The sequence below is a fragment of the Erinaceus europaeus genome, chromosome 18 (genome assembly GCF_950295315.1).
Source record: "Erinaceus europaeus chromosome 18, mEriEur2.1, whole genome shotgun sequence".
NCBI classification, from domain to species: Eukaryota; Metazoa; Chordata; class Mammalia; order Eulipotyphla; family Erinaceidae; genus Erinaceus; species Erinaceus europaeus.
In genome coordinates, this window is record NC_080179.1 from 15,974,337 (window position 1) to 16,046,425 (window position 72,089).

The 72,089-nt window shown below is 40.1% G+C and overlaps 2 non-coding genes across 2 annotated transcripts; both read right to left on the reverse strand.

Annotated features, from left to right (window-relative positions):
* Positions 1 to 22,784: 22,784 nt before the first annotated feature.
* On the reverse strand, positions 22,785 to 22,891 carry LOC132534491 (U6 spliceosomal RNA). Its single transcript, XR_009546201.1, has one exon. It is a non-coding gene; the product is annotated as a U6 spliceosomal RNA (small nuclear RNA).
* A 2,188-nt stretch (positions 22,892 to 25,079) lies between these two features.
* Positions 25,080 to 25,186, reverse strand: LOC132534487 (U6 spliceosomal RNA). Its single transcript, XR_009546197.1, has one exon. It is a non-coding gene; the product is annotated as a U6 spliceosomal RNA (small nuclear RNA).
* Positions 25,187 to 72,089: the final 46,903 nt, after the last annotated feature.

The following is a 72,089-nucleotide window of genomic DNA, read 5'->3' on the forward strand; positions in this document are numbered from 1 at the left end:
CAATCAGTCTGAAAGGAAGAGGTTTCAGAACAAAAATATGTAACTGAAGCTACTCAGGACTTCTTTGAGCCACCTGGGATTGTCGGAGATGACAAATGCTAATTCTCTCACTTCATTATGCATTTTTGAACTGAGTATCTAAGAGGGTGAAAGCAACAGGCTTAAAGATTTACAAGCCACAATCAAGGATGTGGCAAGAAAAATAAAGGACCATGCAAGGAGGTGTGAGTTTAACCCTAAAGCGGGAATCTGATAACCCTGTAATCCCTGGCTTCTCACTCTCAGCTAGTCTTTTACATGCCACGCCATAAGCTTATAATGCCTCCTCTGTTCCCTGACCCCTCTGGATGGCAACCTGTTATCCCTCGGAAGTGATTTCCTCTCACCGAGGTTGCTGGTAATCTCCACTCTGAAAGACCCCCTGCTTCCAAAATGCTCAGACATAGCAATTGCCACCCCTCCCATCATCCTCTTAAATAAGCACCCCAGCTTCTTCAGCACTCTCTCAACTTCTTCTTCAACTTTGCGCTGACTCTTCTCTAACACTGAAGCCTTGAAAGGTTTGGCCCCCACTCCTTGTCTGCAGCTGGTGTTCCCTCACAATTTCATCCACCCCGTGATGTTAGCCATCAAGCTCCTATGAGAGACAACCACAGTCTCCTCCACAGCTCATGCCTAAGTTTTGGTGTCTGCTGAGTAAATTCACTCTTCCCATGCACAGCTCATGTATAATCTTTCCTAAACCTGCCATCTTTCCTCTGCCTCACCCCTTCTCATGTTTAGATTCCTCTTCTAAACCTGGTCCTCCTTCACCATTGCCACTTCACTGAAGACTCCACTGTCTGCTCCTGAGTCTGAACCCTGAGACCACAGTACACCCCTTCTCCCTTTTGCTCCCAAGACCTGGCTGTCAAGAAACTTGCTTGCATCCTCCTCCTGGATATCTCCAGATTGATTCCATCCATTCCATTTCCCTCTCCTTGTCTGTTGCTATCTCCTTGCTGGGATACGTATACTCTCAACATTGCATTTCAGTATAATTTTTCTAGAAGGCAAGTCTATCTTGCTACTCCTCCACTCTAAGACTGCAGTGAAGCCCTCAACTTTAAGAAGGCCTAATACACAGGACTCCCGGGTGAACCCTGAACCCGGGCCTCCCTCTCTGGAACTGCTTGTCATCCTCCACACAGCACCTTGGGCTGCTGTTTCCTCATCAAGCCCACCCTCTGCTATGTCACAAGTCTGGTCACAGATGTCTGCACAGACTGAAATGCCCTTCCTCTTTGTCCTCCCCACCTGAATAATTCCCAGGCCCACTCCCAAGCTCACTTAATCTAGGAAACCTTTTCTGACTTATCCCTTACAAGTGAAAATGCTACTTCCTAAGTGCTCCTAGCATCACATTTTCATTTTTATGCTGAAGCTTTAATTACATTCCTGTGAATGTTAACACATCTGTCTACTCCGTTTGACTAGGAATCCCTGGAGGGCAAGTAACTCTTCATATGGCCTAGTGCCTGGTACACTATAGACCCTTAAATATTTATTAAATGAATTAATAGGAACTGCAAGGATGAATGAGGGAGTGAATGAGTAGCTATACATTGGGCCATGAAGGATAAGACGAGAATCTCAAGAGCTTCTCCAGCTTTTGGTACCAGGTGGTATCTCACTTGGTAAAATGCACACACTGTCACACACAAAGCTGCTAGGAATGATGTCACCATGGATGTAGTGTGTTGTGTCTCTCCCTCCTCTCTCTCTCTCTCTCTCTCTGAAATAAAGAATAAGAATACAGACCTCAGGGAGGCTGGTTGATAGTATTACACAAGTGTGAGTTGGTGGATTCATTCCCAGACACTGCAGAAAAGGAAACTGTTTCTCCAATTCTTTACCAAGTCATAGGGAACTTGGAATGATCAACTGCAAATAGCAGTCACATTAATAATAATAATAATAATAAGTAGTAGTAGTAGTAGCTGTTGTCTGGATTAGAGGGCATTAGAGCACATGACTTACATGCTTAAAGGTCCCAGAGGTCCCAGGTTCAAACTTGACACCACCTTATGCCAGGACTGGGTCATTCTTTGATCTCTTTAATTCTGTCTCTTATTTTAAAAAAAAACTATAGTGGGAATCTTTTTTAAGCTTTAAAATAAATGTCTACTAATAATGTAGTAGCCTCCCTTACCTGTGGGGAATAAATTTGAAGGCTCCCAGTATATGTCTTAGAATCTCTGATAAAGCTGAATGCTTCTCATAGTATACATACATATCTAATGACAAAGTTGGATTTATAATTTATGCACAGTAAGAGATTAATCACAATAACTAAATAGAAAGAATAAAAGTCATAATGCACTATAATAAACATTATTTGAATACGGTCGGTCTCAAAACATCATAGTGTACATATTTTCAGATCAGACTGACCACAGGTAGCTGAGAATACAGATGAAAAGCTACTACTGTAATAGCAAAATAGCTCTCTCGGGAAGGTGCCTGCCTATACACGACACTGAGGGAAAAAATAAACCACTGGGACTGCTGCACAGCAAAGGGAACCATCACCACAGTAGAAAGACACCCTACATATTGAGAGAAAATCTTTAATAATTACTACCAATAATAGCCAGCCTCCAGTACTTACTTCGTGCTTGGCACTATGCCACATTTACATCAACTGTCTTCTATAATTCATTTTCAGTATTTAAGCATTTATTAAAAAGATGATTTAAACAGCATAGATACTCACAAACAGAAACTGAGAAAGAAGAAACAAAAAAGAACAGAAAGGGAAGCTAAAAGCAGAATCTGACTGCGTTTAGGGTATTGCACCAAAGTAAAAATCTCTGGGTGGAGGGTGAGGGTAGATGTTCAGCTTCACTGTGTGTGGGGGGGGGGGCCTGGAGGGGGACACATGGACCTTTGGTGGCAGAAATGGTGTTAATATACACTCTTATTAACTCAACTTATAGTCTCACAATAAGTCAAAATAAATACATAAATAAAAAGATAATTTCTTTATTTTATTAAAAGGGAGACCAGAGCATATGCAACACAGGAGAGTGAACCTGGGATCTCACGCATGCAAGTCCCATGTTATACTTCTAAATTATCTCTCTCACCTCATTTTAAGTATTGCAAGTTTAATTTTGAATCTCTTACAGTCATTTTATCTCTTTCAGACAAGAAAACGGAGGTACCATGTCACTTGGCTCATAACTGAAAAGCCAGGATATGAACCCAGGAGTGTTGGTCTATTTCATCATCTGCAGCAAGCAGGTAGCAGGTCGATACAGTTGTGTTGGACACACAGTGTTGAGATTTCTGCCATTTGGAATTTAGGTTATGGTAGAGCATTAAGAGGACATAAGAACACCTCTTTCGAACAAGGACACAGAACTCTGGTTGTGGGAATGGTGGAGAATTGTACCCCTGCTATCTTATGATTTTGTAAATCAATATTAAATCACTAATAAGACTATTAAAAAAAAAAGAACAACCATTACTATGTCATGGTTAATAATAAGGTGGCATTTTTGTTTGTTTTGTGTTTTTGTTTTTTTTACTAAAAACTGGACACTCTACCACACCTTAGATAATTACGGTGCCAAGTCTTGCTTAGAGTCTTGGGGACTCTATTTCTCCATCAATCAAGTATCCTTCTCAGCCCTGGGGATCACCAATGAATGCATCACCTAGGACAGTGACCTTGTCTATAACAGACCTCCATTCATAAGTGGGGCTCGGAAAGGAATTGTGTTTGAAGAAGGCATTTTTGTTGCTCTTGTAAATGGAATCCTTGCCCAGGAAATAAGAGGTGGCCAGAAGACTTGGTGTGCAAATGAAACATTTTCACAGCCCACTTAATATCTGTTACAGTGCATGCTTTCCGATAAACTAGGTGAATAATTGAACCCATGGTTATCGTGGCATGGAGCCGACAAGCTCAGCAATCCATAGTGTAGGTGATATTTGTTAGAGCATAGCAAGGCTGTGGGAGAGTTGGTTAGATTTAAAACTTCTGGATGCTTGTAAATAATATTGAAAGGCTGTTTTCCAACATTTAATTGGGTGAAATAGAAAACTCTTTTCATTAAAAAAAAAAAAAGTTCTGGTTTTTCCTTTTTTTTTTTTTTTGGAATGGGGAGGAAGTGCTGGAAAAAAAAAAGTGTCTTTGGTTTTGGCACTGAAAACATAAAGTTCTTGTACTCCCTCTCCTGCCCTCACCTTTCCTAATATGTTTATGACATTTTTCAATCTCTGGTTTCAACTTTGGTCTGTCAAGTTCCTAGAATTATAAGCAATACGAAATATCCTAATGACTGCAGCAGATAGTGAGTTATTTTAATTTGAACCAGTTTGCAAGGCTTGTTGAAAAAAAAATCTTTCTTTAAAAGTAACACCACTTTTAAAAGTATATTAAAGCCCAGGGAAGATCACTAAGGTCTCTGGATTTGAGTATGAATTCATAAGTTTAATCAATACATAATCTATAACTTTTACTGTGGAGTATTTTTTTCCCAGCTCTGTGGTTACATACTAGAATAATAAAGGCAAGATATTTATGGCCAAGAGAATAATAAGGAAAACAGCCTGAGTAAGGTAATGTTGATTTCAGTACTGTATAATAATATGTGGTAAGCTTTGTCATCACTATTTGGGCTTGTAATACTTCACAGAAAGACAACTGCCAGATGTTTTCACTCATACATGAATTTAACGAATTGAAGCATGTGAACTGGCAAAAGAGAAGGAAGAGGAGGAAGAGGAGGAAGAGGAGGGGGGAGGAAGAGCAACTGGAAGAGGGAGAAGGAGAAGGAGTCAAACTGTCTATGTTTTTGTGAGAGCTGTGGTGGTTATCATGTGAGGGGCGGACAGAATTGTTGTGGATGGTGCAGTATAGAAATACACCCATATAGTATTGTAATTTTGTAAAAACATTGTTAAATCACTAATGTATTTTTTAAAGAAAATTTGCTTTTCATAGGTATGGTCAGTCACAATTGGAATATTTACCCAGCCTGTGTATTGGGACATAAGTATCTAACCCTGATTTAAAACAGAAAAGATAACGAAAGTTCAACAAGGCCATGTGGCTTTCCCTTGGTGCAGACTCAGGTTTAATCCAGTAGTAAATTAAACTAGTAACCAAACACAAGATTATGCTAAAATTGTGTTTCTGATACCAAAGTCTGGTTTAATAAGAGCAAATCAAGCCTGACTATTGCCTAAGTGTTTATTAAGCTCGGCTCCCAGCTCAGAAGTGAAAAGATTGTGAAATTCAAACATGCCTGAGGAATGCAGAGACAGCTATGAATTTGTATACGGGGTGCAAGCACTTTTGTCTGTGTCTAGTTGGGGTACTTAAAGTTAGTAAACTCTTTTATTTATTTATTTATTTATTCCCTTTTGTTGCCCTTGTTGTTTTATTGTTGTAGTTATTATTGTTGTTGTCGTTGATGGATAGGACAGAGAGAAATGGAGAGAGGAGGGGAAGACAGAGAGGAGGAGAGAAAGATAGACACCTGCAGACCTGCTTCACTGCCTGTGAAGCGACTCCCCTGCAGGTGGGGAGCCGGGGTTCGAACCGGGATCCTTATGCCGGTCCTTGTGCTTTGCGCCACGTGCGCTTAACCCGCTGCGCTACAGCCCGACTCCCTAAAGTTAGTAAACTCTTAACAAATACGGTCAGTAGTAAAGGAGGAAGAAATACAACGGTAGAGAGGAAGAAAGGGTTTAAATGAAAAACGGAAATGAGGAGGGAAAGGAGAGAAAGAAAGAGAGAGAGAGGGAATACATTCACTAATTGGCTGTACTCAAGGTGAATTTTAACTAAGGCATGGTTTGAAGATTGGCAAATTTGTTCTTCCTGCTTCACCTATTAGCTGACTGTCTTTTATTAGATAAGACGATATTCTCACAAACATTTGTAGATAAGTTATCAGCTTTGTTATGTGTCCCCCCCCAGCCCCTAACACACTATGAACTGCACCCAAACTGAGCTAATCCAAAGAATCAGAGCAATAGATGTGTCCCCCCACCCAGGGTCATTGCTGGGGCTTGTGCCAGCACTACAAATCCACTGCTCCTGGAGGCCATTTTTTCCCATTTTTGTTGCCTTTGTTGTTGTTATTGTTGTTACTGCTGTTGTTGTTCGATAGGACAGAGAGAAATTGAGAGAGGAGGGGAAGACAGAGAGGGGGAGAGAAATATAAACACCTGCAGACCTGCTTCACCACCTGTGAGGTGACCCCCCTGCAGGTGTGGAGCCGGAGGCTCAAACTAGAATCCTTAAGCCAATCCTTGCTCTTCACACCATGTGCGCCATGTGTGTTTAACCTGCTGTACTACCGCCCACCTCCCACCTTTTTTTTTTTAATAATGAAAATTCTATAAAGGAGAAGCAAAAAAGAAACATTTCATGTGAGAATTAGAAATCCTTGAATAATTACAATGATGGCATTGAAACACACACCAACTAAGTTTCCATAAACTTGAAAAAAGTATGGAGAGGTGACTCTAATGTGCTGAAAAGGAGTTAAAAATATTCACTATAAAAGATTTATGTATACCTATGTTCATAGCAACACAATTTGTAATAATCAAAACCTGGAATCAACCCAGCTGTCCAACAACAGATGAGTGGCTGAGAAAGTTGAAATCCTACTCAGCTATTAAAAATGCTGAATTCACCTTCTTCACCTCATCTTGGATGGAGCTTGAAGGAATCATGCTAAGTGAGATAAGCCAGAAAAAGAAAGATGGGGAGTCAGGTTAAGCACAGGTGGGGCACAACGCAAGGGCCGGCGTAAGGATCCCAGTTCGAGCCCCCGGCTCCCCACCTGCAGGGGAGTCGCTTCACAGGCGGTGAAGCAGGTCTGCAGGTGTCTATCTTTCTCTCCCCCTCTCTGTCTTCCCTTCCTCTCTCCGTTTCTCTCTGTCCTATCCAACAACAATGACATCAACAACAATAATAGTAACTACAAAAATAAAAACAAGGGCAACAAAAAGGAATAAATAAATAAATCTTTAAAAAAATCTTTAAAAAAAAGAGAGAGAGAAGGATGAATATGGGGTGATCCCACTTGTGGACAGAAAATGAGAAACTAAAGAAGGAAACACAAAGCAGAACTTGGACTGGGCTTGATATATTGCATCAAAATAAAGGACTCTGGGGTGGAGGGGCTTTCGGATCCTGGTGCACAATGGTGGAGGAGGACCTGGACTGGGAATGAGAGTGTCTTACAGAAAAGTAAGAAATTTTACACATTTATCAACAACTTAATTTACTGTAAACGATAAATTTCCCAAATAAAAAATACCCGCTGTGATACAAACACTGTTTACAGTAAGGAGTTCTTGTTTGGTTTCATTTTGTTTTACAAACCACAACAGAGAGAAAGACACCTGCTTCTGAAGATGCCAACCAAATGATGCTCATTTCTCAACAGAAGGAACCCACCTTAAGAAAGGTCTGGGGCACTCAATAGAAACCAAATACAGAAAGAGGAAGTTAGGAGTGTGGTGTCAGGCTGTCAGTAATCTGACAGCTATGGTAACTACCCTCTAATCCAGCCAGCTCCAGCCACGCTCTCAGCTGACACCACCAGGACTGACTGACAGCTGAGGAGCAGGCACTTTTTACAGGCTGAAGTGACATCCAGTCTATTAAGGCTGACAAGCACAAAGCAGAGATTTGCCCTGAATGGTTTGGTACTGAAGCCTAGTAAAGGGGTTATTTGAAAGGTCTTAGAGAAAGTGTCAACTGCAGCTCAGATGATAACAATATTGTAATGATGGTACCGGACAATGAAGTGCTATTATTGCCCATATGGGCAGAGAAGATAGAAGGCTGGTGGGCAACAGGGAAGAGCAGCACACAGAAGCTGACTCTAAGGCAGAGTGCAACCTTTCAAGGGATTTTACGTCGTGTATATTCACTTGGGTATGGGGTAGTAGGGAAGGGGGGGGGGCTTCCCAACGTCACATATTAATGTCATCGTCTCCTTGGTGGCATGGTAATAAAGTGTAAGTTGTGATGGACTGCTAACTAGGTGAATACGTTTGCCTGCCTTTGGTTCACTGCGGGACATTGAAACGACTTTTCAGAGGAAATAAATAACAATTTTCAAACAACTGCTTTGATTATTCACACCAGCTGAAAAAAAAATAAATGAACGAATGCAACAATAATGCCCATGGCTATCACTACCTATTTGCAAGAGTGCCTGGTACCCTGTCAGCAACAACAGTCAGGATTTATTCAGTGGACTTTTGTTCCTTGAGACAACAAATAAAGTTTCCTTTAGTGCCATTTCAGAGTTCTTGCTATACATTTAAAAAGGGCAAGTATCATAGTCCTATGTTTTGTCTATTTTTGTCTCACCACTCCAGAATGACAGAGGGAGAGAGAGAATGGGGGGGGGGAGAGGCTTCACCCCATGTAGTGGGAGCCAGACTTAAAACTGAGTAGCACATATAGCAAGGCAGTCACACAATCACTATCCAAATGAGTTATTTTGACAGCCAGTAGTGCCTTTTTATTAATAAAATGTCCACCTCCACCACTTACTGTGGACTTCTCTGGGTAAGACATATCCTTCTGTGAATATTTATTTATTGCCTTCTTATTTATTAACTCCACATATACAGTGTCTTTAGTAGAATACAGGTACAGAAATTGGTCCTGAGACAGTATAATGAGCAAGGGAGTGGTTCTTGTCCATACAGAGCTCAGAATTCAGGAAAACTAGGAGTGGATGTTTGGTTTCCATATGCCAGGACCAATGTGCCTACTGTTGGCATATAGGTATGCTTCTACACTGGCAAAGAGCCACTACTCCAAGTCCCAAGAAGTGTATCCCCACCTCCATGCTCTAACTTGCAGTCCCTCCCTCATGACTCCTTCAAGCTCCCCATGACCTCCAGGATAAATACCTGGCATATCAAGAGTCTCAGATCTCTTCTTTGGTGAAAAGTCTATCTATGTCTTTACCCTATATGTATTTTTTAATATTTTATTTATTTTATCAGGGAGAGACCAGAGCTCTATTCAGCTCTGGTTTATGGTGGTGCTGAAGATTGAACATGGAAGCTTAGAGCCTCTGGCATGAGAGTCTTTCGCATAACCATTATTCTGTTTGCCCAGCCCTACCACACCATTTTTAAAAGGGTTGTTTGATTTTTTCTGTTGCTGAGTTTAGTAAGTTCTTTAAGCATTTTGGTTATTAGCCCTTTATCTGATGTTTGTCATATAAAGACTATTTCCTATTCTATAGAGTGTTTTTCTGTTTTGTTGATGATTCCCTTTGCTGTAGTTCAAACATGATGTAGTCCCAATGGTCTATTTTTATTTTTGTTTTCCTTGCTGTTTGGACTTGAGTTTTTTAAGGCATTCCTGAAACATGAATCATGAAGTGGAAATGTTCTGCCTATGTTTTCTTCTGTGTATTTGATAGTTTCTGACTACTAGGAATGGTGGATTTATTGTGCAAGCACTGAGCTCCAATGATAACCCTGGTAGAATTAATAATAATAGTTATCATTATTATTATTATTATTGTAAATATTTTTAAATGTACAAACTAAATAAAACCCAGTGCAGTCAGCAAGGCTGAAAGCCCTAGTCTGCTAGGTATGAAGCACAGAGGAAGGCAGAGGCAACTAGAAATTTATATCTCAAAGAGAACAGGGCCTGTCTCATTGCAACATGTTGAGGGCTGAGGTTATGATGCCAAGTTCTAACAGAAACATGAAGAAAGAAGCTCAGAGCAAGACAGGCAAGTGGGCCTATGTCAGCCTGCCCAAATGCATGCCTCATTCATTCCAGTTAAAAATATAGAATAAGTAGCATGAAGATAAATAAACGTGTTTAGAACTCTGAAAAACTAAGGAATATTTTTAAATAAAATATAGGTAAGAAATTATAAGACAAATTAGGCAGAGTTGAAACAAGAACAGGCAGATCTAAAAGAGAACATATAGAAGTTCTAGAACTTAAAAAAAAATGTAGGTACAATATGAAAGCCAGTAGTGTCTTCAAAAAATGATATAGAACACTGAAGATTTTTCCATAAAGCAAAGAGAATCTGGCAAAAAAAAAAAAAAAAAAACCTTAATTTTTTATTGGGGGGATTAATGGTTTATAATAAGCACAGCTGTTGGAACATGCATAAAAGTTCTTATTTTTCTGCAAAGCACTCTCACCCCCAGCCTATGTTGTACTCCACCATCCCGCACCAGGACCTGAGAGTGAGTTCCCCAACTCCTTGGCAAAATCCCTTACTTTGGTGCAATGCCCCAAACCCAGTCCAAGTTCTACTTTGTGTTTTCCCTTTCTGTTCTCTACTTCTGTCCATGAGTGAGATCATCCCACATTCTTACTTCTCTTTCTGAGAACTCTGAAAATTAAACAAAATTTTACTATGTTTATTGAAGAAAAATAGGTGAATCTTGGTGATATCTGTAGATTTCATGGTTTTTTTTTATGTTTTATTATTTTTTACTTTGACTGTGACCCATCCCTCCCACCCACTCCCACCCCCCACTGGCCCAGGAAGCTACATGCCTACCCCTCACCACTGGGTTTTTACTTTGGTGCCCTACTTACAATTTGATCAGGTCCTGCTTTTAGTTTCCCTTTCAGATCTTCTTAGTCAGCTTCTGTTGATGAGTGGGATCATCCCATACTCATCTTTATCTTTCTGACTTAGCTCACTTAACATAATTCCTTCTAGCTCTGTCCAAGATGGGTCAGAGAAGGTGGGTTCATTGTTCTTGATAGCTGCATAGTATTCCATTGTGTATATATACCACAGTTTTCTCAGCCACTCATCTGGTGTTGGGCACCTGGGTTGCTTCCAGATTTTAGCTATTATGAATTGTGCTGCTATGAACATAGGAGTACAGACCTCTTTTTGGTTGGGTGTTATGGAGTCCTTGGGGTATAACCCCAGGAGAGGAATTATTGGGTCATATGGAAGGTCCATGTCTAGCCTTCTGAGAGTTTTCCAGACTGCTCTCCACAGAGGCTGTACCAATTTACATTCCCACCAGCAATGTAAAAGGGTTCCTCTGTCCCCACATCCTCTCCAGCATTTGTTGCTGCTGTCCTTTTTGATGTATGCCATTCTTACAGGAGTGAGGTGGTATCTTAGTGTTGTCTTGATTTGCATTTCTCTGATAATCAGTGACCTAGAGCAGTTTCTCATATGTTTGTTAGCCTTTTGGATCTCCTCTGTGGTGAATGTTTTGTTCATTTCCTCTGCCCATTTTTGGATGGGGTCATTTGCTTTTTTGCGGCTAAGTTTGCTGAGCTCTTTATATATTTTGGTGATTAGTTTCTTGTCTGATGTCTGGCATGTGAAGATCTTCTCCCATTCTGTGAGGGGTCTCTCTGTTTGTTTAATAGTTTCTTTGGATGTGCAGAAGCTTTTCAATTTGATGTAGTCCCATTGGTTTGTTTCTGCTTTGGTCTTCCTTGCAATTGGGCTTGATTCATCAAACATGTCAGATTTCATGGTTTTTTAACTTGTCCTAGTTCCATCTTCTAGTCCTCAGCTCTGTAGCATTCTTTAAAAAAAAATCAGCAAACTTTAATCACACTGAAAACCATCAGCTTCAGAATCATCGAGCAAAACCGGTTTAGGTATTCTTTAAGGTCCTGTTCTCAAAGTGTACTCATCCATTTGATCTTTCTGGTGGTTCTCTTGAAGATCACATTTGCAAGACTTGTAATTTGACCTAAATCAGAGCTTGGTCAGGCAATTGATTTTATAGGCAATTGCTTAACTTTATAAGTGCCCAAGGAAATGGATTAAAGTTGGTGCAAACAGTAGGCTGTCATAAATCTTAAAGTTAAACCTGATGAATAAAGGGACATTAAGGGCTTGATCAGTTTCAGCATGTTCCTGGGAATCTAAAAGTTCACATACATGTAGAGGACTGTGTATATACTCGGTCATTATCTGTTAAGGCCCTAACTCCTAATCTCTGGATGACAATGAGACTCTACACTAACAAGAAGTGATGCGTAAGACAGAATTACCAACTGTCTGACTCAGTGTTGAAGATGTGACCCAATATACACAGAATATCCCTTGCCAAAGACTGCTAGGATTGCTATTCTAGAAACTTCATAAAGTCTTTGTCCAATCATTAATTAATCACTGAGCTAACAAAACATAAATCTTATCAATTACTATGTTCAATATAAATGAATCAAACTCACCAATTAAATGACTGATACTAAGATAGCTATCTTAAGATATTCATTGTATATTCAAAGTATCAAATAGCTTCAAAATTGAATGTTGAATATATGCACTTATATATGCACATAATTAAAAAAAGGCAAAGTGACGCTACTAATATCCTCCAGAATAGACTTTACGGCAAGGAGAAGAACTTAGCAGGCAGAAGCAAGACTTGCATACCTGAGGCTCTGGGTTAGATCCCTTACGAGACATATTCCAAACTCTTTTTTCTTTTCTTTTTTTCCTCTCTCATGTGAAACTATCTCATTAAATAAATAACAAATATTTTATAATTTTTATTAGTTATTAATAGTTTGTTACAAGATTGTAAGATTACAATATATGGTTCTTTCTGTAGCCCCTTCCTCCCACCTCCCAAACATAAACACCACAGTTCTCATAAATCTTACAAACATTTAGTTGCTTCTATTTTGTTTGGATTTTTTTTTTGGCAAGTTCATGTAAATCAGATCTCTAGATTCTACATATCAGTGAAACCATCTGGTAGTTGTCTTTCATTTCTTTACTTATTTTGCTAAGCATAATCACCTCCAGTTCCATCCATTTTGTCCCAAAGGACACAATGTCATCTTTTTTTTATTGTAAAGTAGTATTACATGGAATATATAGCCCATAACTTCTTTAGCCAGTCATCTGATGATAAGTATTTAGGTGGCTTCTATTATTTGGCTATTGTGAATAATGCAGCTATGAACATAGGGGTGCATATGTCCCTTCTAATTAGCGTTTGAGTGTCCACTAGATAAATGCCTCAGTGTGCTATTGCTGGATTATAAGGTGCTTCCATTGTCATTTATTTAAGGGCTATCCACACAGTCCTGCAAATAGGCTGTACCAGCTTGAATTCCCAACAGTAATGTACAGGTTCCTTTTTCTCTACAACCTCTCCAGTATTTTAAATAGATGTTAAGACAACAAATTTTACTAGAGAAAAATGACATTTTATAATTTAAAATATTTTTAAGTATTTTTATTTATTATTGGAGAGAGACAGAGAGAATTTGAAAAGAGAAGGAGGAGATACAGAGGGAAAGAGACAGATACCTGCAGCACTGCTTCACCATTTGTGAAGCTTTCCCCATTCAGGTGGAAACCAGGGCCTTGAACCCAGATCCTTGGGCACTGTAATGTGTGCACTTAACCAGTTGTGCCACCACCTGGCTCCAGTGTAAAAGACTTAATCCATAAAAAAATGTAAGAATTATAAACATTTGTATATAACAACAGAGAGCCAAAACACATCAGTAGAAAACTGACAAAATTGAAGGAATAAATACAAACTCAATGATAATAATAAAAAAGAGATTTTGACTTTGGCACCCCTACTTCCTCCTTTTTTTTTTTCCATCGGGGCTTCATGCTCTCTGATGACTTTTCAATTTACAGATAAAGACAGAGACAAAGAGATTACAACACCAAAGCTTCTTTCATTGCAGTAGGGACTGGGAACTATCTAAATGAATTATCTGGCTGTCACAGTACCCCACTTCTTATAATGGGTAAAACAGCTACACAATACTGGGTTGCCAGCATTTTTTCCCTACTGTGTCTGATATGTCAATATTTTATTGCAATCTAGACTTTGTGGAGTCTGGGCAGTGGTACCCCAGGTTTAGAGTACATGTTAGCAATAGTAGACTTTGTGTTAGATGCTCTCCCGCCTCCAACTTTAAGCTTGTATAAGTGTTCTGAGCATTTAAGGTAGGACAGATAAAATCATGATGCCTGGAAGTTAACTATACTAAATTTATTCTTGCTTTATGATACTCTCAACTTTGGGTCTATGGGTTTATTGAGATATAACCTATCATCAAGAAAATTTGTAATAAGATCTCCTTATTTGTATCAGCCTCATCAGATGTTCTGTTTCTTCTTGAATCAGTTTATTTTGTCCACATCAACCACAGTAACTAATCTATCAGCATACTGTTCTTCACAATATTCTCCTATAATCTTGCTTCACTTCTCCAAGATGGGCAGTAGTTCGCGCAGTAGTTTGCTCAGCTGACTGACTGGGAGCCACACTTCTCTGCTCCTGCCCATTGTCAGAAGAATGTCACACCACAGATTACTATCCCAGCAAATGATAAAGATTCAAAATTAAAATAATAGCTTCTACAAAATTTGTGTTGCTTTTACACCATTGTAAAATTGAAAAAATCATAATTCAAAACCCTCATGCCATGAACTCACTGGTAACTCAAAAGTTTCCCCCAAAGAAAAGTTCAGAACAAAAATTATTCCCCTGGTAAAATTAACACAAACTCTTCCCAAAATGTAGAAGGCTATGGTAAACACTTCCCAACTCATCTGAAAGGACGGGGGGAAAAAATGCCAAAAGAAGCAGAAACTACACACTATCTTTCCATTCTGAAATTCTCAAGCAAATAAGCAAATTGATTTGGAAATATGTAAGGAGTAGCATACAGCATGCCCAAGTGGGATTTCTCTCAGGAAAGCAAGGTTGGCTCAATTTATGAAAGTTAATCAACATAATTTAACATCTTAATAAAAGTTATCAAGAACCATATGATTACCTCAATTATCCCAATTTTTATCTATTAGTCCTATTATTTGTATAGCTCTAATGGCCTACTTTGCCAGTTCAGGAGACAAATTCGATCATATTTTTCTATTTCTCAAATTAAGGTATCTTTATTTTCATAAATTCAGTAGTTTCTAAGAACATCTTATTGTATTACCTCAGGACCCTCGGTATTCCTTCATTCTAGAGAGATCTTGTTCTGCTTCCTTGCCTCTTTGAGAAAACTGAAGAGTCATACCAGACTGTCAGATGCTACAGCTTGAACAAATACAGTTTGACTGTACTGTGGTTCTCTCACCACTTCAGGTTTGCTTACAGACCTTGTCCGTGCTTAGTTCACACTGACATACTCAGCTTATTCTCAAAGCAGGTTTACATTATGCCCATCGCAACACATCTCTGAGTAGACCAGGTGCTGCTACTTCACCATGAGGGCCCCTCCAGACTGCTTTCCTTTGCTGGCTCTTCTCTTGTTGGTCTGTACTTTCTTCCTCTTCCAGTAGAGCTCAGTTGAGACTAACTTCCTCAAAGGCATCTTAAGATGATGACTCTCAAAGAGGTAGGAATGTGGTAGGGTTGGCAGTGCCACCATTCTCCGTCTTTCTTGATAACTGTGAAAATTTCTTCACCCCCCCCCCACATACACACAATAACCAAGCCTACACAACAAGCTGTCATTTGGAGGGGCCGTCTTTGCCAGGTCACAGGGAGGCTCTTTTACTCTTGCCCTCGGACATCCAATACCCAACTCTTAAGTTACATAATTAAAGAAGTCTTTCTGGGGAGTCTCCCAGAAAAAGTGTGGTTATATGCCCATCTGGAAAGACAGAAAATATTAAAAGAGCTCTTCTCCTGAAGGAAAAAAAGATACACAAATGTTTCAACTAGATACCATGCTACATAATGGATTCATGGAAGAAAATTGAATAAAGTTTTAGAGTTAAGTAGATACCTGTCACGTTTATCTCTATTTATTTCTATCTAGCTATGTGTATTCAAGCTAGTAACTTAATCACACTAAACCAGTTAGACTTCAATGGCTTTAAGTAAAAAAAAACAACTAATAATAGTAATAATAACTGAAAATAAATAGCTTAAACAAATAAGAGGAGGCTGAAAATACAGCTCATGGGGTAGGGCACATGCTTCGCCCTGTGTTGTGCAGGCTAGGTCCCAGCACCACCACATGGGAAGTGATATGATACCAGAGAAAGCTCAGATATTGTGAAATCTCTCTGTTGTTTGCCTGTCTTTATCTATCTCTCATCTGGATTAAAAAGTGGCCCAGAGTGATAAAATCATGTATTCACAATGACCCAACTCTGAACACAACACACACACGCACACGCACACGCACGCACGTGCGCGTGAGAGATCTTTTTTTTTATGTAAGAAGTCCAAATTATGGGGATTAAAGATGTTAAGGCAGTGTCTCAAGTTGCAGAACCAAGGACTCTACAATTCTCTAGATGTTTCTCTCATAGTCATGAGATGGCAGGTACAGATCCAGCTAATATATCTCACTTCAAACAGTGGAATGGATGAAAGAATGGGAATAAATAAATATCAGTCTTTGTTTCAGAAAAGCAAGAATATCCCAGAAAAAATCCAAGCAACAGTGGTTATATTTCATGGGCCAAATTATAACAGGCCATTTTAAACTTCCAGATGGCCTGAGAAAACGAATTTCAACTGTCTGGATTCTAAAGAAAGAAATCCTGAGAAAAATGTAGAAATAGATGCTAGACCAAATACACAAGTAAAAGCCTGAATGAGGCGACAGCAGCAAGGATGGAGAAAAATGGACAAGACTGAAGCTGGAATCAGCTTCTGAGTAAACAAAGCTAAGCAGTGATGGCGTAGGCATAGGCCAGGAACTGTGTTATTTGAGGGTAGTCTCCTGGAGGCCCTAATAAAATTCTTAAGACATAGTGGGCTGTCAAGAAAGATTGGTCCACACATAATATGCAGAGTTGTGATCATCTGACCCTCGACTCCTCTTCAGAGAACCAGCCCTGGAAAATCATGGGAACTACCTATCAGGTCTTGCTTGAGTTTCAGCCAAAGTTTATGCAAAATACTTTCTTAAGAGTTTTCTTCTTCCCCAGTTTTAGTTTAATGCCTTTGTGTTACATGTGATGGATCCAAACAGAAACTGAATCACTTTATGTTAAAAGGCACTTTCAAGGCATAAACAGAGAATGGGAACATAGGGCCTGATAAGCTCTGGGTCCTAGCAGAGGTGTTGGTGAGTGAGGTCGATTTCCGTGAGAGCTCTTTGGTCGGTCTCTCAGAGCCCCTTTTACATGGGTATCCTATTATTTTACAGGCACTTTAAATTGAGACCAGCATCCTGATTCTCAAGCAGCACGACTTTTATTGGAAGTCTCTGCCACATTTAAACATCTTTAATACATTTTAAAAATAGAATTGTAAAAGGCAGCAACCAGACTTCAAAGCATAGACATGTTGGCCAGAATTGGGAAGCTGGCGACAATTTTCACTGGTTATAAAGTACGTGGAGCCTCTTTCAACCCCCCAAACAATTGACAAGGAAGAGGTTCAGCATATATCCCTCCTGAGTGTCTGCCCGATGGGCCTGAGCCAACCAGGTGTGCAGGACAGCACTGACAAGGAAGGAACCCACACATCTGAGGGTGGATGGAGAAAGCACCAACAGGGGCCATCGGGCCACAGCAAGGCTTGAAAGGAAGCAAAAAGGAGTAAGACACAAAGAGAGACTGACTATACTCTCTGATCTTTCACTCCCTTCATCTCTCAACAGCTGCCCAAGTCTCTGCTAAACCCTTGATGGCCCCATGTACAGATAACTTAGTGCATTCTAGTGAAATGATTTATTTGCACGATATACTGTGATTCCTACTCCCATGTCTAGATTGCGAGCACCCTGAAAGAGCTGCAGCTTACTCATCTCATGTACGGAGCTCATTAAGTGTGTGTTTAAAGAAAACCAGGTCTCAGGTTGGCAAAATAGCTCACCTGGGGAAATGCAGCATCAGATTTAAACCAGGTCCCCACTGCACTAAGAAAAGCTTCAGTGCTGTCTTGTCTCTCCCTGTATTTCCCTTTCATTAAAAAAAAAAAAGTCAGCCCAGAGTGATGACACGCCAGCAACAACAAAATAAGAAATATTTTTCTTAGAAAAAAAGGAAGAGGGAGTCGGGCTGTAGTGCAGCGGGTTAAGCACAGGTGGCGCACAATGCAAGGGCCGGTGTAAGGATCCCGGTTTGAGCCCCCGGTTCCCCACCTGCAGGGGAGTCGCTTCACAAGCTTTGAAGCAGGTCTGCAGGTGTCTGTCTTTCTCTCCCACCTCTGTCTTCCTCTCCTCTCTCCATTTCTCTCTGTCCTATCCAACAACGACAACAATAATAACTACAACAATAAAACAGCAAGGGCAACAAAAGGGAATAAATAAATAAAATAAATATTTAAAAAAAGAAAAAAAGGAAGAAGAAAGGAGGAAAGGAAGGAAGGAAGAAAGGAAGGAAGGCCTGGTGAAACCACTAACTTATATAGTGAGCTGTTTTGCCATATACGCAGCCCAGGTTCTAGTCTGACACACCACACAGCAAATAGCTTCTGTGCTGTAGTCTGGACGAGAGAAGGAGGAGGAGGAGGAGGAGGAGGAGGAGGAGGAGGAGGAGGAGGAGGAGGAGGAGGAGGAGGAGATGGAGGAGAAGGAGAAAGAGATGGAGGAGAAGAAGGAGAAGAAGATAGAGGAGAAGGAGAAGGAGAAGAAGATGGAGGAGAAGGAGATGGAGATGGAGGAGAAGGAGATGGAGGAGAAGGAGATGGAGATGGAGGAGAAGGAGATGGAGATGGAGGAGAAGGAGATGGAGGAGAAGGAGATGGAGATGGAGGAGAAGGAGATGGAGGAGAAGGAGATGGAGGAGAAGGAGATGGAGATGGAGGAGAAGGAGATGGAGGAGAAGGAGATGGAGATGGAGGAGAAGGAGATGGAGGAGAAGGAGATGGAGATGGAGGAGAAGGAGATGGAGGAGAAGGAGATGGAGGAGAAGGAGATGGAGATGGAGGAGAAGGAGATGGAGGAGAAGGAGATGGAGATGGAGGAGAAGGAGATGGAGGAGAAGGAGATGGAGATGGAGGAGAAGGAGATGGAGGAGAAGGAGATGGAGGAGAAGGAGATGGAGATGGAGGAGAAGGAGATGGAGGAGAAGGAGATGGAGATGGAGGAGAAGGAGATGGAGGAGAAGGAGATGGAGATGGAGGAGAAGGAGGAGGAGGAGGAGGGGAGAGGAAGGGAAGGGGGAGGGGATGGAGAGGGGAAGGGGGATGGAGAGGGAGAGAGCACACTGTGTCCACAGCTAGCCTCTGGGAAATACAAAATTCTCTAAGAATTGAGAAGCAACACTTAGTGCACTGCTTTGCCCTGTTCCCAACCCAGGTTCAAACCAGGCTCCCACTGCGTTGAAGGAAGTTTCAGTGCCGCAGTCTTTTTCATTCTCTTTCTCTGCCTCTGTCTCTCTGTCTCCCTGCCTTAAAAAAGAAAGAAAGTTGAAACTCAAGAAGAAAGCTGAATTGGAGAAAAGCCCTCAGCACCTTTTTATCAGACATGGAGATGATAAACAGGTATAGAGCCCCAGTGTTCAAATGATCAGTCGAGGCATTTCAAATTTTCTAGCTGATTTCTGCTAGGTAAGTTCTAATAGCTAAAATTGAATCTGCCAATGTGTTCACTCCTTAGAGGACAGAGACATCAGCCTGCAAATGCTTTACATTCTTCCACCAGGCTGCCAGCATCACACAGACCAATTCCACGAAAGCACTCCTGCACTAACTCCTGTGAATAGTTCCTTCTGTGTTTGCTGCGCCAGGCAAGCTCTCATCCAATACAGAAATAAATGCCTGTGCACCTATTTTTCAAGGGGGTATCCCCCAAGAAGACTACTCAAGAAGCCCCACAAGTCTCCAAATACATACACCTCAGAAGCCTAGAAAACACCCCCCCCCCTTCTTTGATTATAAGCCTTGGGGAGGGCAGAAATACAACTTTCTGAAGCCATGTCTGCTTCATACATCACGTATGGGAAAAACATACCCAGGATTGGAAGCGGCCCCCTGGTTCCCAGATGCAGCGACCAACCGAGCAGCACACCATGTGCTCTCTGCTGAGGCGCGGCAGGGGTGGTGGAAAGCGACCAAACTTCCGGCATTTCAAGCCAACAAAACCCCTGTCCTCTCAGCTTCTAATAAATAAAGCTTTGAACATTATCATTATTATGGCTCTTTTAATGAGCCCGCATTGCCTCAGTGCTCACCCTTCCCACCGGTTTCCATTTATTTCCCTGCCAGCACCAGGACTTTGAAGCTGGCATCTCCCTGAGCCCGGTGAAGATGTAGCACCCTTCTCTCCTCAGCTGGCCCTCCCTGGAGAGGCCCAGTGGACCGAGCTGCCACCTGGTGGGGCTTTCCTCATTAGCCCTGCAGGCAGCATACATCCAGCCTGGTCAGCCTGAGGCTCTCTAAACAGAGAACTCCAAATATTTTACTAGACGTTCATTAGATGTGGTTGGAGTGTGACAAATCGTTTATTAATGGCAATTTTGTCCTGCCCTAAAGGGGAAAGAGGACACCACTCCACTCTAGATGACTGGGTAGAAAGGGAAAAGGCAAAGGTAGAAGGAAACAGGCAAGGGAGAAGACAATAACTGAATCCTTGAGATCCCTAAGACTCCTCCTCCACGAAGTAACCACCAAAAACAAAAGTTGGAATTAGGCTTGAAAAAGGCACCAGCTGAGCAAATCATGTAAAAACAATAAATGCCAGACTAGCATCTTTGCAGCGAAGTTGTTTTCAGTTGTCTTGACCCTGGAGGGTAGACAAAAGTGACTCCTGTCTTCAAGAAGCCCATACTTAAAGTGGGAAATGAGACAGGAAAGCAGATAACATCACAAAGCTCAGAGATGTGCAAAGAGCAAACCAAAACACTGTGAGGACTCAGAAGACTTCTGCCTGGTCGGGGATTGCAAGAGGCTTCATGGAGGAGGAATCTGAATACAGTAATGTTCAAAGCAAAATACGGGAGACTCTGGCATTTGCTTCCTCATGTTGTCTTTCTTTCCAATTCACGTCTTTTCTAGAAGAGCCAGTCTCCCAGTTTATGGATCTACAATCCCAGAGATTCACAGGCTTTTGCAATAGACAGCCAGGTAGGTACACTGAACAAATTGCTTAACCCAGGCGACTCCCATTCCCTTATCAGTAAATTGATTGCATTTCAGGTGCTCATTGTAAGGCTTAAATGAGAATATGCAGGCAAAGAACTCAGCACATTACATGGATCACAGAAATGCTAAAAACTTATGATCACTTTTATTAGTGATTAGGATGTAAACAGTATTAAGCATTGAATTTCAGAGAGAAAGTTTTATGAATAGACAGAAAACCTTTTGTGACCAGAGGTTTTGATATGATGTTTTGAGTAATTTAGACAAATAGAGAGCAATTGATACCTGGTCTGTCTATTGGCAAAAGCCTGTTCACTTAACAACAACAACACATACAGCTTTTTATTCCTCTTAAATGGATTTGCATTGCATGTCACACATTCTAAGAAATTTTACATCAATTCAGGAAATTTTTACTAATATTCTACACATACAAAGAATTGAAGATTTTCAAAACTTGAGGCATCACCAAGGATCCTCATGTGTGGTGACAAGATCTATAAGATTAGATAAATTAAAAATAATAATAACTGGACCTCCATGGGCAGACGATCCCACCAATATGTCCTGGAGCCCCACTTCCTCAGAACCCCCCCCACACTAGGGAAAGAGAGAGACAGGCTGGGAGTATGGATCAACCTGCCAACACCCATGTTCAGCGGGGAAGCAATTACAGAAGCCAGATCTTCCACCTTCTGCACCCCATAATGACCCTGGGTCCATACTCCCAGAGCGATAAAGAATAGGAAAGCTATCAGGGGAGGGGATGGGATACAGAATTCTGGTGGGGGGAATTGTGTGGAGTTGTACCCCTCTTGTCCTATGGTTTTGTCAGTGTTTCCTTTTTATAGATAAAAATTTTTAAAAAGTAATTGCAATAGCATGGTAAACATTTTATGCTATATATTTAAACCCCAGGGGAAAAAAGATCTGGCCAACCTATTGGGAGCAATATATATATAATTTTAATCAAAGAACTGCTTAGTTCTTGACTTATGGTAGTGCTGGGGATTGAATTTGGGAACTTAGAGTCTTGGGCATGAAAGCTTTTTGCATTATTATTCCATCTTACCAGTCCTACCCGGTCAGTTCTAAACAGAGGTCAGAAGTTGTTTTTCAGAGAAGATGATTCTTAAAATACCAGTCAGACAGAAGAATCATGCGGCATGCCTCTGCGCCATAGCAGTAAGGAGATAGGAGACTCTAAGACAGTCACTTCCTACAGGTTTTTCCTGGATCAGCAGTACTGGCACCACGGGGGAACTTGATAGAAATGCAATATTTGATTCCTGCCAACATCCACTGAATCGTAACTTGAGATAGGGCCAGTGATCTGGGGTTGGTAATGTGCCCCAGCAAGTCTGAGTAAGAACCTTGTCCAAGTAGTTAGGAGGCAAGATTCCTATTGTTTGTTGGCTTTCAGTGTTGCAATGCCGCCTAGTTAGAGATCATTACCTCAGACTGCTAGCGTAGTGAGATTTTCTTAAATATAATTTCTGAAGTCCTATAGCTATACTGTTAGATTCAGGGTTTGTTTATGAAAGTTGCAGTACAATAACCAGTTGTAAGACATGTCAGAACAAATGGCTTCCAAACCACTGTTTGGGATCTGCTTGGGACATAAAAGTGTCCTCTCAACGCAGGAAATTATGGAAAGAAAATAAATTTGCATGATACATGAATGTGAGAATGGCTTTACTGCTCTTTGTAAGTTAGTAGAAAACAGCAAATAATTCTTTTATTATTTTTTTAAATATGAACGCTTCACAAATTTCTGTGCTATCCTTGTGCAGGGGCCATGCTAATCTTCTCTGTATCATTCCAATTTTAGTATATGTGCTGCTGAAGTGAGCACCTGCTTTTATTTTTTTATTGAGCAACTACAATAAATTATTATTTCTAAAAATTAAATTATAGTCTAAGAAAATGAGATGGGTTACATGGTCACTTCTTCATAGAATCATCTTCTAGTGGCAATTTTTAAATATGTAAGCTCAGATCATTGAAAATAGACAAACAGTTATGTTCCTAAGAAATTTTTGACTTAGCATCTGTTGGCGCTTAAGAAACTGTGCAAATGATTTCACATCTGCTGATCCCAACTTAATCAACGTAATGAGTACCACCTCAGTATGCTTCACTTCAGACTGTGTCCAGAGACGTCGGGCATGGAATGTCAACCCTTCAGCCTCATTACTCGGGTGAGACCTTTCCTTCATAGGATTTTCTAATTCCATTCCAGGTGGTTCACTTCCTAACAAAGTCCCAAAACCTAGACATAGGCCAGGTCCTGTGAGATAAAGCATATGTTCACATGTATCCATAAATTAGGGCAAAATATAGACCTGAAAGCAAAAGTACACAGTAGTCTACAGTGATTTCACTTCCTAACAAATTCCCAAAACCTAGACATAGACCAGGTCCCATGAGAGAGAGCATATGTTCACATGTATATAGACCTGAAAATATAGACCTGAAAGCAAAAGTACACAATAGTCTACAGTGAATCAGTATGAAGTTCATATGAAACAGCATCTACTTAGACTTAGCTACCCTCCTCACCTATTTTCTATTATACTTCCCTCACTCACTCCCAAGCTATCCTTATCAAAGCAAAGACTGCAAAAGTTGAATAAGGGCAAGAGACTGGCATACTTTAATGATGACTCTTTAGTCACTATCAGGCCACCCCATCAGCTGGGGCCCCATTTGGGGAGTCCTGAGATTCCCAAACAGGCATGATAGGCCTAGACCTCAAATAAATCCCTCTCTCCATTGTTACAGCTCATCTCTATCAGGAACAACAGAACAGACTCTTTTGTGAGCCCCCATAGGACCTTGCCCTCAACTTGGATCAACAACAGTAGAGAATATTCCATCCTCCGAAGGGAGGATGGACAACATACTCTATACTACACCTGAGAAAGATGGGTCCTGAAATTGGGGCAGCTTAGAATGTCCCTACTGATGACCACAGAATGTAAGCTCAGATCTACAAGGGTGCAGAGGTCACATAGGCTCCTAAGCTGAATATGAGCCCCAGATCACATCATATTGATGGGGTTTATAGTCAACAATATTTATACACCTTTCCCATATTTGGTAGCTACTCTCTTCCCTGATCCAGCTTTCTGGTCCTTTTTCCAGCCATGACATCATCTTCCCCAGACAATAACTAGGATCTACCTGCATATCATATTTCAGGCTCAGGGGAAAAAAAACCCACCAAAATAACTAATATAGCCACCGGCCCTTTGGAATATAACTAAAATATATCTACTAGCTATTTACAGAACGGAGACCACCCTCCCCCACCCCCAACTCTTCATCTGCACTACTCCAGCCTTTAGGTTCATGATTACTCAACAATTTGTTTGGCTTTATATGTTAACTCTCTTTTCAACCATCAGGTTCCAGATGCTAGCATGATGCCAACCAGATTTCCCTGGACAGACAACCCCACCAGTGTGTCCTGGAGCTCCAATTCCCCAGAACCCTGCCCCACTGGGGAAAGAGAGAGGCAGGCTGGGAGTATGGATTGACCAGTCAACGCCCATGTTCATCGGGAAAGCAATTACAGAAGCCAGACCTTCCACCTTCTGCATCCCACAATGACCGTGGGTCCATACTCCCAGAGGGTTAAAGAAAAGGAAAGCTATCAGGGGAGGGGATGGGAAACGGAGTTCTGGTGGTGGGAATTGTGTGTGGTTTTACCCCTCTTATCCTATGGTTTTGTCAATGTTTCCTTTTTATAAGTAAATGAATTAAAAAAAGAAGATGAAGAAAAAGAAAGAAACTGTGCACAACAATTGGTCGGAATGTGTCTTCTCTGGGGCTGCTATACTCTATAAAGAATGACCCATTCTATGAAGCCAGCATCACCCTGATACTAAAAGCAGAGAGGGACACAACAACAAAAAAGAAAACTATAGACCAATATCTCTGATGAGCAGAGATACTAAAATACTGAACAAAATTCTAGCCAACTGAATACATCAGTATATTAAAAAGATTGTTCATGGTACTGACCAAAAGGACCATAATTAAAAAGTGCCAGTCTCTCGGATTTGTGTGTCATCCTTGCGCAGGGGCCATGCCAATCTTCTCTGTATCATTCCAATTTTAGTATATGTGCTGCCGAAGCGAGCACAGTCTCTCAGACCTACAGGGATGTGGAGGTCACATAGGCTCCTATGACGAATATGGGCCCCAGATCAAATCGATGGGGTTTACAGTCAACAATGTTTATACACCTTTCCCATATTTGGAAGCTACTCTTTTCCCTGATCCAGCTTCTGGGCATTTTTCCAGCTATGACATCATCTCCCCAGACAATAACCTGGGTCCACCTGCATACCAGATGTCAGGCTCAGGCAAAAACTAATAAAGTCATGGACCCTTTGGAATATACCTAAAATAGACCTACTAGCTATTTCCAAAATGGAGACCCCAAATATTCATCTGCAATATTTTAGCCTTTAGGTTCATGATTAATCAACAATTTGTATGGCTTTATATGCCAACTCTTTTTCAGCCACTAGGTTCCAGATGCTACTATGATGCCAACCGGACTTCACTGGACAGATGACCCTACCAATGTGTCCAGGAGCTATGCTTCTCCAGAGCCCTGCCCCACTAGGGAAAGAGAGAGACAGGCTGGGAGTTTGGATCGAACTGTCGACGCCCATGTTCAGCGGGGAAGCAATTACAGAAGCCAGACCTTCCACCTTCTGCACCCCATAATGACCTGGGTCCATGCTCCCAGAGGGCTAAAGAATAGGAAAGCTATCAGGGGAGAGGAGAGGATATGGAGCTCAGGTGGTGGGAACTCTACCCCTCTTGTCCTATGGTTTTGTCAGTGTTTCCATTTTATAAATAATAAATTTTTTTTAAAGTGTCAGTCTCTTATGCTTATCCAGCTTTTATAGTCCTTACTTTATCTGACAGGGCGAGGCTTAGAGTGATTGAGGAAAGTGAAATAGGAAGTAGGTGAGGAGGATTCCCATACAGATATAATGGGCCTGAACTGCTAACAAATCCCTCTCTCCACCATCACAGGTCATCTCCATCAGGAACAACATCATAAGCCCCCTTGTGGGCCTCTACAGCACTTTGCCCTCAATGTAGAACAACAGTGGTAAAAATTGCCCTGCACTCTGAAGAAAGGCTGGAACTATTGGACATTTTCAGAGTCATTCATCCCAAGAAACTGGAATACACATTTTACTCAAATCCACATGGATCATTCTCAAGGATAGACCACATGTTAGGCCACAAAGACAGCATCAGCCAATTCAAGAGCACTGAAATCATCCCAAGCATCTTCTCAGACCACAGTGGAATTAAACTAACACTTAACAATCAACAAAAGATTAGTAATAGTCCCAAAATGTGGAAGCTCAACAGTACACTTCTTAACAACTTCTGGGTCAAAGAGGAAATCAAGGAAGAAATCAAAATGTTTCGAGAGTTCAATGAAAATGAAGACACAAGCTATCAAAATATTTGGGACACAGCTAAAGCAGTCCTAAGAGGGAAGTTCATAGCTATACAAGCACACATTAGGAAACAAGAAAAGGCACAAATAAACAGCCTGATTGCACATCTTAAAGACCTAGAAGAAGAACAACAAAGGAATCCTAAAGCAACCAGAAGGACAGAAATCACTAAAGTTAGGGCAGAAATAAATAACATTGAGAATAGGAAAACCATACAAAAGATCAATGAAAGTAAATGTTGGTTCTTCGAAAGAGTAAACAAAATCGACAAGCCTTTAGCCAGACTCACAAAACAAAAAAGGGAGAAGACCCAAATAAATTGGATAGTAAATGAAAGAGGAGAAATAACAACAGACACTGCAGAAATTCAACATATCATGCGAGGCTTCTATGAACAACTATATGCCACCAAGCTAGAGAACCTGGAAGAAATGAATGATTTCCTAGATACCTACCAACTTCCAAAACTAAGTAAAGAGGAAGTGGATAACATGAACAGGCCCATCACAGCTAATGAAATTGAAACAGTTATCAAAAATCTTCCCAAACATAAAAGTCCTGGACCAGATGGTTTTACAAATGAATTCTACAAAACTTTCAAAGAAGAACTAATGCCTCTACTTTTAAAAGTCTTCCAGAAGATTGAAGACACTGGAATACTCCCTGCCAGCTTCTATGAAGCCAACATCAACCTGATACCAAAAGCAGACAGGGACACAACCAAAAAAGAAAACTACAGACCAATATCTCTGATGAACATAGATGCAAAAATATTGAACAAAATTCTAGCCAACCGGATACAGCAGTATATCAAAAAGATTGTTCATCATGACCAAGTGGGGTTTATCCCAGGCATGCAAGGTTGGTTTAATATACGTAAATCACTGAATGTGATCCACCACATCAACAAAAGCAAGACCAAAAACCACATGGTCATATCAATAGATGCAGAGAAAGCCTTTGACAAAATACAACATCCCTTTATGATCAAAACACTACAAAAAATGGGAATAGATGGAAAATTCCTGAAGATAGTGGAGTCTATATATAGCAAACCTATAGCCAACATCATCCTCAATGGTGAAAAACAGGAAGCATTTCCCCTCAGATCAGGTACTAGACAGGCCTGCCCACTATCACCATTACTATTCAACATAGTGTTGGAAGTTCTTGCCAAAGCAATCAGGCAGGAGCAAGAAATTAAAGGCATACAAATTGGAAGAGAAGAAGTCAAACTCTCCTTATTTGCAGATGACATGATAGTATACATGGAAAAACCTAAGGAATCCAGCAAGAAGCTTTTGGAAATCATCAGGCAATACAGTAAGGTGTCAGGCTATAAAATTAACATTCAAAATTCAGTGGCATTCCTCTATGCAAACACTAAGTTAGAAGAAATTGAAATCCAGAAATCAGTTCCTTTTTCTATAGCAACAAAAACAATAAAATATCTAGGAGTAAACCTAACCAAAGAAGTGAAAGACTTGTATACTAAAAATTATGAGTCACTACTCAAAGAAATTGAAAAAGACACAAAGAAGTGGAAAGATATTCCATGTTCATGGGTTGGAAGAATTAACATCATCAAAATGAATATATTACCCAGAGCCATCTACAAATTTAATGCTATCCCCATCAAGATCCCAAGCACATTTTTAGGAGAATAGAAAAAATGCTACAAATGTTTATCTGGAACCAGAAAAGACCTAGAATTGCCAAAAACAATCTTGAGAAAAAAGAACAGAACCGGAGGCATCACACTCCCAGATCTCAAACTGTATTATAGGGCCATTGTCATCAAAACTGCTTGGTACTGGAACATGAACAGACACACTGACCAGTGGAATAGAATTGAGAGCCCAGAAATGAGGCCCCACACGTATGGACATCTAATCTTTGACAAAGGGGCCCAGACTATTACATGGGGAAAGCAGAGTCTCTTCAACAAATGGTGTTGGAAACAATGGGTTGAAACATGCAGAAGAATGAAACTGAATCACTGTATTTCACCAAATACAAAAGTAAATTCCAAGTGGATCAAGGACTTGGATGTTAGACTAGAAACTATCAGTTACTTAGAGGAAAATATTGGCAGAACTTTTTTCCACATAAATTTTAAAGACATTTTCAATGAAACGAATCCAATTACAAGGAAGACTAAGGCAAGTATAAACCTGTGGGACTACATCAAATTAAAAAGCTTCTTCACAGCAAAAGAAACCACTGTAGAAACCAAGAGACCCCTCAAAGAATGGGAGAAGATCTTCACATGCCATACATCAGATAAGAATTTAATAACCAACATATATAAAGAGCTTGCCAGACTCAACAACAAGACAACAAATAACCCCATCCAAAAATGGGGGGAGGACTTGGACAGAATATTCACCACGGAAAAAATCCAAAAGGCCGAGAAACACATGAAAAAATGCTCCAAGTCTCTGATTGTCAGAGAAATGCAAATCAAGACAACAATGAGATATCACTTCACTCCTGTGAGAATGTCATACATCAGAAAAGGTAACAACAGCAAATGCTAGAGAGGGTGTGGGGTCAAAGGAACCCTCCTACACTGCTGGTGGGAATGCAAATTGGTCCAACCTCTGTGGAGAACAGTCTGGAGAACTCTCAGAAGGCTAGAAATGGACCTACCCTATGACCCTGCAATTCCTCTCCTGGGGATATATCCTAAGGAACACAACACATCCATCCAAAAAGATCTGTGTACACATATGTTCTTGGCAGCACAATTTGTAATAGCCAAAACCTGGAAACAACCCAGGTGTCCAACAACAGATGAGTGGCTGAGCAAGTTGTGGTCTATATACACAAAGGAATACTACTCAGCTGTAAAAAATGGTGACTTCACCGTTTTCAGCCGATCTTGGATGGACCTTGAAAAAATCATGTTGAGTGAAATAAGTCAGAAACAGAAGGATGAATACGGGATGATCTCACTCTCAGGCAGAAGTTGAAAAACAAGATCAGAAAAGAAAACACAATTAGAACCTGAAATGGAATTGGCATATTGCCCCCAAGTAAAAGACTCTGGGGTGGGTGGGGAGAATACAGGTCCATGAAGGATGATAAATGACATAGTGGGGGTTGTATTGTTAAATGGGAAACTGGGGGATGTTATGCATGTACAAACTGTTGTATTTACTGTTGAATGTAAAAACTAATTCCCCAATAAAGAAATAAATTATTTAAAAAAAAAGTAAATTAAAAATGGAAAAAAAAAGAAAAAAAAGAAAGGCTGGGTCAACATACTCTGCCACTCAAGGAAGACGGGTCCTGAAATGAGTGAAGCCTAGAATGTTTTAACCTGTGACCATGGGATGTGAGCTCAGACTGGGAGGGATGCAGAGGTTACACAGGCTACTTTACTAAGTATGGATAGACATGGACCTTAGGTCAGATCAATGGGGTTTACAGTTAACAATATTTATATACTTTCCTCATATTTGGCAGCTACTTTCTGCCCAGATCCAACTTTCTAGTTCTATTTCCATCTCTAACACCATCTTCCTAGACAATACTTTCAGAACACCTGCATGCTAGCTATCAGATTCAAGAAAAAATTATTAAAGTCATGGGTCCCTTGGAATATGTATAAAATAGACTTCCTAGCTCCTTCTTCTTCTTCTCCTCCTCCTCCTCCTTCTTCCATTTTAGAATATTTTAATATTCTACAAAAATACTAACTGGTGATATATAAGTATATCAGCATCAATAGTCTATTTCTGCATAGAACATACCTTGGAGCCAGGTATCAGTATCACTGGACCAACACCAGGGTAGTGGCAAGGCTGTGATCCTAGGGAAGAATGTGTCTTTGTCTCATCCAGCTTTCACTGAGTGCCACTGTTCCTTGGCTTGTGACTGACTGCATGGTTCTACTCTTCTTTTTAATTTTTAATTATAATTATTTACTTATTGGATAGAGACAGTCAGAAATCAAGAATGGAGGTGGTGATAGGGAGACAGAGAGATACTTGCAATACTGCTTCACAACTTGCAAAGCTTGCCCCCTGCAGGTGGGGACCAGGGACTTGTACCTGGGTCCTTGAGCATTGTAACATGTGTGCTCAACCAGGTATGCCACCACCTGGCACCCCATCCTTCTACTCTTTAAGACTAACACCTTCAAATCTCTCTGCTCCTTCTTCATATCACCTTTTCTCTGTGTACATGTGATTCCCTAGCTTCTTGCAACATGAAGACCCCAAATCTCATCTGCTCTATTCTTACCTTTAGGATCCTGATTATTAAACAATTTGTTCTGCTTTATCTTAATGCTTTTCAGCCATCAACTTGCAGATGCTACCATGACACCAACCTGACTTCCCTAGGCAGATGACCTCACCAATGAGTCCTGGAGCCCCACCTCCCCACTAGGGAAAGACACAAAGAGGCTGGGACTATGGATTGATCTGTCAGTGCCCGTGCCCAGTAGAGAAGCAGTTACAGAAGCCAGACCTTCCACCTTCTGCTCCCAGTAAAGATCTTCATCCTCATCCTTGCTCCCAGAAGGTAAAGAATAAGGAAGCTTCCTGTGGAGGGGATGGGATGTGGAACTCTGGTGATGGGAATTGTGTGGAATTGTACTCTTCTTATCCCACCTTCTTGTTGATCATTATTAAATCATAAATAAATAAATAAATAAATAAAATCATCAATAAAAAAGTGGAGTGGTTAACCAAAAAAATTAAAAAGATTGTTTATCATCACCATATGGGGTTTATCTCAGGGATGTTAAGCTGGTTTAATATACAATAAATCAATCAACATGATCACCACATCAATAAAAGCAAGACCAAAAACTGCATGATTATAACAAATAGACACAGAGAAAGCATTAGACAAAAATCTAACATCCTTGCATGATCAAAATGCTACAGAAATGGGAATAGATGGAAAGTTCCTCAAGATAGTGGAATATATATATATTATATATATATATATATATATATATATATCAAACTTATAGCCAACATCATACTCAGTGCTGAAAAACTGGAAGCATTTCTCCTCAGATCAGGTACTAGACAGGGCTGCCCACCATTACTATTCAATATAGTGTTGGAAGTTCTTTCCATAGCAATGAGGCAAAAGCAAGGAACTAAAGGGATACTGATTGGAAGAGAAGAAGTCAAACTCTCCCTATTTGCAGATTCTATGACAGTATACATAGGAAAACCTAGAGAATCCAGCAGAAAGCTCTTAGAAATTATCAGGCAATGTAGTAAGGTGTCAGGCTACAAAATTAACATACAAAGGTCACTGACATTCCTCCATGCAAACACTAGGTAACAGAAGAAGAAATCCAGAACTCAATTCCTTTTACTACAGCAGCAAAAACAATAAAATATCTAGGAGTAAACATAACAAAAGAAGTGGAAGACCTGTATTCTGAAAATTATGAGTAATTATTCATGAAAATAGAAAAAGACAAAAAGAAGTGGAAAGATATTCTATGTCCATGGGTTGGAAGAATTAACATTATCAAAATGAAATATTCTACCAAGAGCCATATACAAATTTAATGCAATCCCCATCAAAATCCCACTCAATTTAAAAAAAAGAAGAAGAAGAATAGAACAAAAGCGACAAAGATTTATCTGGAACCAAAAAATACCTAGAACTATCAAAACAATCCTAAGAAGAAAGAACAGAACTGGAGACATCACACTCCCTGATCTCAAACTGCATTATATAGCCAATGTAATCAAAACTGCTTAGTACTGGAATATAAACAGACACACTGACAAGTGAATAGAATTGAGAGCCCAGAAATAAGCTGCGACAATTATGGACATCTAATCTTTCACAAAGGTGCCCTGACCATTACATAGGGAAAGGAGAGTCTCTTCAATAAATGGTTTTGGGAAAACTGGGTTGAAACATGCAGAAGAATGAAACTGAACCACTACATTTCACCTGACACAAAAGTAAATTCCAAATGGATCAAGAATTGAACACTAGACCAAAAACTGTCAAATACTTGGAGAGAAATAGTGGCAGAACTCTTTTTCATCTAAATTTTATAGTCATCATCAATGATAGAAACCCAAGTACAAGGAAAACTAAAACAAAGATAAACCATGGGACTACATCAAATTAAAAAGCTTCTGCACAGCAAAAGAAACCACCACCCAAGCAGACGCCTTGAAGACTGGGAGAAGATCTTTACATGCCATACATCAGACAAGAGGCTAAGAACCAAAATATATGAAGAGCTCACCAAACTCAGAAACAAGAAAACAAATGACCCCATCCAAAAATGGAGTGAGGATATGAACAGAAAACTCACTAAAGAAGAGGTCCAAAAGGCCAACAAGCATATGAAAAAAAATGCTCCAAGTCTTTGTCAGAGAAATGCAAGTAAAGACAACAATGAGGTGCCACTCACTCCTGTGAGAATGTCATACGTCAGAAAAAGTAGCAGCAATAAATGGAGAGGTTGTGAGGACAAAGGAACCCTCCTGCACTGCTGGTGGGGATATAATTGTTCTTGCCTCTGTGGAGAGCAGTCTAGAGAACTCTCAGAAGGTTAGAAATGGACCTACCCTATGATCCTGTAATTGTTCTCCTGGGAATATATCCTAATAACCAAACACATCCATCCAAAAAGATTAGTGTATATCTATATTCATAGCAGTACAATTTATATTATCCAAAACCAGGAGGCAACCTAGGTGTCCAATAACAGATGAGTGGCTGATAAAGTTGTGGTGTACATATACACAATGGAATACTACTCAGCTATTAAAAATGGTGATTTCAGGGGGTCAGGCAGTAGCACAGCAGGTTAATTGCACCAAGGACCAGCATAAGGATCCCAGTTTGAGCCCCTGGCTCCCCACCTGCATGGGAGGGGTCTTTCACAGGCGGTGAAGCAGTTCTGCAAGTGTCTTCCTTTCTCTCCCCCTTTCTGTCTGCCCCTTCTCTCTCCATTTCTCTCTGTCTTATCCAACAGCAATGACATCAATGACAAGAATAATAACTACAACAATGAAAAAAACAACAAGGGCAACAAAAAGGGAAAGAAAAGAAAAGTCTTCAGGAGCAGTGATTCGTGGTGCAGGCGCCCACAGAGCCCCAGCAATAACCCTGAAGGCAAAAAAAAAGTGGTGATTTCACTGTTTTTCAGCCCATCTTGGATGGAGCTTGCAGGAATCATGTTAAGTGAGATAAACCAGAAAGAAAGGATGAATATGGCATACTTCCACTCATAGACAGAAGTGAAAAATAAGAACAGAAGGTAAAACACAAAGCAGACCTTGGACTGGAGTTAGTGTATTGCACCAAAGTAAAGGACTCTGGGGTGGTGGGGGAAGGGTTCAGGTCCTAGAACATGATGGTGGAGGAGGTCCTAGAGCAGGTTGTATTGTTATGTAGAAAACTGAGAAATGTTACACATGTATAAGCTACTGTATTTTGGTATTGACTATAAACCATTACTCTACCTAATGAAGAAAAAACAAAAAACAATGTTCCATAGAGCATGAAGTCTAGTCCTATAAACTCTGCCTTGGTAGATCCACCAGATGAAAACCACTGTATAGGTAAAACAAAGCTCACACAATACTGACCAAACCAAAAGTCTCAGAGAGGGTTGAATGCAGAAACTGATGATTGCCCATTTTAATCAATGAAACAAAAATACAGAAGGGATGCCTTGCCATGTGCACAGCCCAGGGAAACCTTGAATGTAATGATCAGTAAGAAAAAAACGCCCTGGTCCCTGTCACTCCAATCTCCTCACAGGGAAGCATGCTAGGTAAGATACTGCCAGACACGTGGTGGACCTGTGCCTAGTCAAGACACCTTGTTCTGTTTCTGTTCTTCCTAAAAGGCGTGGAAGCAAATGTGCCGATGGAGAGATAAGGCTATTTGAGTTTTAGTACCAGATCGTTGCAGGAATTATCTGGGGAAGCCAGCTACCCACCATATATAGGAAGTTGCATCTACTCTTGCCAGGAAGAAGGATCTGTCATCTCCACAGCATTTGAGACCTTCACTCAGACTCATTTAGAGGGAAAAGGAGGCACTCCACAATCCTATACAGAGAGGGATCTGTAAGGAGCACCCAGGCAGCTCCCAAGAGTAAGTTCAGCCACAGCATCACAGAGCTGGGATAGAAGGATATGATTATTTAATCCAACCTGTGGTTTGACAAGTGAGAAAACTGAGACACAGAGAAGTTAAGTGACTTGCTCAAGTACACGTAGTTAGCAGAAATATGCCTTGATTCTCAGTGCAGAATTCTTCTAGTCTTAAGTAGTAATAAATATGGTTGCTTTATCAAATATATGTCACACATCCCCCTCCATATTATTATCTTACCAATGTATAGAAGCATAAATATGCAAGAGCTCTTTAAATTGACTACAACGTTTGCTCCTCTAGAAATATTTACTAAGTGTTTATATTGCCTGTGGAGAAAAGTTATTTATAAGTAACTTATAAAGAGGACTTACTTGACCAGCCAAGATGATTTTTCTCCTGAATTACATCCTAATATGTATAGCCTTCTTGCTTTCAGTTTATTCCACTTGGAGCTATGCCCAGCACAATTTACGTCTATGAACTGCTGAACATTTAAGCAAATTAAGTGTCAAAAAAATCAAACACAAATTGTATCTTGGTGATTTACGCCTTCATAAAGCAAAATACATACAGTGTGACGAGCACAGACCAGATTTATGGCCCCACTGCCCAAGGAAAATGAATAGACAGCTTCTGCAGAACTGGCTGCGCATGTGTGCCTAATCCTTGACCATGGGGATGTTTCCCCAATGATATTCATCTTACCAATCGTCTTCAATGTTAATATGCAATCTAAAGTGAGAATGGGAACGAAATTCTTCAGACTCCCTCCACAAAGGCAGAGCACTGAACAACACTGACCATCTCTAACCTAACTCCTCAGATAACATCACTCTCTCTTACTAGGCCCTGCGAGGCCATTTCACCTCAACATGGGAAATGTGCGGTGACAGATAAATAAATGATCAAGTGTCAGAGAACACTAAAGAAGCTGGTCTAACTCAAATCTCTACTAAAACATTTCTAGAAACCTAAGGCTTTTAGAGAAAAAGCAGTTCTCCTGAAAGCCTAAGGGCCATTTCTACACACACGCACACACAAACACACACACACACACACACACACACACACACACACACACACCAGTCTACATTAAAGGCATAGAATATTGAGGTTCTGCTGCCAGCAAAATACATTGTGATATAAGAAAGAATGTAACCTGACTAATGTAGACTATGTCTGAACCTGGAGTTTATCTTTCCAAGTTCTAACATGCAATTAGTGCAATAAATCTAGAGATGTCTCCTACTTAGGATGTTTAATAGCATGCTCAGTACATGAAGGCCCGGGGCAGAGCGCATCTGGAGCTCAACTTCAAGTTCTGTAACAGTTTTCTCTTTTCTTACCTATGTTTTTCTTGTTGTTTGCCTTTACTCTTCAGACAGCTGATAAACTCTAGCACTAAATATCAGCTGAACAGCAGCAACGAGCCAGATTCTTGTCCCTTCTAAAGTTTTGATAAAACTCAGATACTAGTTCAGTAGGTCTTGTGTGTTACCTGAGAATTTATAATTCTAAAGAGCTTCCAGGTACTTTCAGCGCAACTGGTCTGTAGATAACTCCTACAGTCTCAAGGTACAAGGGCCAACATTATTAGGTTGTGGGGATAGAGGAAATGGACTGAAGGTTGCCTCACCTACTGCTAGTGTAGACCTTGGACCAACAGCATAAAAGGAGTATTTGTGTTTCCATGAAATTCTGTCTAGGTTGTCAAGTTTAAAGGATCTAAACGTAGCTTTTAAGCATTGACTAGAATATTTTCTCCCAGAGATACTGTAGGATGCACTGGGGGGTCCAGTCGGATGATTCAGAAGTTAAGTGTTTGGTTACCTTTGGCTGGTGGGATCATGGGTAATTTTCAGCAATGTGCTTGTTTTGTTTTATTTCCTCTAATAAACATGTTACTTATTAACCAAAAAAGTAATTCAAGATAAAAATCTTTTAACTGGAAAAAAGGACATAGGTTCAAGCTCCCAGTACCCATCTACAGAGGAAATTTTTCACAAGCAGTGTTGCAGCTCTCTCTCTCTCTCTCTCTCTTGTCCCTCCCTCTTTCCCCTCCACTCTTTATTTCTCTGTTTCTATCCAAAAGTACATCAAGAAAACAAAAATAAAACAAATTTTCAGCTGCTTTCTTATTGCAGAATCTCTAGTTTTTACTAGTAAAGTGTAGATGTCTTGTGTATTAGGAAGCATCACGTTCTCTGTATGATCTTATTAGTAAAGTGCAGATATCTTGTGCATTAGGAAGCATCACGTTCTCTGTATGATCTTATTAGTAAAGTGTAGATATCTTGTGTATTAGGAAGCATCACATTCTCTGTATCTTCTTACTCTTTGAGTCCATGGGCCAGCTAATGACTGTGCTTCGCTTCAGACTGTGTCCAGAGACTTCACGTGTGGAATGACAACCCTTTAGCTTCACCACTCGGGTGAGACTGTTCCTTTCATAGTATTCTCTAATTCCATTCCAGGCGGTTCACTTCCTAAAAAGTCCCAAAACCTAGATATAGACTAGGTCCCCTGAGATAGAGCATATGTTCACAGTATCTATAAACTAGGGCAAAATATAGACCTGAAAGCAGAAGCACACAATAGTCTGTAGTGAGTACCCCCCCAAACACTTCATCTGCACTATTCTAGTCTTTAGGTCCATAATGGTTCAACAATTTCTTTGACTTTGTATGTTAACTCTCTTTTCAGCCAACAGGTTCCAGATGCCAGCAGGATGCCAACCAGATTTCCCTGGACAGACGACCCCACCAATGTGTCCTGGAGCTCCGATTCCCCAGAGCCCCACCCTACTAAGGAAAGAAAGAGGCAGACTGGGAGTATGGATTGACCAGTCAACGCCCATGTTCAGTGGGGAAGCAATTACAGAAGCCAGACTTTCCACCTTCTGCAACCCACAATGACCTTGGGTCCATACTCCCAGAGGGATAGATAGTGGGAAAGCTATCAGGGGAGGGAAGGAGAGGGGATATAGAGATCTGGTGATGGGAATTGTGTGGAGTTGTACCCTTCCTATCCTACAGTTTTGTTAATGTCTCCTTTTTTAAATAAATTAATTAATTAAAAAAATAAGGATGACAAGTACAATGACAGTGGTTTTGCTTGTAAAAAGAAAAATCTCGAAAGCAGTTTTCAGGATTAACCAAGTATAAGGTCTGTTCAATTTTTTTCTCATTGAGAAAAGAAGGAAACGTGTTGGCATTTCAATATCAGGGTTTGGGTTAACATTGGAAAAATCGTTTTTCCGGTGGTAAATGTTCTCATATAAAGAAGCAGTTTATCAATGGATATCAACAGTCACTGTCCTTGCAGACCTTTAAAAATCTACATATGTGAATCATCAAATTTGTAGATGATGTGTAAGGTGTACAAAATTCCCAAGTGATAAGTCTTTCTCGTGTAGTTTATTAGGACCACTTTCAATTACCAGAAATTACTGTTAAGTAAGGGCTACAAATTCACGCTAGTAATCAACGAAAAATGAAGATTCTCAACTGTATAAATCACATAAATAATGCAATCAAAACACAAGTATAAGTGATTTTTGGTTAACCACAGTTTGGGATTACCCACACCACTTCTCTGTTAGTACAGGTAATTGAAAATTGACTCTCTAATCAATCCCCATTTCTTCAGCTCAGGTGAATTCCTCACTAGGGAAAGAGAATGCACTCTGTGCTCTATGTTCTCTGTCTCTTGTGTCCTGAAGAACCTTTAGTTATGAGTATAATAGGCTGTATAATTATATTGCTGACATAGCAAATTACTCAGGGTGAAGCATTTAAAATGCCCCCTTCTATACCAATGCAGTTCTATAAAATTTAACTTTCATTGAGTCAGCATGAAATTTGTATATAAGCTGCTTTGGTTTTTTTTTTCTGGAATTTTATGAAAGACCAAGGAAATAATAAGCCTTTCTCTTTTCCTAAACATCTGTGTCACTATGATTCTGACACGCAGATGTAGTTGCCAGCCTATGGTTCTTTTTTCATGCAGCACTGGTCAGCAGGTGATATTGATGAGCCAATGTGAATTCTTTAACATACTATGTATTTTTATCCTGACCACACTCAACAGGTGACACATTACAAAGAAAATTCTCATGTTCATAAACCCACTATAAACCCTTTTATTTATAATTCATGTTTGTCCTTTTTTTATGCTTTATTCTCTATACAACCTTCCCAGAACCTCACAGAGGGAGGGACAGACTAGATGAGAGACTACTCTAACTCCAACTAAGGTTTATTTTACTTATATTTGCCCTTTATATCAGTAAAGTTCCATTAACACAAGAGGCTTGTAAGTGGCACCACCAGATAGCTGACTTTAGGTGAACTCCCCATCATTTGACTAAACCCTAACGTAGTAATAACACAGAAGTACTTTCTACCTTCTGGAAAATGCCTTTGCCCATTGTGGTAATGGTTTTCCTCATAGACTAATGACTTTTATGATGATGATTTTCCCTATACTTCCACTTATTCTTCACTGAAGATCTTCCTAATGAATTTTTATTATTTTTATTGGGGGATTAATGGTTTACAATTGGCAGTAAAATACAGTAGTTTGTACATGAGTAACATTTCTCAGTTTTCCACAAAACAATTCAACCCCCACTAGATCTTCCTCTGCCATCAAACGTTTTAATTAGAGTTAAATTTTTATTCATATACACTCTGCTTTGCGGAAGTCATCTATTTTTGCTACCATCTCCTTTTAACTGGTTCACAAAACTATAGTTCTAGTCCTTAATTTCTTCCAAATGTCAAATCCATGTAGTCAATTATCTCATGGTTATTTCCAACTGAATCCTTTTTTAAATGGTATCTTATTGCATTAGAGACAAAGAAAGAGAGAAAGAAAGAAGGAAGAAAAAAAGGAAGAAAGAGTCAAACAGGAATGTCCCTGCTATAGCTTCTTCTTCAGCTAAATGTTTTATCATTTCAAGTTCAACAAAATCTAAAAGAAAACTGGATATTCTTCTACTCTAGTCTATCATGAAAGCATTTCTTTCTAATTAAATGATTTTAATGGAATAATACTTAAACATATTGCCAGTTTTCATTTTAACTATTCCTGCTCACTGCAACTTTTAATTTTTTTAATATTTCAATTATATTTATTTATTTATTTATTTATTGGATAGAGACAGGCAGAAATAAAGAGGGGAGGGGATAATAAAGACGAAGAGAGACAAAGAGACACCTGTAACACTGCTTCACCACTCACAAAGATTTCCCTCTGCAGGTGGAGACCAGGGGCTCGAACCCAGGTCCTTGCACATTGTAACATGTGTGCTCACCCAGGTGCGCCACAACCTGGCCCTCTAGCAGAGTTTGTAGTCTGCTATCCTCTACCCCAGTCCCAGTCTATCCAGTTGACAGTTGCTTTATTTATTTTTTTTTTTACTTCCTTGCTGAAAAAGTCTTCAAAGTTTATCTAGTGTATAAAAAGGGATTCCAACGTCTTTGACTTGACATTCAAGAAACTTCACAAATATGGTCAAAATTTCATTTTCAAATGTAAATGTTATTGTTGCCAGCACAATCTCTGTTGTCCAAGTGATCCGTTACGGTCACCACCATGACACCAAGCAGCAGCTAATGTTTATTGTGTGTTGTGCTGCATGTAAGGCAACATGTTAAATGGCTCATTTTCATCATCAGTCCCCACAAACAACTTTGCAGTGCTATTATTATCTTCCTCACATTCGGGGGTGGGAGCAAGGAGTGACAAGAAGAACAAGAATTACAAAATGCTGACTTAGCCATGTTCAAATAACTAGTAATTGATGGAGATACAAACAGAATCTAGATCTACCCCCTGACAGTAGACTTGAATTAAGAACTGTCTCGCTCCCCAGAAGTTAACTCAACACCTAGCCCATAAAATATTGTATTCTGTATATATATATTTTTTTTAATATTTTATTTATTTATTTATTTATGAGAAACATAGAGAGAAAGAGCCAGACATCACTCTGGTACATGTGCTGCTGGGGATTGAACTCAGGACCTCATGCTTGAGAGTCCGATGCTTTATCCACTGCGCCACCTCCTGGACCACTGTATTAAGTATATTAAAGGTACATTGAATGAAATTTATTCTTTGTTCTTTTGAGTATTTTTACTTGAATAGATTTTAAATGCCACTCACTTAACTGTTGTGATCCCTTTCTTTAAAAGTGTTGTAAATAAATGTGTGCACTCTTATTCTTATATTTTTTTATCCCTTCAATTCTATTTGAAATATTCCTAGTCATCTCTGTTTTTCCAAAATTCAAACTCACTTTCAAGGTTCTCACAAAGTCATGGCAACCTTCACATTTTTATTTTTACCAGTAAACCTGAATCCCTGGAGGAAATATTTTCTTTTCCACTCATTACATTTTCATCACATTTTTATTGTATGATTCCTTAACTTTTTCACCCAAAGGAGATTACATATCCTTCTAGAAGAGAAATTTTGATCTAACATTCAACAATTAACACAAGGTTAAGTGAATGACTCTTTGAATGTCAAAGATAGATGGCTGAAAATTTCTAAAAGGGAAAAGGTAGTTAACTTACAATTGCCAGTGATTCTCTGACATTTGAATTATTCTGTGAAACCAGTAATTTATAGTTAGGACAAAATGGATATTCTTTTCTTTTCCAATTCTTTTTTTTTAAATTTTTATGTATTTTTCCTTTTTGTTGCCCTTGTTGTTTTTCATTGTTGTTGTATTTATTATTGTTTTTGTTATTGATGTCGTCATTGTTAAATAGGACAGAGAGAAATGGAGAGAGGAGGGGAAGACAGAGAGGGAGAAAGATAGACACTTGCAGACCTGCTTCACCGCCTGTGAAGAGATTTCCCTGCAGGTGGGGAGCCAGGGCCTCGAACTGGGATCCTTAAGCTGGTCCTTGCGCTTCGCGCCATGTGCACTTAACCCACTGTGCTACCTCCTGCCTCCCAAAACTGATATTCTAATAGATAAACTCTCCAGAACTTTGGCTGCTTAACACAATGGATTTTTCCTTTCATTTACAATCCAGGGCAGATGGGTGACTTGCAGATACAGACACACTAATTCATTGTGGGTCTGTCTCCTGCTAACAAGTGGAACACAGTGAAGAGAAGGGAGAAAAGCAGTGTCCACTTTCTTCTTGTCTACCTTGGCTTTGGCTCACACTCATGGGGAAATGTGCAGAAGGCTGATGGCTATTTCATAGCAGCAATATTATGAAAAAAAGAATGGATACTGATAGATTCATGTGTTTATTAGACATAATGAGTAAGTTTACTTTATTTGAATTAAGCTTTAAAAACGAACCCTGATTCAGAAGTGATTTCTGAATCTCACTCATAGCACTCTGAAAATCCTAACATAACCTACAAACAGTACTTTGGAAGGTATCTCACACATCATCCCTCAGAGGCAGTTTCATAGCTTCACCCATGAAATGCAAAGAAAGACAAAGATGTTCTGATTTAGGTTCAACTCCAGGTCTGCTGAGTTAGTAGGTGTACCAGTTTTTGGAGGGACTTCTTGGGACCAACAGCATCATGTCAGGCACTGCAATGCCCCAAAATAAAGTCAAACAGACCAGCATGCTCCTGTCAGCTTTGGTGCCCAATTGGAAAGGCCTAAATCTGCCTTCTCCACTACCACCACCGCCTTCACCGCCCTCTGAATTTAGGCTGGTAGAAAGCCTCAGGATGGTGTGTTCTGTTAGACTACTGATGTGGAGAAAAATGTAACACTGAGCCTTAATGAAAAGCAGGGGGAGATGATGTGGAAATGATGGTCTAAACTTATTTTATGCTAGCTTGTGATTTTTAGAAACTTTTTTGAAAAAGAAACACTTAAAAAAAAAAGAAAGGAAGGAAGCACAAGGAGTGGCATAAGGATCCCAGTTCCAGCCCCATCTCCCCACCAGCAGGGCAGTTCCTTCACAGGCAGGTCTGCAGGTGTCTCTCTTTCTCTCCTCCTCTCTGTCTTCCCCTCCTCTCTCCATTTCTCTCTGTTCTGTCCAACAACTATAACATCAACAACAATAAAAACTACATTAACAAAACAAGGGCAACAAAAGAGAATAAAATAAATATTTAAAAAAAAGAAAGGGAGGAAGGAAGTGAAATTATGCTGGTAGGTTTTTGAGGGGGAAAATATCTATTACAGCAATGTCAACAAAACATGAACCACCTAAACATTGCTGGGAAATCTCAGTCCCATGATGTTTTCATTTCATTTTTAAAATAGAAGTTTCAGTGGCATTGAATGTGATAGAATGTTTCCTTTCTTCCTTTTTTAGCCTCTCTTGATTTTTATTATTTCTAACTCTGTGTCAACACAGTTGTTTATAAAGCTTGGGCACTTTTCTACTAAATGTAATGGAAACTGGAGATTCCAACCTTTTCTTATTGCTCTGGTACAATAGCAGAAGCTTCAGACACAGATAATCTCCAGTGTTTTATGATAAGCTCTAAGAGTGCATATTAAGCTAGAAAAGAAAAGTATAGAATAAGAGAGGTTAAAATAGCAAATCCCAGTATTCTGAGAATCACAGAAGGCTATTCTTTGGAACTAAATTGTATTATTATTTCCCTCCCCATTTGTATGTAAACATGCTAGCTCCATGTCTCCAGGAAGCTTTTTTTTTCCTCCCTTTTAAAATGCTCTTGCTATTTAAACAGACACAGCACAGATATCTCCATGGAGAGGCCACATAAAAATCCCACATTAAGGATGATACCAAACTTAAAGAATGTTGTAAAATGAGAATGGGAAAAAAATGTACAAAATGAATTCCTGCCCATTTACATGCTTTCCGTCAGGCTACTAGATACCAAGCCTCTGTCTTTGTGTTAACACTGCAGATTAGGTCAAGTTTTTACCCCTCTGAGCTCTTTTCCTGTAAATGACGGGTTTTGATGTGAAACAAGCAACATGTCAAAGCGAGTTGAAAGATGTAGGCATTTTATGCCATGTCACAATGACAGGCCGGTGAATATTTGGGCCATTAGGGGCTTATTAGTGAATAAATGACCAGATGGTTCAGTGATGCACGGAGATGGACAGAGCCGGGTGCTCCTAATCAGCGCTGCCTGTACTTGATGTCAAATCACATGACACAGTAACCCATGGATACCAAGGAAGAGTCACCATTAGCAAGTCAATTTGATACGTGGGTGGTGTAAACAGACTTATGATCGCACTTCAGTCTGCCTCTGTTTTGAAGATGAAAAATGCAGGAGAATATGAAAGGCACACACACACACACACACACACACACACACGATAAACTAATTGTTGCTTAATAATTACTTAAAGAATCCCTATCTTGATTCTTCCACTCTTTATGTTTGAGAAAGGATCGATGTTTAGATGCTCAAGAAAAGTGACCTCAGTAAGAGGTCTATAGGAAACTATTGCATTGAAGAGTTCGGGCTTTTGGTGCAACAATGCCGGCCATCTTGGTGCGCTGAGCAACAGTGGGTAGAAGGCAAAGTTTAGGCACTGAGCAGAAACTATGAAGCACTCAGTCTGTTCTTGCACATCACTCTCTTTGGTTTTTTCCTCCTTGTAGCCACTTTGGTTTTCTCCCACAGGAACAGAGAAACGTGTGTTTGAGAAAGAGCACACATTCCCTTTTCCTCATCATCTTCAGTATTCTCTGAGAGACAAGTAGTTCTCCCATTGTGAACACTCCCAACTACTCTTAGAAAAAAACACTCACTGGGAACTTAAAGCAAGAACCGGTTGAAATTAACTCTGACTTTGGTGCTCCGGCAGGAGCTTGGGGGTCTACAGGCGCGGCGTCCATGCATTATGCATCTGCGATGAAAAGTGTTGACAGGTATTTCCTAGCAAGACCATCAATTAAAGCAATTCAGTCTAGAGGGAGCGAGGGCTAAATGATATTACTGTAAATTGTCCCTTCTCATAATACCTCTTGCTTGTATAGCAGTTTTCACATAAAAAGCACTCCATGAATATTGTGTCATTGCTTTTCTTTGGAGCTAACTATAATAGTTTATTTGGATATAGTCTTGCTCAGTATTTACTTCTGGACAAGACTGGGAATTAGGGGAGGAGTGGATGGAATTCCTCAAAAGACTTAAAATGTATAAGATAGGTTTTTGTTATGAGTACGATGTAACATTTGACTTTTACAAAATAAATATATGTAATGTATACGTTACAATTATTTTGTTACCACCAGGGCTATCAGTGAGGCTCACTGCCTGTCTAGCTCCACTATTCACAATGCCCATCCATTTCTTTTTCATTCATTTATTTATTTATTTATTGCTTATTTATTTTGATAGAGGATTAGAGACAAAGAGAAAGTTGAAAGGGGAGGCAGAGAGGAGACACACCTGCAGCACTGCTCCACCATTTGTGAAGCTTTCCTCCAGCAGGTGAGAACTATAAACCAGAACCAGGGCCAGGTGGTGGTGCATCTAGGTAAGTGCACACACTACAGTGTGCAAGGACCCAGGTTCAAGCCCCTGGTCCCTACCTATAGGGGGAAAGCTTCACAAGTGGTGAAGTAGAGCTGCAAGTGTCTCTCTGTCTCTCACCCAGTCTTTCTCCCCTACCCCTCAACTTCTCTCTGTCTCGATCCAATAATAAATAAATAAAATCTTTTAAAATAACATTAAATAAACTTGAACCTGTGTCTGTGCAATGCACTCTACCTGGTGCGTTATCACCCATGTCCTCTTATGTTATAGAAGAAATCAAGTTTGTTACTGAGAAACATTAATCTGATTTTTTAAATACTTGGCTTTAGAATACTGAAAGATGACTGTGACATATACAAGCAAGGCTAGTTCGAATATTAAATGCTATCTAAATCAAGACAGCATGATTCAGAGTGTAACTTCTACTTTCTGTCTGGTTAGAAGCAGAATTTACCGACCAATTCATAAAGCCATGCTAAGCCACACCACAAACTAAGCCAGTCCCCAATGCTTAGTTCTTGTCTGAAGCACTCGACTATTACAGAAGACAGAAAATTCTATTGACAAGCATATTTCATTTCTTTGCATCTTTTAAAGTGTGACCAACAAATATGCTATATCCTAGAAGAAAAAAAATCTTCTAAAGGAAATATGAGATAGTTATCTTCTTCTTCTAGCGTTTGCCCTTCTTCCTTAGCCAGTCAACAGGTCAGGTTGAAAGCTGTCAGGAGCTGCTTGTTGCTGGCTTTGAAAGTGACTGGGATCCATGTGGATTCAGTCGGCTAAGAAGGATCGTCAGTTTCCCCAATGAATGGGTATTCACGGGATGCACCACTAGAAGGTCAATCCAATGCATCCCGGATAGTTATCTAATACTGTTCTAATATTGTTCAACATGGTTATGTGGCTAACTGAAGGAACCCTGCAGTACTCTCCTAACACTTTTAGAGAAGCAGTTTTCTCCTTTGTAGTTAAGTTCTTGGTTCTTGCTACGCCACCAGCTGAACATATAGTCCATTGCTTTGGATACGATGCTTTCATCTTTTTTTGGTGACTATCAGAAATAACTTCATAATCACTAGTAGACATTTTATATGCTGTAGCCAGAGGCCTCATGGTAGAAATTCTAGGGTAACTTGAAATAGATGCAACTTGGAATGTTCCTACTCATGACCACAGAATGCAAGTTTGAACCTACAGGGATGCAGAGGTCACATAGGCTCCTATGCTGAATATGGACCCCAGATCAAATTTATGGGGTCTATAGTCAACAATATTTATACATTTTTCCCGTATTTGAGAGCCACTTTCTTCCCTGAACCAGCTTTCTAGGCCTTTTCCCAGCCATGACATCATCTCCCCAGACAATAACATGGGTCTACCTGCATATCAGATGTCACGCTCAGGCAAATACTAATAAAGTCATGGGCCCTTTGGAGTATACCTAAAATAGACCTACTAGCTATTTCCAAAATGGAGACCCCAAATCTTCATTTGTAATATTCCAGCCTTTAGGTTCATGATTGATCAACAATTTGTTGATTAATTCTTTTTCAGCCACCAGGTTCCAGATGCTACCGTGATGCCAACCGAACTTCCCTGGGAAGACAACCCCACCAATGTGTCCTGGAGCTGCGCTTCCCCAGAGCCCTGCCCCACTAGGGAAAGAGAGAGACAGGCTGGGAGTTTGGATAGACCTGACAACGCCCATGTTCAGCGGGGGAGCAATTACAGAAGCCAGACCTTCCACCTTCTGTACCCTGTAATGACCCTGGGTCCATACTCCCAGAGGGTTAAACAGGAAAGCTATCAGAGAGGGGATGGTATATGGAGCTCTGGTGGTGAGAACTGTACCCCTCTTATCCTATGGTTTTGTCAGTGTTTCCATTTTATAAATAAAAAAGAAAAGAAATCCCGGGGTACTTCCAGGTTAGACTGTTACATCTAAGGTCTTGATGGGTGGTATTAAAACTACAGAAGGAGATGGCAAAGGACACTTATCACTGTTTTCTGTAATACTTTCATCTATACATGGTTTACACCAATCATAATGGACTTTCCAAAACTCCCCTCCCCCATCTTAAGGTTTTTTAGGGCTGTCGTTTACACAGATGATGAACATATGTCCACTTCCCTGTGTTAGACATTGCATGTGGAGGATTTCCCCATATTGTACAAACTGTAATAACACGGTTATGGGACCTAGGACCTAGGAGGCAGATGCTAGAGGAAACCCAAACACAGTCACCCAAGGGTCGTCAAGATGATTTTCTGAAATGAGTCTTCTTGAGTATAAAGTGGATCCAACTGGGCAGGAGGTAACGTTGTCTCTTGTGCTTGACCAATGTTTGCTGGACTAAACGTACTTCACCCTGTTCCAGGAATAGTTGTCATAGCTCCAACAAGGGGGGCTCTGCATTACTGAAATGTTTGGCTATGTTCTTAAAGTTAAAGGTGTGCTGATGCAAGTCCTGGGAAGGAAATATCATCATATAAGCTTCTAACTGGTAGAACTTCACTTTGATCCTTATGCGCTGGGACATTTGGCTGTAGTGGTGGCCCAGGTGGGCCACTAACTGATTGAGGATGTGAAGTCACCAGGGCAGGCAAATTCCCCACTAGAAATCCACATAAGAACTGGACTTTACCCCCTGGTTTTGGAGATATGGGTTCAGATCCTAACATAAGCACCTGGGGTTCCACAGTGAAGGTGGCCATCCCAGCAGCCATCAAACCCCAAACCTGCCCAAGTTAAAAAAAAATCAGTAATGGACTTTTTAAAATATTTGTATTTTTAAAAGATTTGTTTGCTTGTTTACTGACTTATTTAACGAGAGGCGATAAGACCAGAGGTTTGCACCCAGTTGCATGGTGCCAGAAACAGAACCCAGGGCTTCCCACATGCAATTCCTGCACTCTGCCACTGAGCCACCTCCCCAACTACTGAAAAAATTAATTTAATGGACATCGGTGACTCCGCTGGACAGTCCAAGAGCTGGACCATCACTAATAAGGTTAAAGCTACAACTGCACTCTCGTGAGATCAGGCACCCACTGTCTGTTTTATCATCTCCAAGGAAAACTATGCTAGCTTATATATAGTGACTTGGCTCTTACTTTAATGAACCAATGACTGTCCTGCAGCCCTGTGGACATAGAAGTGTACAACCTATTCCTAGGAGAGACATAACTGAATCTCAATGCATAATAAAAACAATTCCAAAAATTAAGAACTTGGCTTCTCGGGGGCCAGATGGTGGCGCACCTGGTTGAGTGCACATGTTACAATGCTCAAGGACCCAGGCTCAAGCCCCCCGTTCCCACCTGCAGGGGGAAAGCTTCACAAGTGGTGAAGCAGTGCAGCAGTTGTCTCTCTGTCTCTCATCCTCTCTATCCTTTCCCTCTCAGTTTCTGGCTGTCTCTATCCAAAAAAAGAAAAAAGAAAAAAAAAAGAACTTGGCTTCTCCATTCAACAGACTTATAAAGTATTTATTTGTAATTTGTTCAGGGTTAAAATTGCTAATGCTTCCAAAATATAATTTTTAATGCTAGTTGTATGAGAGACTTTTTTTTTGAAAGGGTTCTCTTGTGGGGGGGGGGTAAGTTTTAAATTTGATTTTGGAAATCCATAGATGTGAAGATCTTCACAGACTTTGTGAAGATTCTAATGGGGAAAAAAAAAAATAGGTATTTGCAAAACCACAAGAAGATCTAGAATCTACAGGCTTCTCTGATTTTTAAAAATATTTTTATTATTATTATTAATTTTTTTGCCTCCAGGGTTATCCCTGAGGCTCAGTGCCAGCACTACAAATCCACGGCTCCTGGTGGTGGCCTTTTTTTTTTTTTAATTCAACAGGACAGAGAGAAGTTGAGAGGGGAGGGGAGATAGAAAGGAAGAAAGAGAGAGAGAGAGATGCCTGCAGCAAGATTACACATGGTGCTTTCAAAGACTCTTCTTTGTTATTTGTTCAAAATTATCATTCATTTAACACTCATCTACAAAATTCTAAGGCATTAGGACAGAGTTTCACATCTATATGTAGGTGTATAACTCTCTGTATCTACTTCCACCCTCAACCTTATCTCTGATAACCACTGTCATTTTTACCAAGTCTGAGGGATTTGGATTACTGCTTTGTTTGTTTTGCAAGCTTGTTTGCTTTTATCATCTATATCCCAGCTGTGAGTGACACCATCTGACAGTTGCAAAGACTTTCTGATGCTTTCCAGTACCTGCCTTAGCTGTACAGGCAGCGCAGTTTACAACTTCAGGCTAAAACTATAGGCTAATGCGCGTTATAAATTCCGTCCTATGTATAATGGTTACTGTACTCAAGCATCTGTTTTCTCTGATGTATACACTGAGTTTCAAGAGAATTAGTTGTCTGTGTTTTGTTTACAATTTGAAAAACACTTTTGTATAGACATTAAGTTTTTAAAAGAGACTGGGTGCCCTGGCTATGAAATAAAAGGGAGTGGAGTGAATATTCTCCCCCAAGGCAGGAGGAATTCAGACAAGGAAGGCTGCGCATACAGAACTTGTTTATCAGCACACAGAGCAGAAGAGGTTAGTGGCTGGTTCTTGGCATGCTCTTTCAGAAAGAAAGATATCAAAGGATGGAGGTAGGGTTGGAAGGGACCAATTTAAAGATTCCCAGGTTCTAATCACCTTTACCAGAGAGGAGGGAGATGAAATCATCTGAAGAGAGTCAGGCGATTATGCAGTGGGTTAAGTTCAGGTGGCACAAAGCACAAGGACCGGCGTAAGGATCCTGGTTCAAGCTCCCGGCTCCCCACCTGCAGGGAAGTCGCTTCAAGGTGGTGAAGCAGGTCTGCAGGTGTCTTTCTCTCCACCCCCTCTGTTTTCCCCTCCTATCTCCATTTCACTCTGTCCTATCCAACAATGACAACAACAATAATAACTACAGCAATAAGGCAACAAGGGCAACAGAAGGAATAAATACATAAATAAATATTTTTTTAAATACTTTTAAAAAAAGATGATCTGAAATTTCTGGAACTTGAGCAACATTCCTACATCTCATTGTTCTATGACAGTTTTCTCGTAGTTGTTAGTTGATAGCTACTTAAAATTAAATGTGCTTGGAGAGCCACATGATGAATGGAAATTATACTTGGAAATTATACTAGTAGAAGGTTGGGAGGGGGGAAGGGTACTCTAATACAGAATGTGAGAGGAATGTCTTATAAAGAAGCAAGGAAATCAGACTGTGCCATTCTGTGTCACCAGTCTACCAAACACAGTGTATATAAAGAAACAAACAAGCTTCCATGAAGGACAGAACACACAGCTCTTTGTTGGTAATTGAAGCGTAAAAAGCAAGTGGATACAGTGACCTGAGATTCATCATAGGTTCCACTAAGAATCCACTTCTGCAGAGCAAGTCTTTTCTTTGGTTCTCAACTTTGGTAACTGCATATTAAAATTATTTGGGGGAAAATTTTAAATCCCAATGTCCAAGTTGCACCTCCAAACAATTCTTTTGGGATCCCAGAACCAAGGCACAAAAGTTTTAAAGTTACTCAGGTAATTCTGCTGGGTAGTCACATTTGAGGCCCATTTTAAATAACAAGCATTTTCAAGGTAACATGGCTGTCGCAGAGCCCAGAAACACTCCAAACTTGAAGTCTTTCACCCAACTTCTCATCTCTAATCAAATGTCCCTTCCTCAAAAGAATCTGGTATAAAATTTAAAAACAGAATCAATGAAGCCAACATGGTCTCATTTACAAAGACAGTAAAAAGAATTCCAAACACAAGAATCATGGGATTTGATAGTGAAATACTTAAATATCTTTTGTGGGCCAACTCAAAGAGCATCATAGAGATTCATTTGTGCCACCATGTACCAGGCTGGAAGCTGACTGGGAAAAAAAAGAACAATTACAAATGTAAACAGGACACCTGTCGAATGGCACCTTAGAGTCAGTGATGACAGTATGAGCTAGCAGGGGAAGCTTCTAGGTTCACTGCTTATCTGCTCAAACAAAGCACAAGAAGCAGGGAACAGGGGAGGAGAATAAGCAATCTGTTTTTATCACCATGTATTCTAGGGCACAAGCATCTATCCCATGACGCAGCACTGCTCCATAGGTGTGGAAGTGCCCCAACAGTAAGAGCTAAATGATACACTTTAATGCATGTGCTTTTGACTGAAGTGGTCTCATTAGCTATTCCTGCGATAGACAATGCCTTTGCTACTTAGGAGTCACACCCTGAGAGGTGACAGGTTGTGCCTGGTTGCACAGGCTACTAACTTAGCCCTCCCCCTGGGATAATTGACACCATTTTATTAAATTACATTGAATTAATCCTCTGATCTGTGTTTTTAGGAGAGAGGATGTATAGTTTTTGCCTTGAGAGAAATGTGGCAGTGGGGGGGAGGTACGCTTTACAAGTGGCAAATCAGGTCTGCAAGTGTTTATCTTTCTCTTTCCTTGACTATCTCTCCCTCACCTCTCAACTTCTCTCTTTGTCCTATCAAATAAAAAATGGGGGAGGGGGGAAATGGTCACCAGGAGCACTGTGCTTGTAGTGCCAGCACCGAGCCCCAGCAATAGCTCTGGAGGCAAAAAAATGAAAAGAAAAGAAAAAGAGAGAGAAATGAGAAATGTGTGTGTTCACATCAACATTTTTCTTCTCAGTTACTGTAAGAGTTTAAGAACAGAGTGTCTTATGATACCATAAATATATTGTGTCTCTCTGCCTTGACAAGGTTAGAGTCTCTGGTGTCTCATGACACAATCCTCAAGCTTTCTGGAACTTGTGTCATTAACCATGCAGTGAGGTCTGACTGCAGAAAATGTAGAGCACATTAGGCAGGCAAAAATGGCCCAGAGCCTTCAAAAAGTCTACACAGAAAACAAGTGGCTCTAAATGCTACTGTTAACATGTCTGTCATCCTATGGCTATGTTTCCCTGTGTACTGCTACAGAGAATTCTGGCCACGTGAAGCAGCTACTCTCCTTCTAATACCCTCCCCAAAAGGGGCTCCACATATGTGTTAGGATCAACTTTTATTTTTAATATTTCATTTTATTTATTTTAATTATAGAGAGGAATATGTATGTATATATATATATATATATATATAGAGAGAGAGAGAGAGAGAGAGAGAGAGAGAGGGAGGGAGAGGGAGATAGCAAAGTATGCTCAGCTCTGGTTTATGGTGGTAAGGGTATTGAACTTAGGACTTTGAAGCTTAGTCTTTTTGCATAACTATTATGCTATCTCCCCCCACCCTAGGAACAATTCTGATACTGCAGGGTGCCACAGAGTTCTGCAAAGATATTTCCTTTTAGGGGGTATTGCATATGAAAAAAAGTGTATTCAGAAGGCAGGTAGCAATTATCAGATAATTATATTTGTATTGTTCCAAAGTTCTTTTCAGGTATTTATTTATTTAGGGAGCAATCTTACAGGCTAAACTCATACTTAACAAAATTAGGAAAGAAATAGAACCCAACAATGCAAAGTATGGGGCTTTTTTCCTGGTCTAGATCAGCAAGCTCCTATATCCTGGCTTTAGACTAGGCCCAAACAATTCAAGTAGTGCCATTTCAAGATCTCAAAGAAACTTAACCAATGACACTTATAACACCCACAAGCCACTAGTAAAGAAATGTGGTGTTCTGAAAACACTAATTTGAAGGAACAAATGCACTTCTATGTTTCTAAAGTGCATTATTCACAATAGCCAAGGAGTGGAAGCAGGCTAAATGCCCATCAACAAATAACTGGATAAAGACATTGTGAGATATATATCTATATTCCATGGAATATGTCTCTGTGAAAAAAGGTTATACTGTGTTCTTTGGGATGAAATGGAAGTGGAGGTGATTATGCTTAGCAAAATAAGTAAAGAAGTAAAAGACAACTACCAGATGGCTTCACTCCTACGTGAAATCTAGAGAACTGAAACAGTCATCCTTGCAAAATACCAACAACAACAAATTAGCAAGAAAGACTTTGTGAGTAATGTGGTGGTTGTTACTGGGAGGGCAGGAGGCACAGAACTTTGGTGGTGGGCGCAGTGTGGAGCTATACCCCATGATCTTACAATTTTGTAAACCACTACTAGTTGCAAATTTTAAAAATGGCTCAAAAAAAAAAAAGAGGGAATATGATCTTCACCTTGTAGATTCCACATAATTGTGTTCAGCTTTGGTTATTTGCTCTCAAGATTCTACCTTGCTCTATAATATCAGGAATTAGAGGAGCTACATACCTGAGGTACTCATGCATAGTGTGCAGAGAGGTCTAACTACAAACATGAGTGACAGAGAGGAAGAGGCAAGATAACTTCACCCAGCTTCTTTCAAGTGACTTCTCAACATCTGTCTCCTTCGCATCACTATCACATCCCCAACAGCTCCTCCATCTAGGTCCTACTTCCTCGCAATAGCTCGCAGTCACTGAGTAGACCCAAACCTCAAGGAACGCCAGTGACACCATCTCCTTCCTGTGCCCCACCAGTCTGAGGAGAACACACATATTTTTCTCCACTTCTTCCTCTCTGGGTTGGCTCAGCTCCTGTCACCTATGTAACCATTTCCTAGTGATGAAATTCTTACTTTGAAATGCTTAGAGTGGCTTCCATCTTGATGGCTGACGTGGAAGTTTACTATTCTAATTCAGTCGTGTTTTCCCTGGTAAATACAGGTTTAAGTAAAACACTACATTGAAAAGCTAACAGGGGAGGGGATGGGATATGGAGTTGTGGTGGTGGGAATTGTGTGGAGTTGTACCTCTCTTATTCTATGGTTTTTGTCAGTGTTTCCTTTTTATGAATAAAAAAAAAATTTAAAAACACTACATTGAAAAGAACTGCTGCTATGGCCTGCATTGTGTCCCACCACTACCACCATATGTTGAATTTCTAAACCTCATTTTGAGTTCTCTTCAGAATGTACATTAATTCCTGTGTCTGCATGTATAAAATGAGAATAATCACAATAGTGATTATAACCCTCAGGTCACTATGAAAGTTGCCTTAGAAAAAAACATTGATTATTGCTCCATAAATGTTGGGTGTCACCGTGGATTTACATGTACAAGTGTAACTAAAGAGTAATGTGAGCTCTGAAGCCCAGCATACTGGGCATTGGAGAGGTTCTCCAGTTGTATTTGAGTGTGGGTTTTCCTTTCTGCACTTTTGGTTTATACGTATTATTCTAAGTGCAAAGATTTTTTTAAAATTCATCGTCAGAATTTCATGCTTAAAGAGTAGACATTACTTTTTTTGTCATGTTCTTGATCTTGTAATTCTCATGTCTCTTTGCTTCTGCATACATCCATTATATCCATTCCCAGATGAAAATGCAGAGAGACTTTTCTGGAATACCTATGACTACTCATTGGCTCTTTTTGGAGTTGGCCAGTAAAAGTTTCTCACTGATTGCTATAAGACTCTGTCTCAGGTGGTGGTATAGCATAATGGTTATGCAACGAGACTTTCATGCAAGAGGCTCTCAAGTCCCAGGTTCAATCCCCCACACCGCCATAAGCCAGAGCTGAGCAGTGCTCTGGTAAATGTTGTATGCTTTACATTGGGTTCTAGTTCTCCCCCGCCAAGAGAATTGCATCAGTCCTGTTAATTTCACGGGCCCGCTTGGCCCCACCCCAAAAGAACCCCGACAGAGGGTTCCTGAGTTCGAGAGTTTGAGAGTTACAGAGTAAGAGAGAGTTCCACAGTGGAAGAGTTTCAGAGGGTTCCCCAGTACGAGAGTTCCAGAGTTCCAGAGTTGGAGAGTTCCCAAGTTACAGAGTAAAAGAGAGTGCTTGTGCTGCCGCAAAGAGACAGCCGAGTTCTGTTTGGTGATTAGTTTGTCTTAGTTTATGAATCGTTGTTCCTGAATAAAGAAATACAGCTTCCCTGCCCAGCCAGCTAGACCCGCCCGGCAAGAGCCGTCCGGAAATTTTAACAACAGGTGAAAAAAAAAAAAAAAAGACTGTCTCAGGGTTCAGATAAAGATCCTAGCATTGTTGCCTATAAATAGTCACTCCATAGAGATAAAATATACCACTTGATTGGAAGTTTCTGCACCTACAGCTAAACTCAGCCAAATCCCTGAGAAGCAATTCAGTCTCAGCCTCCCTCCCTGTCCCTTCATTTTTACTGTGATCTTTCTCTGTAGTGGTGTACCTGATAATTTGTGGCACTGTTTCCTAATCTACATTGGATCTACGAATCTTACGTGGTACAAATGACTACTAACTCACTTCTAATGAAAATATTTGTATTCTGGCCAGATACTTAGCCTTTAGCTAAAGGAATGAAGTTCTAATAGTATAATTTGGCACACTACATCACGGGGAAAGCATTTAGGACAATTCTACATAGAAATCTTTGTTTTTAATCAAATGATGAACAATATATCAATAAAATGTAAGGACAGAGAAGGACTGGTTTTCCTTAGTGAAAGTTTTAGGAGAATGAACAAAAAAGTGTCATCCCTATAAAAAGTTATTCTCAATGTTAGTTTTTCCTTACATTAGTAAATTCAAACTTGTATTCTACTTATATATTTGGGATATTATCATAACCAATTTTTCATTATTAAATATCTGATAGCTAGTAAATATTATAAAGTAAAATCCCCAAGAAAAAGGTGCAATATACTCAGAGCAAAGAGAAATCCAAAACATTTTGATGTACTTTCTATTTCAAAAACAGAAATTTATCATCTTGTGATTTTCAACCTCCCAGTGGTTCCTTACCATATGGTACTAATTCTGCCTGTGGAATGTGAAAAATAAAATAAATGTCAACTCTTGAATCAGAATCACTAACCTTATACTGGCTACACAGAATATAATGGCTTTCTCTGTACATCAGTCTCTATTTTAAGGACCGGCTGGTTTTTGCTAAATCCCTAGCCTTCTTCAATTAAATAATTTCATATTACTGGAAAAGAAAGGGTCCAGAAATTGGTTCTGATGTTGTTTTTCTCTACCATCTCACTAGTATTGAAAATAATTACTTTTGCTCCTTGCCATCTTAGTATAACACTTGAAAGTTCAGTGATAGCTCAGTGATCCTTAGAAGAATCCTTAAATGGTCAGACTACTTTGTTACTGGACTCAAGACTGTATTCCCTAGGCAGGTTATCTTTTTCAGTTAATGGTCAAGAATAATACAATTTTTACTAAAAACTGGCTAGAAATAATAAAGAAAAGTAAAGATATACCCTAGGGACAATTACATTTCCAAAGATTATTTATAATGTATATTTCAAGTATATATAAAGGAAATCCAGGTGTCATTTAGGTATAGGCTATTATTTCTGCCACTTTCTATTTTTGATTGGCATAGTTAAGAGGAAAAGTTTTGTTGCTGTTGTTGTTGCTATTGTTTTGTTTGCTTGTTTTTGTCTTCAGGGTTATTACTGAGGCTCAGTGCCGGCACTACAAATCCATTGTTCCTGGCAGCCATTTTTTCCACTTTTTTGGATAAGACAAAGAGAAATTGAGAGGATGGAGGAGATAAAGAGGGATTTAACCGAGGGTGTCACCACCTGGCCCCCAAGAGGAAAACTGTTTTAAAAACATTATTTATGTTTTTGTCAGAGAGTAATACAGAGAGAAACCAGAGCACTGCTCAACTCTGGTTGTGCTGGGGATTGAACCTGGGGCCTAGGAGCCTCAGGCTTGAAAGTATTTCTGCATAGTCATTATGCTATCTCAACAGCCCTAGAAGAAAGATTTTATCTTGCATTGCATCCACCAAAATTAAATATCCTTCTAAAGTTACATTTGCCTTTGCATATGATAGAACATAGTTGCTTCCAACAGTAGTGAAAATTAGCATGTGGTTCACAATACTAATGACTCTCACAAAACACTGATTACCAGACTGGCAAATTAACCCACCTAAATAGTACACCTCCTTTGCCAATCTCAGTCATAGGTTCAAAACTGGCCCTGACTTCTGTTGAGGAACCTTTGGTGTTGTGGCGTCTTTCTATCTATCTATCTACCTACCTATCTATCTATCTATCTATCTATCTATCTTTTTTATTTTTGCCTCCAGGGTTATCACTGAGGCTTAGTGCTGGCACTGTGAATCCATTGCTCCGGTTGGCCATTTTTTTACATTTATGGATAGGACAGAGAGAAATTGAGGGAGGAGGGAGAGAGAGAGAAAGAGAGAGAGAGAGAGATCGGAAGACAGATGTCTGCAGACCTGCTTCACTGCTTGTGAAGCATCCCTGCTGCAGGTGAGGATCTGGACCCTTGTGCTTAATACCAGGTGTGCTTAACCAGGTGCACTGTTAGCCCCCTGTCTTTTCATCTATCTAATCTGAAAAAAGTCAGCCCAGGGTATTAAAGCCCTAATAATGACCAAAAAAAATAACAAAATTCATGGTCATTCATGAAATGGTCATGTATCCTTTCCACAGTTCAAGAATGATACAGTATTTGATGTCCATTTAATTTTCAACTTGTTGCAAAATAAACCAGGCATCCATAAAAAATATATAATACTGTAGTCTACCTGTGAGTTATGTGAGGAGGTATTTCTGGAATCTAATATATGAGAGACTAGCCTAACTTTTTTGTTTTCCTAATACCTCATCTAAACCTTCTAATGACTGTTGAGGTGTGCACTACTGTCCTTATTTTAAAGATGAGAAGCTGAAACTCAGAAAAACAGATCAATGCCTAAGGCTGATCTCCTTGCATTCAGTTTGCAGCACCCTCTTCAACCTTTTCCCAGGTTTAAAAAATACAAGTGGATTCCCCTGGCCATTGGAACAAACCCTTATTTACATATTTTCAACGCTTTTCAGAACCTATATCCAGCTACCTTCTCCTTGACCTCAAATCCCACTGTCAGTCTTACTAAACTTCACTCAGCCCTTGAATTAACTAGGTTTTCTTTCTTCTTTCTTTCTTTCTCTTTTTGCCTCCAGGGTTACTTATTGCACTATGTATCCACTGCTCCTGGAAGTTATTTTTTCCCTTTTTTTGTTGGCCTTGTTGTTTATCAGTTATTATTATTGTTGCTGTTGGATAGGACAAAAAGAAATCGAGAGAGGAGAAGACAGAGAGGGAGAGAAAGACACCTGCAGACCTGCTTCACCACTTGTAAAGCAACCCCCCTGCAGGTGGGGGGGTAGGAGCTCGAACTGGGATCCCTAGTGGTCCATGCGCTTTGCCATGTGCGCTTAACCCGCTGCGCTACCGCCCAGCCCCCTCAGGTTTTCTTAGGCCTGGGTTGTGTTTGTGCTTTTCTATGCCTGCAGCATCCTAGACTACACCTTCACTGCCCTCTCCCATGACCTAATGAATTCACTGGTCCTTCAGATCTGAACTTGGGCATCAATTCCTTTCAGAAGCTTCCCCTGACCCCAAGTACTGGTTAGGAAACCGCCAGCCTGTTCAATGTTACTACCCTCAGAGTGACTCTAATATTATTGTGTATGCTCGTGCTGTTTGTCTGAATTCTTCTTTTGGCAATTAAGTATGAAAAGACAAAAAATTAAACTGTCAAGAGTTTCATGATATTTCAGTGCCTTATAGAACAGAGAAAAAATGTTTATCAATGACCTAGATGATTCAGAGAGTGGCATTTCTACTTTGAGAATTTTGTTTTAGTCACAGCATAGCAATAATTTGATAGCAACTACTAAAAACAAACTAAGGGCATTGTGGTAGTGATTTGAAATTGTTCAAAGTTAAAGGTACACTGCAGTTTTCTGAACCATCTGTTTTATTTAACAGGTAAATTAAAATATTAATCAACATCTGACTTAAGAAGACAAATGTGTTATGCACACACATATGTCATGCAACATGTATATGAAACTGTAATAAAATAAGAGTTCCAAGAAGCTTTCTATTTGGAGTCAGGCTCCCAGATAACGTGGCAATCACTGTTCTCTATGATGCTTAAATCCTCTTCAGAAGGTCGGGATCACCTGGGGGCAGGTTGTAAGATGGACAGCGACAAATTTCTAAGCTTCAAAGGAAATCAGGCACTTTAAGGAGTATTTGAAGGTAACAGTGCTGCTTAATCTAAGGAAGATTAAATGTTTTCACCTGACTCAGGGGCTGTAATATGGAAGAGAGAACAGAAGAGTGTTTTAAAATGCATCTTTAGAAATAAATAAATAAGATTATTTAGTGAAAAAAAAAACCAAAAGATTCAGTTCAATTTGAGAAAGAACTTCTAAATTGCCTTGGATTATAGAAATATGAGAGATTCTTCATCTTCTTCATCTTCTTCTTCCTCTTCCTCTTCCTCTCCTTCTCCTTCTCCTTCTCCTTCTCCTCCTCCTCCTCCTCCTCCTCCTCCTCCTCCACCTTCTCCTTCTCCTTCTCCTTCTCCTTCTCCTTCTCCTTCTCCTTCTCCTTCTCCTTCTCCTTCTCCTTCTCCTTCTCCTTCTCCTTCTCCTTCTCCTTCTCCTTCTCCTTCTCCTTCTCCTTCTCCTTCTCCTTTTTTTCCTCCAGGGTTATCACTGGGGCTCAGAGCCTACACTATGAATCCACTGCTCCTGGAGGCTATCTTTTTCCCATTGTTGTTATCATTGGATAGGACAGAGAGAAATGAGAGAGGACAGGAAAGACACCTGCAGATTAGCTTCACCGCTTGTGGAGAAGCCCCCCTGCAGGTGGGGAGCTGAGAGCTCGATCGGGATCCTTACCTTTATACTATGTGTGCTTAACCTAGTGTGCTATGGCCCATCCCATGAAATTGTATTTCTTTTAATCCTCTTCTACTTGTCCTAAATGTTCTACCACAGATGATTTTTTAAGTCACAGATATTCTTTTAATTGTTTTTTATCTTTATTTACTTATTGAACAGACAGCCAGAAATTGAGAGGGAAGGGGATGATAGTAATGAGCGACAGAGACACCTGCAGCACTGCTTCACTACTTGCAAAGATTTCCCCCTGCAGGTGGGGATCAGGGACTCAAACCCCGGGCTCTTGTGCATTGTAACATGTGCACTCAACCAGGTGTGCCACCACTCGGACTAGCTTTACCACAAATTATACAAAAGAATGAGATATAAATTCCATGAAATAGATTCCATGAAACCACTCATCAGCACAACCACAGAAAGAATTCCGAATGTGCACAGAACTCTAAAATCTATCTTTCATGCAGTTTAAAGATCATATAAGTAGCCACATAAATACAAACTGAATAAACAGAATTTGTTTATATCTTCCTGGGTTAAACCTGTACAAAGCTTTCTTTTCCTTATTTTCAAAATAAGATTATATTCATTGCTTTTTTATTTGTACTAATCTATATTTAGGTCAAAAATGGACAGTGAAGCATTATTATAAGAGATGAGAAAGTCTTCTCTTCGAAGAAGCATGAATAAAACAATTGTTGAGTACAAAAATTGGTATGGATTGTGATCATCGATAGCTTACTGTGTCCACAAATTTTGCATTCTTTATGTTACTTGCAATGCTTGTTTAATCCTCCAACAGAGACCCTCAGAGTCTCTTCATCTCCTTACTTAAGCAATGAGAAGATTCTGAGCTCAGATGCCCAGCCAAATGGTGAAGGGACTAATTCTACCTCAGGTATAAAAACAATGGCAGGGGTTGGGGTTTGCAATTCTGCCTGACTGCCGCTGTGCCAGCTGCATGCCCTCGGACCAGGCAGTGGTACACCTGGGTAAGTGTACACACTACAGTGTGCAAAGACCAGGGTTCAAGCCCCTGGTGCCCACCTGCAGAGTGAAAGCTTCATGAGTTCATGAGTGATGAAGCAAAGCTGCAGGAATCTCTCTCATTCTCTCTCTCTCTCTCTCTCTCTCTCTCTCTCTATATATATATATATATATATATATATATATATATATATATCCCTACCCTCTCAATTTCTCTATATCCAATTATAAATAAATTTAATTTAATTTAAAAATTAAAAATATGAGGTCAGGCAGTAGCACAGCGGGTTAAGCGCAGGTTGCACAAAGCACAAAGACCGGCGTAAGGATCCCAGTTCAAGCCCCCAGTGCCCCATCGGCAAGAGGGTCACTTCATGGGTGGTGAAGCAGGTCTGCAGGTGTCTATCTTTCTCTCCCCCTCACTGTCTCCCCTCTTCTCTCCATTTATCTCTGTCCTATCCAACAATGACAACAATAATAATAACAACAAGGGCAACAAAGTGGGAAAAATGGCCTGCAGGAGCAATGGATTTGTAGTGCAGACACTGAGCCCCAGGAATAAGCCTGGAGTAAATAAATAAATAAATAAAATGAAAAATAATAAAAATAAAAGAATAGACACCTTGCTTCTACTCCTTATCTTTTGCCTTGACAATTAGTTTTAATTGAACATCATCTACAACACTATGTAAAGTGAAATTTGTTCAGTCCCCCACCCAAAGGTTTTAAACTGCTTTATGCAAACATCTTAATGGGATCACACTGTAACACTACTGTGTGACTTTTTACCCTTAACACTATGTCATGGACAACTTTATGCTTAAAAAAAAACATATATATATATATAATTCTTTTAAACAGTTGCATGCTATTCCACTGCCTGAATGTAACATAGTGACTGGGGAGACAGTATAATGGTTTTGCAAAAAGTCTTTCATGTCAGAGGATAGGAAGTCCTAGGTTCAGTCTCCAGCATCACCATAGTCAGAACTGAACCAGTGCCCTGCTTGCTCTTTCTTTCTCTCTTCCTCTGTATCTCTCATTAAAATAAATAATACTTGTTAGGGAATTAATGGTTTGGAACATGTGTGCAATTTCTCAGTTTTCTGAAAAATACTCTCACCCCCAACCTAGGAGGTTTTCCACTATTGTGCACCAGGGGCCTGAGCTCCCCTGCCACCCCCACCCCCACCCCCACCCCCACCCCCACCCCTAGTTCTTTATTTTCAGCCCAAGCTCTCCTATGTGTTTTCCCTTCTGTTCTTATTTCTCTGCTTCTATGTGTGAGATCATCCCATAGCAATCCTTCTCCTTATGGCTTATCTCACTTAACATGACTCCTTCAAACTCCATCCAAGATAAGATGAAGTAGGAGAATTCATCATTCTTAATAACTGAGTAGTATTCCATCCACAACTTGCTCAGCCACTCATTGTGGTTGGACACCTAGATTGCTTCCAAGTTTTGACTGTTACAAATTACAAATTACGCTCTTATGAACATAGTTCTACACAGATCTTTGTGGATGGGTGTGTTTGGTTCCTTAGGATATATCCCCAGGAGAGGAACTGCAGGGTCATATAGTAGGTCCTGCCTTCTGAGAGTTCTCCAGACTGCTCTCCATAAGTACTGAACCAATTTACATTCTCACAGCAGTGCAGGAAGGTTCCTTTACAACCCCCTCCCAACCTTCCCAACATTTGTTGTTATTAGTATTTCTGATTTATGGCATTATCACAGGACTGAAGTGGTGTCTCATTGTCTTTATTTGCATTTCTCTGACAATCAATGACTTGGAGCATTTTTCATGTCATTTGTTTTTGTTGCTGCTGAGTTTGGTGGACTCTTTATATTAAATAAAATATTTTTAAATGAATGAAAATAAGTTTATAAATAGTTCCCTACTGTTAGACATTTACTTTGAAGCACTGCATGTAATCACAAACATTTAATAACTAGTAAGCTTATTCCATCAACAGATTTTCCATGGAATAGTCTGGGTCTTCAGACTGAGGTGCTAGTATCCCAGATAACACTTCTTTTTAATTTATTTTTTCAATTTATCTATTTTGTTTCATAGAACAGAGAAATGTTGAGGGGGAGGTGGATATAGAGAAGGAGAGTCAGAGAGACACGAGTAGTCCTGATTCACCACTAATGAAATATCCCCCTTGCAGGTGGGAACTAGGATATGAAACATTGAAAAAAACCATAGGATGAGAGGGGTACAACTCCAGACAATTCCCACCACCAGAACTGCATATCCCATCCCCTCCCCTGATAGCGTTCCTATTCTTTATCGCTCTGGGAGTATGGACCTAGGGTCATTATGGGGTGCAGAAGGTGGAAGGTCTGGCTTCTGTAATTGCTTCCCCTCTGAACATGGGTGTTAACAGGTCTATCCATACTACCAGCCTGTCTCTCTCTTTCCCTGGTAGGGTGGGGCTCTGGGGAAGCACAGCTCCAGGACACATTTGTGGGGTTGTCTGTCCAGGGAAGTCAGGTTGGCATCATGCTAGCATCTGGAACCTGGTGGCTGAAAAGAGACTTAACATACAAAACCAAACAAATTGTTAAAAAATCATGAACCTAAAGACTGGAATAGTGCAAATGAAGAGTTGGGGGGAATCTCCATTTTGTAGATAGTTACTAGGCCATGATATTCCAAAGGGCCCATGACTATATTACTTTTTTTTCTGACATCTGATATACAGGTGGATCTAAGTTATTGTCTGGGGAGATGATGTCATGGCTGGAAAAAAGACCAGAAATATGGATCAGGGAAGAGGGTAGCTCCCAAATATGGGAAAGGTATATAAATATTGTTGACTGTAAACCCCATTGATTTGATGTGATCTGGGGCCCATATTCAGCTTAGGAGTCTATGTGACCTTTGCATCCCTGTAGATGTGAACTCACATTCTGTGGTCATGAGTAGGAACATTCCAATCTGCCCCAATATCGACCCATCTTCCTCAGGTGTAGCATATAGTTTGTTGTCCATCCTCCCTTCGGAGGATGAAACATTCTCTACCATTGTCGATCCAAATTGAGGGCAAGGTCCTATGGGGGCCCACAAAGGGATCTATTTTGTTGTTCCTGACAGAGATGACCAGTAACAATGGAAAGAGGGATTTATTCGAGGTCTAGGCCCATCATGTCTGTTTGGGAATCTCAGGACTTCCCGAATAGGACCCCAGCTGATGGGATGGCCTGACAGTGACTAAAGAGTCATCGTTAAAGTATGCCAGTCTCTTGCCCTTATTCAGGTTTTGCAGTCCTTGCTTTGCTATGGTTAGCTTTGGAGTGAGTGAGAAAACTGTAATAGGAAGTAGGTGAGGAGGGTATCTAAGTCTAATTAGATACTATTTCATTAGGAACTTTGTACTGACTCACTGCAGATTATTGTGTACTTTTGCTTTCAGGTCTACATTTTGCCCTAATTTATGGATACATGTGAACATAGGCTCTATCTCATGGACCTGGTCTATATCTAGGTTTTGGGACTTCGTTAGGAAGTGAACCACTTGAAATGGAATTAGAGAATACTATGAAAGGAAGGGTCTCTCCTGAGTAAGGAGGCTGAAAGGTTGACATTCCATGCCTGATGTCTCTGGACACAGTCTGAAGTGAAGCATGCTAAAGTGGTACTCATTGCATTGATTAGGTCAGGATCAGCGGATGCAATACCATTTGGTATGAATTGAGAGGAACATGCAGGAAAGTGAGACCTACCCTAGAGGTTCCAGGACTAGAGGAAATATAGGCTCTATAGAGGAAATGGGAGGTTCCTGCTGTCTTAGGGTTAAGAAGACAATAAGTAGTTATTGCTGAAATCACATTACTTGGCAATTGGGTTAACTCTGAAAAATCCCTTGGTTAGGATTTGCTGTATCATACACAGCATCACCATAATTTATGTCCTTTGACATTATTTGTATATAGCTGTGCCACCGGTTGCTTCTGTTCTCCCTGGTCTAGGCTTTTAAGAGAGTCAACATATCAAAGACTCAGCCTATGTATTAAAAAGACTCAGTCTGTGCTTTAAAAAGTTTGAGGCATACTGTCAATTTTTCCCCTCTCATTTTAATTAAATAGTGATTTATATGACTACAAATTAATAGGAGTGTACATAAACACAATTCCCACCACCAAAAGTCTGTGTCCCATCCCATCCCCCCAGCCCCGCTCTGGGAAGCTGAACATCCACCCTCACCCTCACCCCAAGGTTTTTTACTTTGGTGCCCTACTCTAGATTTAGTCAAATCTTGCTTTTAGTTTCCCTTTCTGTTCTCCTTTCTCAACTTCTGTTTAGAGTGGGATCATCCCATACTCGTCTTTATCTTTCTGACTTAGCTCACATAACATAATTCCTTCTAGCTCCATCCAAGATGGGTCAGAGAAGGAGGATTCATTGTTCTTAATAGCTGCATAGTATTCCATTGTGTATATGTACCACAGCTTTCTCAGCCATCCATCTGTTGTTGGGCACCTGGGTTGCTTCCAGGTTTTAGCTATTACGAATTTGCTGCTATGTACATAAGTGTACACATATCTTTTTGGTTGGGTGTTATGGAGTCCTTGGGGTATATCCCCAGGAGAGGAACTACTGGGTCATATGGAAGGTCCATGTCTAGCCTTTTGAGAGTTCTCCAGACTGCTCTCTAGAGAGGCTCAACCAATTTACATTCCCACCAGCAGTGCAGAAGGGTTCCTTTGTCCCCACAGCCTCTCCAGCATTTGTTGGTGCTGTCCTTATTTTGTATGCCATTTTCACAGGAGTGAGGTGGTATCTCAATGTTGTCTTTATTTGCATTTCTCTGACAATCAGCGACCTGGAGCAATTTTTCATGTGTTTGTTAGCCATTTGAATCACTTCTGTAGTGAATGTTCTGTTCATATCCTCTGCCCATGTTTGGATGAGGCCATTTGCTTTTTTGGTGCTAAGTTTGCTGAGCTCTTTGTATATTTTGGTGATTAGTCTCTTGTTTGATGTATGGCATGTGAAGATCTTCTCCCATTCTATGAGGGGTCTCCTTGTTTGTGTGATAGTTTCTTTGGCTGTGCAGAAGCTTTTCAATTTGTTGTAGTCCCATTGATTTGTTTCTGCTTTAGTCTTCCTTGCAGTTGGGTTTATATCATCAAAGATGTCCTTGAGGTTTAAGTGGGAAAGTGTTCCACCAATGTTTTCCTCAAAGTATTTGATAGTTTCTGGTCTAACATCCAGGTCCTTGATCCATTTGAAGCTGACTTTTGTTTCTGGTGAGGTAAAGTGGTTCAGTTTCATTCTTCTACATGTTTCAACCCAGTTTTCCCAGCACCATTTATTGAAGAGAGCCTCCTTTCTCCACTTAATACTTTGGGCCCCCTTATCAAAGATTAGATGTCCACAGGTGTGGGGGAAACTGCGGATTTTAACCTGGGTCTCTGTGCATGGTAAAATGTGCAGTTAACCTGGTTTGCCACCACCTGGCCCCCAAAGAACACAATAGTGAGCATCTGGGGAACATTGAAAGCCAGAAGCATCATGTGTCTTTCTGAGCTACCTGTCTTTTTCAGCGACAATTTAGAATATTGTAAGGGTTTATTAGTAAAAACACTCCAGATCTATTTACAAAAAGGAATACAAATAGCTTTATGGCAAAATAATAACCTCAATGATATATCCCATTTTGAGTTCAGGTCCTAAGACCCAAAGTAAAAGTTCAGTTTCTTGTGTGATTATAGATATTTCAGTGGAAAATTTTGAGAAGTACTTATTTAAGATCTCAGGAGTCTTATGAATGCCTAAGAGGATACAAGACAAACTGGGGACTAATTATAATGGTTGAATTAGGTTCTTAAAACAGCAATCAGCAAAGAATTCTGGAGATGGGTTCCTCAAAGTTAATATGAGGACAGGAAGTAAAGGAGGAGCCTGGAGAACAGAATAAGCTTTTCCAGTTACTCTCACTGATGAATCAAGTCCAGGCATAAAAACTGGTTCCTGTTTCAGCTCAGGACAGAATAATATTCAATGCTCACACCCCAAAAATGCAAGTTTATATTTACATTGGGCTTTTGCAATTCCATTTAAAGGAAGTCTCTTTTCTGTGATGATACTGGACATTTTCAAATAGTGAATTCTTCCTTTCAAAGTCAAAGGTCAAACATAGCCTGTTTACTTAATCTTATTTTACAATAGAAAACTGGAATGCTCTACCAAAAGGACATTTGAAAAGACAGATAAACAGAGCCAGGTGCTCTGAGACCAATGGTACAATGTTGCAAGTCTTCTCATCTCCATAAGAACCTTCAGTTCTGCATATGCTAAAGCCTCTTACCACCCACACAGCTGCTTTTATTCTCCACAATAAACCTGAGGGCACAGGTGAATAGTATTTAAAAAGATATCAGTTGGGCTTTCAGAACACTTTACATAAAATAATCTTTGGATTCTGAAGGCTTTTTAAACCTGGGATCTGAAATCTTACAATATATATCTAAAAGAATCTTTTAGCTAGAAACAAAAGAACTAGCTAACTGACCTCCCCAGCTCCTAGTACTTGGAAATATTCCTTAGAGTTTATTGGTATTTTCATTTATGTGCATTTATTTCTAGCCATATTCACTTTTAAATCATCACTGTAGGTCAGGTGAGTGGATTCAATAGAAATAAACACACCATCCATCATATTTCATGAATGTACATAGCTGAATGCAATTCAGTATAATTATGCTGTCTAATGTTCACTTGAAATGCATGCAATACATTATCATGTGCTAATTGTGCATAATTAATGTTAACTATTCATGGGCTGAAGATCAATTAATGAGTTGTAAAGTAAAACCTAATGTGCAAAATAAAGAGACACTCCCCCTTACTAACATAAAAATAGACATTTTAGTCTCTAAGGTATGTTAAAAAGATTATAAATAAACTGTTTATAAATTGACTGTTTTGATATTAGAATATATACAGTAAATAACACATGTAAAAATGTAGTCGTTTTTTAGGTCCCCTGGGAAAAACAGCAGTAATTCTTCCTTATATGAGAAGCATGGAAAGGGTGTCATTGAGAGAGGCTCAATCAATATATTATCTTCAGAATAAACAAGGGAGCTATAGATGAGGGCTGTGCATGGATGTTATAGATGAGGGATTCTGTTGTCATAACCACTTGGAACGCCTGGCAGGATGTGCATCCAATTCATAAAATAAATAGTCAACTTATTATTCAGGTTTAACTCAAATTTTGGTGAGCTTGACAAAATTTGTCACTGTGGAAATGTACTGTGAACTCAGAGAGTAAAAAGAAAAGAGAGAGAGAGGAAGGATGAAGAAAGATCATTTTGTTAAGAAGCAGGTCTCTTTCAGAATTGAATAAAGGACAAGAAGTTAAGCATCTTCCTCCCCCTCCACCCCCAACTTTCATTGACCCACAGACTAACAGGAACACTGTATACATTACCATCCTGTATCTCTTGTCCCATTGGAGGTATTGAAGTGAAGCCAGAATAAGTATCTTGCTTAATGTGAATGCACAGATCAGTGCAGGGACTGCTCAGAAACTCTAAACTTCCAGCTCTCTGTTATCCACTGTGTCAAGCTCCCTTCCCCCCAGGCTCCCAATTTTAGATAATCTATGCACTCCTTCACATTTTATCTATTAACTTAAACAGATGTTACTGGTTTTGCTTTTTATTTCAAGAACCTTGCATGACTGACTAAATGGTACACTCCTATAGATGGTGTTAGTCCTCTTGACCTGCTGATTTGGCTCTTGGTCTTCCAGAAGAGAACTGTTCTGCCTTACCCTCTAAAAAAGTATGTGCAGCCCCTCATTACCTGGGCTCCTAGTCCCTGAATCCTTGGATTCCCCCGTAGGTACTATTGCCCTAAACCTCAACAGATCTCACTGTTTACCATCAGTAGTCTTACAATGGGAATGCCCTCATGAGCTCTTTGTTGGGGCTCTCTAGGATCTTACCCTTACTACAAACTAGGAATGCTAAGGACTGCCCCACTTTCCAGAGAGAGGCTGGGATATCCTACTCTGCCACTCCAGAAGGACTGGTGCTAGAATGTGTACAACCTGGAATGTTCTCATCTGTGACCACGAACTGTGAGCTCAGACTAACAGTGATCTAGAGGTTATACTGGCTCCTATGCTAAATATAAATTACATGGGCCCTGGGTCAGAATGATGTGGTAAACAGTTCATTGTATGTATATATACTCTTTCTAGCTTGGTAACCACTTTATGTGCTAACCCAGCTCTTAAATTCCATTTTTCCACTCTGACACCATCCTCCCACACAATATTTCTAGTCTACCTTCATGTTAGTTATCATGCTCAAGCAAAGATTACTAGTACTAGGCTCCTAAGGGCATATCTAAAGTAGATATTCTAGCTTCTTTCTACCCTTGGGAATTCTCATTGGCTCTATACCTACTCTTTCCCTGTTTATTAAACATTTTGTCCTGCTTCACGTCTTACTGTCTTTCAGCCAAGTTCTAGATGCTATTACTATCTCATCTGGACTGCTTTAATCAGATGACCTCACCAACATGTTCCAGAGCCTCACATCTCCAGAAAAACATAGAGACAGGCTGGGGGTGTATATAGACAAGAAGATGCCCATGTCCAACAGAGAAGCAACTACAGAAGCCAGAACTTCCTTTCACACCTTAAGAAGAATATTGGTCCATACTCCCAGAGGAAGAAATGTTAGAGAAAGATGATCAGAGGGCCCTGAACCCTAGTTCCACTAGGACTTGGAACTTTTGTGACCAAGAACCTTTGTCTTTGTACCATCACTGAGGGCAATGATTTCAGAGGACATCTATGGAAGTCAGGCCCTGTTTCCCTTACCTGAGAGGGAAAAGTGAAAGGAAACACACCAGGAAGTTGTAATAGGCGGGGGGGGGGGGGGTGGCTTAGAAGGTGGGGCATTAGAAGTAAATCAAAAGGGGCATCAGCTTCCACATAGGGACATCAAGCTTTGCACAAAAGGCCCATTGCTTCTGTGGTGTGTGCCTTTTCACTTTCTTGATTAAAAGTTCAAAATGTCATGGAGGAAATTTAGACCACTAGGGAAGGGGAAACCTTTAACAATGAAATAAAAAAAATCACTCATTTGAGTCACAAATGTAGAAGAAAAAAAGGCCTGGAACTACTCCAAAAAGGACTATTGTGGAATATAAACTTTTTAAAAAAGACTACTCTATCCTTCAGGACAAAATGGATGGAACTAGCAGTGATTGTGTTTAGTGAACTTAGAAAAACAACTATGGAATGATTAACTTTACATGTGAAATATAGAGACTTAAAACATAGGGGCCAGGCAGTGGTACACCTGGTTAAGTGCACACATTACAGTGCACAAGGACCCAGATTCAAGCCCCTGGGCCCCTCCTGCCAGGGGAAAGCTTTATGAGTGATGAAGAAGGACTACAGGCGTCTCTCTGTCTCTCTATCTCTCCCCACCCCTTTCAGCTTCTCTAAGTCTATATCCAATAATTAATTAATTAATTAATTAATTAAAAATAGAGAATTGGAACACATAAACTTGAAATCAGAAAGAATATATATATTCAACCCATCCATATCTATCACCATGGGAGAGCTATCATGGTTACTGTTGGAGAGAATTGGGGCACAGAAGTTTGGTGGTGGGATTATTGTGGAATTATATGCCCCTATTATCTTACAGTCTTGTAAATCACTAATAAAAATACAATTTGAAGAAAAACAAAAGTAGATGTGGCTATGTGGATTTGTCTGGTGCAGACACAGGAATGAGTGTGGCTACAATCAGTCTCTTTACAAAGCAGCATGTGGATTCTACCACACTGCCCTGGTGATCACTAGCAACATACATCAAGAGGAAACCTCCATCAGCCAGGACACCTGAGTTACTGCCAGGAGCAGAGCCCTTCTGATGACCTTCACTTGGTCTATGATGTGAGCAGAAGACAATCTTTGTGTTAGAGCACTGAAATTCAGAGGTGGCTTGTTACTGCAGTATGATTCAGCATAGCTACAATGATATACATACAAAATAAAATCTAAGCGTTCTCGATTTAACAATGAAAACTCTCCACCATCTCACCGCAACCTCTCTTTATACATTCACTTGACTTGTGAGAGCTATGGAGTGCCAGCAACTCTGATAGTTCCTAGGTTTACAAAGACAAAAGGCTCACTGAGAAGACATATAAGCTTTGGAATCACTATAGTTCCACTAGCATTGGGGTCTGGTAAAAACAAGAGAGAGAATGTTATTCTTCTCTAGTATGGTGTTGGTAGAGGCACAGCACATGCACTGCAAGGACTGGTCAGCTCTTAAAAGGTACAAAAGTGATAGAAAGCAAAGCTTGTTTACCAGACTGCACAGCTCAAGGTGGCTGCTGTAGCTCCCCCAGGCGCTGCCTATATTGGAGAGCACCCATGTTCATAGCTACGGCTGACTAGTTCCTTGGCTGGAATCCTTCTAGTACATTCCGGTTTAACAAGGGATGGACGGGGCCAGGTACTGTGTGTTACAGAATTCAGCAGCTTTTATTTCATATTGCATAGGACCTAAAAGCTTAAACAGATAGCTCATCTCCAAATAAAACTATGCAGTCAGAGAAATAAGCTGATGGGATTCAAAGATGGTGCACTTTGTCTGCAAATTAACAGAACAACATGCCTTAATTTCTGTAACTTAGTCCTGAAGTCTCTTGTCTTCCTTATTTCTCTGCTAGAATCTAACATTCACTTAATAGTAGTAAAGGTCAAAGCTGATAAAAACTTTTGAGTTATCAGCCCGCTCTTCCTCCATGCAAAAACCTCAACCCCAGAAGAGATACAGATACTTCAGCTTAAATGCCACCTCCTCTGATCCCATCACATTTTGTAGTTCTATTCTTTTTTTATGATCTGCATTTTCTTTTTTTAATTTTCATTTATAAAATGGAAATATTGACAAGACTATAGAGTAAGAGGGGTACATTTCCCACAATGCCCACCCCTAGAGTTCCATATCCCATCCTCTCCCTTGAAAGTTTTCCTATTCTTTAACCTTCTGGAAGCATGGACCCAGGGTTATTGTGGGATGCAGAAGGTGAAAGGTCTGGCTTCTGTAATTGCTTCCCTGCTGAACAGGGGCATTGGCAGGTCTATCCATGCTCCCAGCATGTCTCTCTCTTTTTCCATAGTGGGGCAGGGATTTGGGGAGGCGAGGATCCAAGACACATGGTGGGCTATTCTTTATGGCTCTGAACCTGTTAGGCCAGAGAAGTAGTATTTACATGTTCATGCCCCAAACTAGGTTACTCTGAGTGACTGC